At 46.4% G+C, this 72,089-nt stretch overlaps 4 long non-coding RNA genes across 4 annotated transcripts; all 4 read left to right on the top strand.

Moving 5' to 3' along the window:
* Positions 1-27,651: 27,651 nt before the first annotated feature.
* On the top strand, positions 27,652-28,716 carry LOC116360138 (uncharacterized). Its single transcript, XR_004206925.1, has 3 exons — positions 27,652-27,701; positions 27,933-28,241; positions 28,668-28,716. It is a non-coding gene; the product is annotated as an uncharacterized LOC116360138 (long non-coding RNA).
* Positions 28,717-28,947: 231 nt separating this feature from the next.
* On the top strand, positions 28,948-29,880 carry LOC116360137 (uncharacterized). Its single transcript, XR_004206924.1, has 3 exons — positions 28,948-28,973; positions 29,099-29,374; positions 29,832-29,880. It is a non-coding gene; the product is annotated as an uncharacterized LOC116360137 (long non-coding RNA).
* Positions 29,881-35,235: 5,355 nt separating this feature from the next.
* On the top strand, positions 35,236-42,523 carry LOC116360139 (uncharacterized). The gene is made up of 3 exons (XR_004206926.1): positions 35,236-35,379; positions 35,563-36,788; positions 41,898-42,523. It is a non-coding gene; the product is annotated as an uncharacterized LOC116360139 (long non-coding RNA).
* A 14,712-nt stretch (positions 42,524-57,235) lies between these two features.
* On the top strand, positions 57,236-58,710 carry LOC116360136 (uncharacterized). The gene is made up of 3 exons (XR_004206923.1): positions 57,236-57,280; positions 57,406-57,681; positions 58,661-58,710. It is a non-coding gene; the product is annotated as an uncharacterized LOC116360136 (long non-coding RNA).
* The last annotated feature ends 13,379 nt before the right edge of the window (positions 58,711-72,089 follow it).

Below are 72,089 nucleotides of genomic sequence, written 5' to 3'. Positions count from 1 at the left end.
AGATAGTTCTTACTCACTGACAGACTGAGGAGGAGACAGGGGAGAAGGGAGAGAGAGAGATCTTACTCACTAACAGACTGAGGAGGAGACAGGGGAGGAGGGAGAGAGAGATAGGAGAGAGAGATAGTTCTTACTCACTGACAGACTGAGGAGGAGACAGGGGAGAAGGGAGAGAGAGAGAGAGATAGGAGAGAGAGATAGTTCTTACTCACTGACAGACTGAGGAGGAGACAGGGGAGAAAGGAGAGAGAGATAATTCTTACTCACTGACAGACTGAGGAGGAGACAGGGGAGGAGGGAGAGAGAGATAGGAGAGAGAGATAATTCTTACTAACAGACTGGGTTGGTAGAAGGAGACAGGGGAGGAGAGAGAGAGACAAACATTTAAATCAACTGAATATATTTGTATCACTGACTTCTCACCAGTGATGTCATCATAACCAGTAACCTGTTCCTCTCTTGGCCCAGCCCAGTCTGACCCTGACATATAGCATCAGGCCTGTTGAGTTGACCTGGGTAACAGACCTCTAGCTTCTACACCACATCCCCCCTTCTCCTGCTCTAACATGAGACCTCATCAGTACTCATTTTGGGTGCTGGTACTGTTTCTATTTAGGTGCTGGAACATTAAGCCAATATTCTATAAGAGGTGAACTCAAACAGTAGAAAGTTAGAGGTGATATTATAGGACACTATGTGTAACTTTGCTGCTCTGTCAGCAGTTTCCTGTGGAGTTTTTTTACATATCAGTTTGCTGTCGTGTGTTCAACCACTGATCCAAGATAAGTTGATAAGAAGTTAATCTCACATCATTGAAGTTAGGACATAATGAGAGAGAAGTCATATAGCCTAGCAGTATTTTCCACACATCAGTCCTCTCTTCATGACAGCAGACTGTGGAGCCCCAGTTAGAGACAGATATGATACCTGCAGTGGTACTGATGACCCTGTTGTGGAGCACAGGTAGGATTTTGTTATACTGATATACACTTGTGACACTTGCTCCACTAGGGCCCTCTCAGCCACCTGGCTCCACTAGGGCCCTCTCAGCCACCTGGCTCCACTTGGGCCCTCTCAGCCACCTGGCTCCACTTGGGCCCTCTCAGTCAGCCGGCTCCACTAGGGCCCTCTCAGTCAGCCGGCTCCACTAGGGCCCTCTCAGCCACCTGGCTCCACTTGGGCCCTCTCAGTCAGCCGGCTCCACTAGGGCCCTCTCAGTCAGCCGGCTCCACTAGGGCCCTCTCAGCTACCTGGCTCCACTTGGGCCCTCTCAGCCAGCCGGCTCCACTTGGGCCCTCTCAGCCAGCCGGCTCCACTTGGGCCCTCTCAGCCATCCGGCTCCACTAGGGTCCTCATAGCCAGCCGGCTCCACTAGGGCCCTCTCAGCCAGCCGGCTCCACTAGGGCCCTCTCAGCCAGCCGGCTCCCACTAGGGCCCTCTCAGCCAGCCGGCTCCACTAGGGCCCTCTCAGCCAGCCGGCTCCACTAGAGCCCTCTCAGCCAGCCGGCTCCACTAGGGCCCTCTCAGCCAGCCGGCTCCACTAAGGCCCTCTCAGCCAGACGGCTCCACTAGGGCCCTCTCAACCAGCCTGTTCCACAACGGCCCTCAGTCAGCCGGCTCCATTTGGGGCCTCTCAGCCAACCGGCTCCACTAGGGCCCTCTCAGTCAGCCGGCTCCACTAGGTTCCTCTCAGTCAGCCGGCTCCACTAGGGCCCTCTCAGCCACCTGCCTCCACTATGGCCCTCTCAGCCACCTGCCTCCACTATGGCCCTCTCAGCCAACCGGCTCCACTATGGCCCTCTCAGCCACCTGCCTCCACTATGGCCCTCTCAGCCACCTGCCTCCACTGGCCCTCTCAGCCACCTGCCTCCACTATGGCCCTCTCAGCCACCTGCCTCCACTATGGCCCTCTCAGCCACCTGCCTCCACTAGGGCCCTCTCAGCCACCAGGCTCCACTAGGGCCCTCTCAGCCACCTGGCTCCACTAGGGCCCTCTCAGCCAACCGGCTCCACTAGGACCCTCTCAGTCAGCCGGCTCCACTAGGTTCCTCTCAGTCAGCCGGCTCCACTAGGGCCCTCTCAGCCACCTGGCTCCACTAGGGCCCTCTCAGCCACCTGGCTCCACTAGGGCTCTCTCAGCCACCAGGCTCCACTAGGGCCCTCTCAGCCACCTGGCTCCACTAAGCTCCTCTCAGCCACCTGGCTCCACTAGGGCCCTCTCAGCCACCAGGCTCCACTAGGGCCCTCTCAGCCACCTGGCTCCACTAAGCTCCTCTCAGCCACCTGGCTCCACTAGGGCCCTCTCAGCCACCTGGCTCCACTAGGGCCCTCTCAGCCACCTGGCTCCACTAGGTTCCTCTCAGCCACCTGGCTCCACTAGGGCCCTCTCAGCCACCTGGCTCCACTAAGCTCCTCTCAGCCAGCTGGTGTGTAGGAGAGTGTGAGCTGTGTGTACAACTAGTAGAAGTACAAATGTCAAGGGAAATGAACTAAAGTGATAAATCTCGTCCTAGGTTTTATTTACTGTGGTGTTTGTTCTCCACTGGTTCCCCTGTTCTCATCACAACAGGTCACACATTCTGCTGACATGATTACACACTGTGGTATTTCACCTGACAGATACAGGAGCTTGTCAATATTATATTTGTTTTCAAATTATTTTGGGTGCCTTGTAATCTGAGAGAATATGTCTCCTATATCGTTGTACATTTGGCAGTAGGTTAGGAAGTGCAGCTCAGTTTCCACCTCATTTTGTGAGTAGTGGGCACATAGCCTGTCTTCTCTCTGCCTATGGTGACCTCTCTCAATAGCAAGGCCTTGCTCACATTGTCCATTGTTTCTCTGTTTTCTATCAGTCACAGTGGTCAGATAGTCTGCCACCGTGTCCTGTCTGTTTAGGGCCAAACAGCATTTAAGTTCACTTTGACATTTTATAGTTGTGTAGTTGTCACGGCGGACCAAGATGCGGCGTGGTACGTGTTCATGACGATTTTAATAAGACAAGCACTGAACACTAATGAAATACAAAAACAATAAACGAGGACGTACAAATCCCAAACCGAAACAGTACCGTGTGGTGAAACAGACACAGAAACAATCACCCACAAAGTACCCACAGAATATGGCTGCCTAAATATGGTTCCCAATCAGAGACAACGATAGACAGCTGCCTCTAATTGAGAACCAATCTAGGCAACCATAGACATACAATATACCTAGAAAGGAAACAGCCCCATTAACATTCAAAACCCCTAGACAAGCCCAAAAACACATACATCACCCATGTCACACCCCGACCTAACGAACATAACAAGGAAAGCATAGAATACTATGGTCAGACAGTAGTTCTAGATACTGTGTGGTTTATTATATTTCTAGTCAGTAAATATTTAATAATTGTGTAGTTCTAGATACTGTGTGGGTTTATTATATTTCTAGTCAGTAAATATTTAATAATTGTGAAGTTCTAGATACTGTGTCGGTTTATTATATTTCCTAGTCAGTAAATATTTAATAATTGTGTAGTTCTAGATACTGTGTGGGTTTATTATATTTCTAGTCAGTAAATATTTAATAATTGTGTAGTTCTAGATACTGTGTGGGTTTATTATATTTCTAGTCAGTAAATATTTAATAATTGTGAAGTTCTAGATACTGTGTCGGTTTATTATATTTCCTAGTCAGTAAATATTTAATAATTGTGTAGTTCTAGATACTGTGTGGGTTTATTATATTTCTAGTCAGTAAATATTTAATAATTGTGTAGTTCTAGATACTGTGTGGGTTTATTATATTGTCACCCATAGCATTGGTGTCCTGTATGACAGAGTCATAGACATGTAAGATACATGAAAGAGGAGGATGGCGTTGATGTTTCTCTACAGGGGGAGTCAACATGTGTTTTCTACCTGTCTACCTGTCTAGTACCCCCACCTGTCTAGTACAGAACTCAACCCTCTACCTGACCCCACCTGTCTAGTACCCCCACCTGTCTAGTACCCCACCTGTCTAGTACAGAACTCAACCCTCTACCTGACCCCCACCTGTCTAGTACATAACTCAACCCTCGCTCTGACCCCCACCAGTCTAGTTCATAACTCAACTCTCTCTCTGACCCCTACCAGTCTAGTACCCCCACCTGTCTAGTACAGAACTCAACCTTCGCTCTGACCCCCACCAGTCTAGTTCATAACTCAACTCTCTCTCTGACCCCTACCAGTCTAGTACCCCCACCTGTCTAGTACAGAACTCAACCTTCGCTCTGACCCCCATCAGTCTAGTACAGAACTCAACCCTCTACCTGACCCCCAACTGTCTAGTACAGAACTCAACTCTCTCCCTGACCCCCACCTGTCTAGTACAGAACTCAACTCTCTCCCTGACCCCCACTAGTCTAGTGTATTACTCATCTCTCTCCCTGACCCCCACTAGTCTAGTATATAACTAAACTCTCTACCTGACCCCCACCTGTCTAGTACATAACTCATCTCTCTCCCTGACCCCCACCAGTCTAGTACATAACTCAACTCTCTCCCCGACCCCCACCAGTTTAGTACAGAACTCATCTCTCTCCCTGACCCCCACCAGTCTAGTACATAACTCAACTCTCTCCCTGACCCCGACCAGTCTAGTACATAACTCAACTCTCTCCCTGACCCCCACCAGTCTAGTACATAACTCAACTCTCTCCCTGACCCCCACCAGTCTAGTACATAACTCAACTCTCTCCCTGACCCCCACCAGTCTAGTACATAACTCAATTCTCTCCAGTCCCCACCTGTCTAGTACATAACTCAACTCTCTCCCTGACCCCCACCAGTCTAGTACATAACTCAACTCTCTCCCTGACACCCACCAGTCTAGTACATAACTCAACTCTCTCCCTGACCCCCACCGGTCTAGTACATAACTCAACTCTCTCCCTGACTCCCACCAGTCTAGTACATAACTCAACTCTCTCCCTGACCCCCACCAGTCTAGTACATAACTCAACTCTCTCCAGTCCCCACCAGTCTAGTACATAACTAAACTCACTCCCTGACCCCCACCAGTCTGGTACATAACTCAACTCTCTCCCTGACCCCCACCAGTCTAGTACATAACTCAACTCTCTCCCTGACCCCCACCAGTCTAGTACATAACTCAACTCTCTCCCTGACCCCCACCAGTCTAGTACATAACTCAACTCTCTCCCTGACCCCCACCAGTCTAGTACATAACTCAACTCTCTCCCTGACCCCCACCAGTCTAGTACATAACCCAACTCTCTCCCTGACCCCCACCAGTCTAGTACATAACTCAACTCTCTCCCTGACCCCCACCAGTCTAGTACATAACCCAACTCTCTCCCTGACCCCCACCAGTCTAGTACATAACTCAACTCTCTCCCTGACCCCCACCAGTCTAGTACATAACTCAACTCTCTCCCTGACCCCCACCAGTCTAGTACATAACTCATCTCTCTCCCTGACCCCCACCAGTCTAGTACATAACTAGATGTAACATTATTCCTACCTTTTGTTTGTTTTCATCCCAAGGGAAAGGTTTGGAAACACCTGCACATACATTAACACAGAAACAGCACAATTCATCTCATATGTCCTAGTCGTCCTGTAGAGCTCTTTAACATCCACACAATATACACTACATTACATCCTCCATATAATTCATCTCATATGTCCTAGTCGTCCTGTAGAGCTCTTTAACATCCACACAATATACACTACATTACATCCTCCATATAATTAATCTCATATGACCTAGTAGTCCTGTAGAGCTCTTTAACATCCACATAATATAGCTGGGTCTCCCTGTTCTGTCCCTATGCGTCCACTGCCCTGCAGAGCCCCAACCCAACACATCCCACTCAGCTTTAGGGTCTTAGTGAAACATTCATTGTTGGTTTCAGGTGTATTAGGTCAAGGCCAGAGTGACAACCCACAGCAACACATTCAGAACTATAGCCGTCTTCATTCTGAAAGGACTCTGGTCTTCTTCAGTAGTGCAGTCGTCTACAGGGTCCAGAACTCACCTTTTTAAACACTTCTTATCACTCATATCATGAGGTTTCACATGTGTTTGGTTACATAGTGTCCAATGTGTCCAATGTGTCATACCTGCCTTCCCCCCTCCCCCTCCCTGGAGCCCGAAGGCCCCAGGCTCACCATCATTACACACACCTGCTCACCCCCCTTCCCCCTCCCTGGAGCCCGAAGGCCCCAGGCTCACCATCATTACACACACCTGCTCACCCCCCTTTCCCCTCCCTGGAGCCCGAAGGCCCCAGGCTCACCATCATTACACACACCTGCTCACCCCCCTTCCCCCTCCCTGGAGCCCGAAGGCCCCAGGCTCACCATCATTACACACACCTGCTCACCCCCCTTCCCCCTCCCTGGAGCCCGAAGGCCAAAGGCTCACCAGCATTACACACACCTGCTCACCCCCCCTCCCCCTCCCTGGAGCCCAAAGGCCCCAGGCTCACCAGCATTACTCTCCATCCTGCACCATCATTACACACACCTGCTCCCCCCACACCCCCCTGCCCCCCCCTGGAGCCCGAAGGTGCCAGGCTCACCATCATTACACACACCTGCTTCCCCCACTCCCCCCCTCCCTGGAGCCCAAAGGCCCCAAGCTCACCAGCATTACTCTCCATCCTGCACCATCATTACACACACCTGCGCCAGGCTCACCATCATTACACACACCTGCTCCCCCCCACTCCCCCCCTCCCTGGAGCCCGAAGGCCCCAGGCTCCCCAACATTACTCTCCATCCTGCACCATCATTACACACACCTGCTCCCCCCCCCCCTCCCTGGAGCCTGAAGGCGCCATCCTGCACCATCATTACACACACCTGCTCACCCCCCCTCCCCCTCCCTGGAGCCCAAAGGCCCCAGGCTCACCAGCATTACTCTCCATCCTGCACCATCATTACACACACCTGCTCCCCCCCCCCCTGGAGCCCGAAGGCGCCAGGCTCACCATCATTACACACACCTGCTCCCCCCACTCCCCCCCTCCCTGGAGCCCAAAGGCCCCAAGCTCACCAGCATTACTCTCCATCCTGCACCATCATTACACACACCTGCGCCAGGCTCACCATCATTACACACACCTGCTCCCCCCGTCACGCGCATCAACGATTATTGGGCCTTGACTCAGTCACCTCTGTCATTACCTTCCCTACATCTGTCTGGTTCCCTGATCTGTTCCCTGCTTCAGCATTAATTGTGGTTTGTGGTTTTGTACCCGTGTGCTGACGCTGTTCTTGTCTTTGTATGTTCCTGATTAAACTTCTACACCACATCCCCCCTTCTCCTGCTCTAACATGAGACCTCATCAGTACTCATTTTGGGTGCTGGTACTGTTCATATTTAGGTGCTGGAACATTAAGCCAATATTCTATAAGAGGTGAACTCAAGCAGTAGAAAGTTAGAGGTGATATTATAGGACACACTATGTGAAATGTTGCTGCTCTGTCAGCAGTTTCCTGTGGAGTTTTTTTAACATATCAGTTTGCTGTAGTGTGTTCAACCACTGATCCAAGATAAGTTGCTAAGAAGTTAATCTCACATCATTGACGTAAGGACGTAATGAGAGAGAAGTCATATAGCCTAGCAGTATTTTCCACTCTTCAGTCCACTCTTTATGACAGCAGACTGTGGAGCCCCAGTTAGAGACAGATATGATACCTGCAGTGGTACTGATGACCCTGTTGTGGAGCACAGGTAGGATTTTGTTATACTGATATACACTGGTGACAGTTACTGAGATATGATTTGATATTGTAAGATATATTATAATTTGCAGGGTTAGTAAAATAACATGCAACTGGAAGCAGACAGTAAACATGTGTCTCAAAGCAGGACAATGATGTGATCACCTGTAAATGTACTTTACTGTAGTCTAACTGTCCATCTGGGGACAGGCACTAATGTCAGTTAAGTTGTGATGGTGTCCTGCATCTGACTGTTGTATATTCAGTGTGTCAATGATTGACTGTATCTGTCTCTATGTAAATGAATGAGAGTATATATGATGTATTATATATTATATTGGTGTTATGTTAGAGTAGGAGAGGGGGGGGTGTAGATGACAGAGGTCTATGAGCTGAGTCAAGATCAACAGGTTCAACACTATAAGTCACGAAGAGAGAGAGAATGAGAGAGAGAGAGATGAGAAGAGAGGAGGGGTGGGGAGAGAGATTTGAGGAGGAGGAGAGAGAGGGTAGGGAGAGAGGAGGGTTGGGGAGAGAGAAAGGGAGGGGAGAGAGAAAGGGAGGGGAGAGAGAAAGGGAGGGGCGATGGGAAAGGAGGGCATAGAGCAAGATAGGTGAGAGAGGAGGGTAGGGGAGAGATATTTGAGAAGGAGAAAAGAGGGAAGGGTAGATATGAGAGAAGGGTAGATGAGAGAGGAGGGTAGATATGAGAGAAGGGTAGAGGAGAGAGGAGGGTAGATATGAGAGAAGGGTAGGGGAGAGAGGAGGGTAGATATGAGAGGAGGGTTGAGGAGAGAAGAGGGTAGATATGAGAGAAGGGTAGAGGAGAGAGGAGGGTAGATGAGAGAAGGGTAGAGGAGAGAGGAGGGTAGGGAAGAGAGGAGGGTAGATATGAGAGGAGGGTAGAGGAGAGAGGAGGGTAGAGGAGAGAGAAGGGTAGAGGAGAGAGGAGGGTAGAGGAGAGGGAAGGGTAGGGGAGAGAGGAGGGTAGATATGAGAGGAGGGTAGAGGAGAGAGGAGGGTAGAGGAGAGAGAAGGGTAGAGGAGAGAGGAGGGTAGATATGAGAGATGGGTAGAGGAGAGAGGAGGGTAGGGGATAGAGGGTAGGGTAGAGAGAAGGGGAGAAAGGAGAGAAGGGGAGAGTGGAGGATAGGAGAGAGAAGGGTAGAGTAGAGATGATGGGAGGGAGGGGATAGAGAGATTTGCGGAGGAAGGAAGAGGGTAGGTGAGAGAGGAGGGTAGGGGAGAGAGAAGGGTGGAGGAGAGATGGCGTATGTGTTTACACATGGGTGTTGTTGCACCATACCACTGTCATCCCCCATCATATCATGAAAGGTCATGTTATGTTGATTTAACCTCTTCCTCTCTCTTCCTCTGACTCCTCCCTTTCTCTCTATTTCTCTGTCTCTTTCTCTCTCTTTCTCCTCTGTCTCTCTCTTTCTCCTCAGATCTCCAGGCTCAAAGCGTCAGTCCACCAGGTAGGTAGAGTATAAATCTACAGTGATTATAGCAGTTCAATATTAGTAAACTTTATTATCCCACATGGAGAAATTCATGTGTCCATACAAACCATTCTAAACCCCAATAACAAGTAGTGTTTTATGGAACTACTTATACTTGACATATTATATATTATATTGGTCTGATGTTAGAGTAGGAGAAGGGGGGTGTAGATGATAGAGGTCTGTTACCAAGGCAACAGGTCTGATGCTATCTGTCAGGAAGAGAGAGAGAGGAACAGAGAGAGAGAGAGAAGGCGTGGAGAGAAAGTGAGATGTCAACAGAGATAGGGCTGACAGACTAACATGCTGCCAACTGAATGTCTTGTCTTTACTGACTTCTCACCAGTGATGTCATCATAACCAGTAACCTTTTCCACTCTTGGTCCAGCTCAGCTTGACCCTGACCTCTGAAATTAATGATTTTAAAAATGATTTAATAAAAAAAAATGTGATTTAATCTCATCTGCAAAGAGAGTTACACATTTGCATGGAAGGGGAATGTACACTACATGACCAAAAGTATGTGGACACCTGCTCATCTAACATCTCATTCCAAAATCATGGGCATTAATATGGAGTTGGTCCCTCCCTTTGCTGCTATAACAGCCTCCACTGTTCTGCGAAGACTTTCCACTAGAAGATGGGACATTGCTGCGGGGACTTGCTTCCATTCAGCCACAACAGCATTAGTGAGGTGGGGCGATTAGGCCTGGCTCGCAGTCGGCATTTCAATTCATCCCTAAAGGTATTCAATGGGGTTTAGGTCAGGGCTCTGTGAGGGCCAGTAAAGTTCTTCCACATCGATCTCAACAAACTATTATTCCTCCTCCACCAAACTTTACAGTTGGCACTATGCTTTGGGGCAGGTAGCGTTCTCCTGGCATCTGCCAAACCCAGGTTTGTGGTACGGACTGCCAGATGGGGAAACGTGATTCAACACTCCATAGAAAGTGTTTCCACTCCAGCAGACGCTTGGCATTGCACATGGTGATCTTAGGCTTGTGTGCTGCTGCTCTGCTGTAGAAACCCATTTCATGAAGCTCCAGACGAACAGTTCTTGTGCTGAAGTAGAAATTAGACCAACAGACATGTTGGAAAGGTAGCTTACTATGATGGTGACGTGTTGATTGTCACTGAGTTCTTCAGTAAGGCCTTTGTACTGCCATTGTTTGTCTATGGAGATTGCATGGCAGTGTGCAAAAAAAAAAATCACAGGTCAGGAAGGGGTGTGGCTGAAATAGCCAAATCCACTAATTTGAAGGGGTGTCCACATACTTTTGTACATACTGTAAGGTGTATCTGGGTCGGCCCGTCCTCCACCACCCCAACCCAACACATCCCACTCAGCTTTAGGATCTTAGTGAAACATTCATTATTGGTTTCAGGTGTGTTAGGTCAAGGACAGAGTGACAACCCACAGGACAGCAGACCACCAGGACTGAACAACCCAACAGCTGTTGAAAACAGGAAGTGGTCATGTTTTTTATACAGAATCCTTTTGTCCTACAGTTTTCCATATAAGGCATCCTGACCTCATGAACGTTGACCAGTAAATCAAATCTAGTGATTCATAACGAGACAATACCTGCCGTCCATTGTGACATTGTTGGAGGATAACCAACCCTCCAATTCATTATAATGCATTTCTCAGCCTCTATAAATGCTTACCAGAATTCAGACAGAATTCACAAGACCACAACATACGCAGATATGTCCCCTTTTGTGGATGGGGGGGGGGGTCTTTAATCACCCACAAGGATGGGAGAGAGATAGTTCTTACTCACTGACAAACTGAGGAGGAGACAGGGGAAGAGGGAGAGAGATAGGAGAGATAGTTCTTACTCACTGACAGACTGAGGAGGAGACAGGGGAGGAGGGAGAGAGAGATAGGAGAGAGAGATCTTACTCACTAACAGACTGAGGAGGAGACAGGGGAGGAGGGAGAGAGAGATAGTTCTTACACACTGACAGACTGAGGAGGAGACAGGGGAGGGAGAGAGAGATAGGAGAGAGAGATAGTTCTTACTCACTGACAGACTGAGGAGGAGACAGGGGAGAAGGGAGAGAGAGAGATCTTACTCACTAACAGACTGAGGAGGAGACAGGGGAGGAGGGAGAGAGAGATAGGAGAGAGAGATAGTTCTTACTCACTGACAGACTGAGGAGGAGACAGGGGAGAAGGGAGGAGAGAGAGAGAGATAGGAGAGAGAGATAGTTCTTACTCACTGACAGACTGAGGAGGAGACAGGGGAGAAAGGAGAGAGAGATAATTCTTACTCACTGACAGACTGAGGAGGAGACAGGGGAGGAGGGAGAGAGAGAAACATTTAAATCAACTGAATATATTTGTATCACTGACTTCTCACCAGTGATGTCATCATAACCAGTAACCTGTTCCTCTCTTGGCCCAGCCCAGTCTGACCCTGACATATAGCATCAGGCCTGTTGAGTTGACTTGGGTAACAGACCTCTAGCTTCTACACCACATCCCCCCTTCTCCTGCTCTAACATGAGACCTCATCAGTACTCATTTTGGGTGCTGGTACTGTTTCTATTTAGGTGCTGGAACATTAAGCCAATATTCTATAAGAGGTGAACTCAAGCAGTAGAAAGTTAGAGGTGATATTATAGGACACTATGTGTAACTTTGCTGCTCTGTCAGCAGTTTCCTGTGGAGTTTTTTTTACATATCAGTTTGCTGTCGTGTGTTCAACCACTGATCCAAGATAAGTTGATAAGAAGTTAATCTCACATCATTGAAGTTAGGACATAATGAGAGAGAAGTCATATAGCCTAGCAGTATTTTCCACACATCAGTCCTCTCTTCATGACAGCAGACTGTGGAGCCCCAGTTAGAGACAGATATGATACCTGCAGTGGTACTGATGACCCTGTTGTGGAGCACAGGTAGGATTTTGTTATACTGATATACACTTGTGACACTTGCTCCACTAGGGCCCTCTCAGCCACCTGGCTCCACTAGGGCCCTCTCAGCCACCTGGCTCCACTAGGGCCCTCTCAGCCACCTGGCTCCACTTGGGCCCTCTCAGCCACCTGGCTCCACTTGGGCCCTCTCAGTCAGCCGGCTCCACTAGGGCCCTCTCAGTCAGCCGGCTCCACTAGGGCCCTCTCAGCCACCTGGCTCCACTTGGGCCCTCTCAGTCAGCCGGCTCCACTAGGGCCCTCTCAGTCAGCCGGCTCCACTAGGGCCCTCTCAGCTACCTGGCTCCACTTGGGCCCTCTCAGCCAGCCGGCTCCACTTGGGCCCTCTCAGCCAGCCGGCTCCACTTGGGCCCTCTCAGCCATCCGGCTCCACTAGGGTCCTCATAGCCAGCCGGCTCCACTAGGGCCCTCTCAGCCAGCCGGCTCCACTAGGGCCCTCTCAGCCAGCCGGCTCCACTAGGGCCCTCTCAGCCAGCCGGCTCCACTAGAGCCCTCTCAGCCAGCCGGCTCCACTAGGGCCCTCTCAGCCAGCCGGCTCCACTAAGGCCCTCTCAGCCAGACTGCTCCACTGGGGCCCTCTCAACCAGCCTGCTCCACAACGGCCCTCTCAGTCAGCCGAATCCACTAGGGCCCTCTCAGCCAGACGGCTCCACTAGGGCCCTCTCAGCCAGACGGCTCCACTAGGGCCCTCTCAACCAGCCTGTTCCACAACGGCCCTCAGTCAGCCGGCTCCATTTGGGGCCTCTCAGCCAACCAGCTCCACTAGGGCCCTCTCAGTCAGCCGGCTCCACTAGGTTCCTCTCAGTCAGCCGGCTCCACTAGGGCCCTCTCAGCCACCTGCCTCCACTATGGCCCTCTCAGCCACCTGCCTCCACTATGGCCCTCTCAGCCAACCGGCTCCACTAGGGCCCTCTCAGCCACCTGCCTCCACTATGGCCCTCTCAGCCACCTGCCTCCACTATGGCCCTCTCAGCCACCTGCCTCCACTATGGCCCTCTCAGCCACCTGCCTCCACTAGGGCCCTCTCAGCCACCAGGCTCCACTAGGGCCCTCTCAGCCACCTGGCTCCACTAGGGCCCTCTCAGCCAACCGGCTCCACTAGGACCCTCTCAGTCAGCCGGCTCCACTAGGTTCCTCTCAGTCAGCCGGCTCCACTAGGGCCCTCTCAGCCACCTGGCTCCACTAGGGCCCTCTCAGCCACCTGGCTCCACTAGGGCTCTCTCAGCCACCAGGCTCCACTAGGGCCCTCTCAGCCACCTGGCTCCACTAGGTTCCTCTCAGCCACCTGGCTCCACTAGGGCCCTCTCAGCCACCTGGCTCCACTAAGCTCCTCTCAGCCAGCTGGTGTGTAGGAGAGTGTGAGCTGTGTGTACAACTAGTAGAAGTACAAATGTCAAGGGAAATTAACTAAAGTGATAAATCTCGTCCTAGGTTTTATTTACTGTGGTGTTTGTTCTCCACTGGTTCCCCTGTTCTCATCACAACAGGTCACACATTCTGCTGACATGATTACACACTGTGGTATTTCACCTGACAGATACAGGAGCTTGTCAATATTATATTTGTTTTCAAATTATTTTGGGTGCCTTGTAATCTGAGAGAATATGTCTCCTATATCAACGTACATTTGGCAGGAGGTTAGGAAGTGCAGCTCAGTTTCCACCTCATTTTGTGAGTAGTGGGCACATAGCCTGTCTTCTCTCTGCCTATGATGACCTCTCTCAATAGCAAGGCCTTGCTCACATTGTCCATTTGTTTCTCTGTTTTCTATCAGTAACAGTGGTCAGATCGTCTGCCACCGTGTCCTGTCTGTTTAGGGCCAAACAGCATTTAAGTTCACTTTGACATTTTATAGTTGTGTAGTTGTCACGTCTGATTTCCTCCTCTTCGTCTGAAGAGGAGGAAGGATCGGACCAAGATGCGGCGTGGTACGTGTTCATGATGATTTTAATAAGACAAACACTGAACACTAATGAAATACAAAACAATAAACGAGGACGTACAAATCCCAAACCGAAACAGTACCGTGTGGTGAAACAGACACAGAAACAATCACCCACAAAGTACCCACAGAATATGGCTGCCTAAATATGGTTCCCAATCAGAGACAACGATAGACAGCTGCCTCTAATTGAGAACCAATCTAGGCAACCATAGACATACAATATACCTAGAAAGGAAACAGCCCCATTAACATTCAAAACCCCTAGACAAGCCCAAAAACACATACATCACCCATGTCACACCCTGACCTAACGAACATAACAAGGAAAGCATAGAATACTATGGTCAGACAGTAGTTCTAGATACTGTGTGGTTTATTATATTTCTAGTCAGTAAATATTTAATAATTGTGTAGTTCTAGATACTGTGTGGGTTTATTATATTTCTAGTCAGTAAATATTTTATAATTGTGTAGTTCTAGATACTGTGTGGGTTTATTATATTTCTAGTCAGTAAATATTTAATAATTGTGTAGTTCTAGATACTGTGTGGTTTATTATATTTCTAGTCAGTAAATATTTAATAATTGTGTAGTTCTAGATACTGTGTGGGTTTATTATATTTCTAGTCAGTAAATATTTAATAATTGTGTAGTTCTAGATACTGTGTGGGTTTATTATATTTCTAGTCAGTAAATATTTAATAATTGTGTAGTTCTAGATACTGTGTGGGTTTATTATATTGTCACCCATAGCATTGGTGTCCTGTATGACAGAGTCATAGACATGTAAGATACATGAAAGAGGAGGATGGCGTTGATGTTTCTCTACAGGGGGAGTCAACATGTGTTTTCTACCTGTCTACCTGTCTAGTACCCCCACCTGTTTAGTACAGAACTCAACCCTCTACCTGACCCCACCTGTCTAGTACCCCCACCTGTCTAGTACAGAACTCAACCCTCTACCTGACCCCACCTGTCTAGTACCCCACCTGTCTAGTACAGAACTCAACCCTCTACCTGACCCCACCTGTCTAGTACCCCATCAGTCTAGTACAGAACTCAACCTTCGCTCTGACCCCCATCAGTCTAGTACAGAACTCAACCCTCTACCTGACCCCCACCTGTCTAGTACAGAACTCAACTCTCTCCCTGACCCCCACCTGTCTAGTACAGAACTCAACTCTCTCCCTGACCCCCACTAGTCTAGTGTATTACTCATCTCTCTCCCTGACCCCCACTAGTCTAGTATATAACTAAACTCTCTACCTGACCCCCACCTGTCTAGTACAGAACTCATCTCTCCCTGACCCCCACCAGTCTAGTACATAACTCAACTCTCTCCCCGACTCCCACCAGTCTAGTACATAACTCAACTCTCTCCCTGACCCCCACCAGTCTAGTACATAACTCAACTCTCTCCCTGACCCCCACCAGTTTAGTACAGAACTCATCTCTCTCCCTGACCCCCACCAGTCTAGTACATAACTCAACTCTCTCCCTGACCCCGACCAGTCTAGTACATAACTCAACTCTCTCCCTGACCCCCACCAGTCTAGTACATAACTCAACTCTCTCCCTGACCCCCACCAGTCTAGTACATAACTCAATTCTCTCCAGTCCCCACCTGTCTAGTACATAACTCAACTCTCTCCTGACCCCCACCAGTCTAGTACATAACTCAACTCTCTCCCTGACACCCACCAGTCTAGTACATAACTCAACTCTCTCCCTGACCCCCACCAGTCTAGTACATAACTCAACTCTCTCCCTGACTCCCACCAGTCTAGTACATAACTCAACTCTCTCCCTGACCCCCACCAGTCTAGTACATAACTCAACTCTCTCCAGTCCCCACCAGTCTAGTACATAACTCAACTCTCTCCCTGACCCCCACCAGTCTGGTACATAACTCAACTCTCTCCCTGACCCCCACCAGTCTAGTACATAACTCAACTCTCTCCAGTCCCCACCAGTCTAGTACACAACTCAACTCTCTCCAGTCCCCACCAGTCTAGTACATAACTCAACTCTCTCCCTGACCCCCACCAGTCTAGTACATAACTCAACTCTCTCCAGTCCCCACCAGTCTAGTACATAACTCAACTCTCTCCCTGACCCCCACCAGTCTAGTACATAACTCAACTCTCTCCCTGACTCCCACCAGTCTAGTACATAACTCAACTCTCTCCAACACAATTTCATTCCTACCTTTTGTTTGTTTTCATCCCAAGGGAAAGGTTTGGAAACACCTGCACATACATTAACACAGAAACAGCACAATTCATCTCATATTACCTAGTAGTCCTGTAGAGCTGTTTAACATCCACACAATATACACTACATTACATCCTCCATATAATTCATCTCATATGACCTAGTAGAACTGTAGAGCTCTTTAACATCCACACAATATACACTACATTACATCCTCCATATAATTTATCTCATATGACCTAGTCGTCCTGTAGAGCTCTTTAACATCCACACAATATAGCTGGGTCTCCCTGTTCTGTCCCTATGCGTCCACTGCCCTGCAGAGCCCCAACCCAACACATCCCACTCAGCTTTAGGGTCTTAGTGAAACATTCATTATTGGTTTCAGGTGTGTTAGGTCAAGGCCAGAGTGACAACACACAGGACAGCAGACCCCCAGGGCAGGACTGAACAACCCAGCAGCTATTGAAAACAGGAAGTGGACATCTTTTCAACACAGACTCCTTTAGTTGTACTGTTTTCAATATAAGACATCCAGACCTTATTCAAGTTGTCCAGTAAACCCTTATAAGAGGTGAACTGAAGCAGTAGAAAGTTAGAGGTGATATTATAGCACACTATATGTGTAACTTTGCTGCTCTGCCAGCAGTTTCCTGTGGAGTTTTTCTAACGTCAGTGTTTCCTGTTGTTATGTGGGTTTAACTGATCTTATCTGCTTAAAGGTTTGTCACGTCATAGATGTGACCTGAGTCAAACTCAACAGGCCTGATGCTATATGTCAGGAAGAGAGAGAGAACGAGAGAGAGAAAGGAGGGGGTAGTGGAGAGAGAGAGAGGAGGGGAGGGGACAGAGGAGAGAGTAGTGGAGAGAGAGAGGAGGGGAGGGCAGAGGAGAGAGTAGTGGAGAGAGAGACAAGGGGAGGGGACAGAGGAGAGAGTAGTGGGGAGAGAGAGGAGGGCAGGGGACAGAGGAGAGAGTAGTGGAGAGAGAGAGGAGGGGGGGGACATAGGAGAGAGTAGTGGAGAGAGAGAGGAGGGGAGGAGACAGAGGAGAGAGTAGTGGAGAGAGAGAGGAGGGGAGGGGACAGGGGAGAGAGTAGTGGAGAGAGAGAGGAGGGGACATAGGAGAGAGTAGTGGAGAGAGAGGAGGGGAGGGGACATAGGAGAGAGTAGTGGAGAGAGAGAGAGGAGGGGACATAGGAGAGAGTAGTGGAGAGAGAGAGAGGAGGGGACATAGGAGAGAGTAGTGGAGAGAGAGAGGAGGGGAGGGCAGAGGAGAGAGTAGTGGAGAGAGAGAGGAGGGGAGGGGACAGAGGAGAGAGTAGTGGAGAGAGAGAGGAGGGGAGGGGACAGGCCAAGGGAAGTAGGCGTGATGAGGGTGCTGCAGTGACCCCCAAAAAATACAAGAATTCAAACATTTAAATTGAATCTTTTACTCTTTGGAAAACCATTTCCCAGCTAGCAGTCCAGTACTCTATCAGCGGTTTGATAAACCCTTCTGTAGGGAGCCCAAAATAACATTATTTCTATGGGCCTGCATCCTAATCCCTACCTGTAGTCTACCTACCTCTGGTATAATGCATTTCCACCTCTCACTCCATCAGTGTTGCTCTGTCTGCATCCTAATCCCTACCTGTAGTCTACCTACCTCTGGTATAATGCATTTCCACCTCTCACTCCATCAGTGTTGCTCTGTCTGCATCCTAATCCCTACCTGTAGTCTACCTACCTCTGGTATAATGCATTTCCACCTCTCACTCCATCAGTGTTGCTTGTCCATCTTCCTGAATTAAAAGATGAACAGATCAATATTGCTGGCATAACATCATTAAATATTGCTAAGTTATTTATCTATAGTGTGGATGTAGGGCTGTTTTTAGTATGTAATGAGCACCCAGATGCTGCGTATTCAACACAATAATATCAGACAGACCAGCTGGCCCGTGCTGCCTCCGTGTTGACTACTATGTTGCAATGTGAATATTATCAGAGTTGTCTTGTTGATACTAAATGTTTCAGTTTCTCCGAGCCGCCTCGTTCATTTATACAATGTTTCAATATTATCAGAGCCACCTTGTTGATGCAATGCTTCAGTGTTCACAGAATGTTTCCTTTCCCTGGAGAATAATGCAGACAGGCAAATACAACATGATCTGGGTGCAGACATCATTAGGAACATCTCTGAATGCAGAGCAACAATGTAGGTGGGAAGAACATGAGACAATGACACTGTCATAGTCCACTATACGAACCGCTCCACAAGGGTGACTTCATATACATTATAGCAGGGGATCAACAACGTTTTTCATGAGTGACACTTTACAATTGATCCTACAATTTCTAAAGATCTGCGTGCCTGTATAACACCCCACCCAGCAGACTGTTGACCAATCACGTTCACGTTGTCATGCTGCGTCACGCGGTTGCTAAACCAATCACCACGTCCCTTCTCAAAGTCAGTGTACTTTATGTCGAGAAACTGCACACCCCATTTAGCCATACCCTAGGTTTATCTGTATTTCTACACACCCCATTTAGCCATACCCTAGGTTTAGCTGTATTTCTACACACCCCATTTAGCCATACCCTAGGTATAGCTGTATTTCTACACACCCCATTTAGCCATACCCTAGGTTTAGCTGTATTTCTACACACCCCATTTAGCCATACCCTAGGTTTATCTGTATTTCTACACACCCCATTTAGCCATACCCTAGGTTTAGCTGTATTTCTACACACCCCATTTAGCCATACCCTAGGTTTATCTGTATTTCTACACACCCCATTTAGCCATACCCTAGGTATAGCTGTATTTCTACACACCCCATTTAGCCATACCCTAGGTTTATCTGTATTTCTACACACCCCATTTAGCCATACCCTAGGTTTATCTGTATTTCTACACACCCCATTTAGCCATACCCTCTAGGTGTATCTGTATTTATACAGCTAGGCAACTATACTGATGCAGGTACCTTTTACACAGCTAGGCAACTATACTGATGCAGGTACCTTTTACACAGCTAGGCAACTATACTGATGCAGGTCCCTTTTACACAGCTAGGCAACTATACTGATGCAGGTACCTTTTACACAGCTAGGCAACTATACTGATGCAGGTACCTTTTACACAGCTAGGCAACTATACGGATGCAGGTACCTTTTGCAGGTGGTCATATGCGGTTGGACACATGGAGGAGATGCTAGATAAATAAGTTATGCTAGTTACTACTAGTTAAATGTGGCTAGTTAGCTAGCTAGCTAACCTAGCCAATGAGGTGTGTGTGAAAGATGCTAGTTACTACCCCTGATAACTTTCCCAAATAATAATGTTTAAAAGAGTGTGAGTGTGTATGCTAGATAAATAGTAATGGAAATGGTAGATACTCCGTTATACATTTTTCACTGAGACATGGCGTGTCCATCAATTTAAATCCCAACTTGTAATGAAAGTATAAATATGAAAAAAATCCACAATGTATTGGACAGAACTATGAGGTCTAAAGGTCTGGCTTTCCAAGACATTCTGTTCATCTGCAAGCAGACCTGATGATTGTAGATGGAGGGAGAGCCTGTTATTTAAAATGGAAGAATATAACTTACTGTAGCCTATATAATGTAACAATGACAATAATCCCTTCATATATACTGTAGTTGAAGGTTATTCTTGTGTCATAAAAAGTGTTCATTAAAACAAATCAGGATGTTTGGTGGATGGATTCAGTATAGATGTTCTGCTGTGTATCGAGGTGTTTATATGAAAGTGGTAGATTTGTAATTCTTTACCAGAGAACGTTGTGGATTACTTTTCTTTGGGTGACCTCAGTCTTTGACAATTCAGCTACTTTGTTAACAGTCCTACTGTAATGGTCTGGGTAGCTGGTGCAGAGGAGTCAGGACAGTAGAGATGAGTAACACATGTAACTTTACTCAAATATTCCAATAACGTGTTGTAAATACAGAGTCCACAGTAACAGACCGAACATACATAAAACAAGCACCCACAAAAACCATGGGGAAAACAGAGGGTTCAATAATGAACATGTCATTTGGAATTGGAACCAGGCGTGTAAAACAAAGACAAAACAAATGGAAAATGAAAAGTGGATCGGCGATGGCTAGAAGGCCGGTGGCGAAGGCTAGAAGGCCGGTGGCGAAGGCTAGAATGCTGGGGGCGATGGCTAGAAGGCCGGTGACGTCGCTGCCCGAACAAGGAGTGGGACCAGCTTCTGTGGAAGTTCTAACAGTACCCCCCCCCTTGACGCGCAGGGCGATCCGGATGGAGATGGTGGAACTCCCACAGCAACGAAGGGTCCAAAACGTCCTCCACCGACACCGACACCCAGCATCTCTCCTCCGGACCGTACCCCTCCCACTCCACGAGGTACTGAAGGCCTTTCGCCCAACGCCTTGAGTCCAGTATGGCTCGAAAAGCATACACCGGGGCCCCTTCGATGTCCAGAGGGGGTGGAGGAACCACCTGCACCTCAGACTCCTGGAGTGGACCAGCCACCACCAGCCTGAGGAGAGACACATGGAACGAGGGGTAAATACGGTAATCGGGGGGAGATGTAACCTGTAGCAAATCTCGTTCAGTCTCCTCAGGACTTTGAATGGCCCCACAATCCGCGGGCCCAGCTTCCGGCAGGGCAGGCGGAGGGGCAGGTTTCGGGTCGAGTGCCAGACCGGTGAAATCCCGATGGCGGAGGTGAAAACCTGAGGTAAGGCTGACCGAGACCCCCAGACGTTCCATGAACGCCCTACAGGCCCTTGACGTGAACTGGGGACCTCGATCAGACACTATAACCTCTGGCACCCCATAGTGCCGGAAGATGTGTGTTAACAGGGCCTCCTCAGTCTGTAGGGCCGTAGGGAGACTGGGAAAAGGAAGGAGACGGCAGGACTTAGAGAACTGATCCACAACGACCAGGACCGTGAGGGAGGAAGATCCTCGAGGAAGTCCACCGACAGGTGAGACCACGGTCATTGTGGAATGGCTAAGGACTGTGGGCTCTGTACGTAACGCCCCCTCGATGTCCGCGTCCAGCTCCCACACTACCGGTGCCACCAGGCAAGAGGCCGGAAGTTCGGGAGTGTGATCTATGGACCGCTCCTCTGATCTATGATCAGTGATCTATGGACCGCTCCGTCTCCTCGCTGCCCCGATGTACTCCAGATTGTGGTGGTCAGTTCCAGATGAGAAAAGGGTGTTTAGCCCCCTCAAGCCAATGTCTCCACACCTCCAGAGCCTTGACAACAGCCAACAGCTCCCGGTCCTCCACATCATAGTTTCGCTCCGTCGGGCTGAGCTTCTTCGAAAAGAAAGTACAGGGGCAGAGCTTTAGTGGCGTACCCGAGCGCTGAGGGAGCACGGCTCCTATCCCAGATCCGGATGAGCCAGCAGGGGAGCCGAGGTAAACAGAGCCCTCAGGTGACCAAAAGCCCTGTCCACCTCAGCCGTCCACTGTAGTCACACCGGTCCCCCCTTCAGCAGTGAGGTAATGGGAGTCGCTACCTGACCAAAGCCCTGGATAAACCTCCGGTAGTAGTTGGCTACCTGACCAAAGCCCTGGATAAACCTCCGGTAGTAGTTGGCAAACCATAGAAACCGCTGCACCTCCTTTACCGCGGTGGGAGTCGGCAAATTACGCACAGCTGAAATGCAGTCACTCTCCATCTCCACCCCTGAAGTGGAAATGCGGTACCCTAGGAAGGAGACGGACTGTTGGAAGAACAGACATTTCTCAGCCTTGACGTACAGGTCATGCTCCAACAGTCGACCAAGGGACACACACCAGGGACACACACTTGGCGCGTGTAGTGGAGTATATCAGAATGTGGTCGATATATACACCACTACACCCTGCCCGTGCAGGTCCCGGAAAATCTCCTCTACAAAGGCCTGGAAGACATCAACCCGTACGGCATGACAAGGTACTCATAGTGCCCTGAGGTGGTACTAAATGACGTCTTCCACTCGTCCTCCTCCCGGATACGCACCAGGTTGTAAGCGCTCCTGAGATCCAATTTTGTGAAGAAGCCCTGTGCATTGACTCTATCGCACTGGATATGAGAGGCAGGAGGTAGCAGCACGCAATATCAGTGTGAACACATCTGATTGGACTAGATCCATGTTGCGGTGAGACACGTCTGATTGGACTAGATCCATTTTGAGGTGAGACACGTCTGATTGGACTAGATCCATGTTGAGGTGAGACACGTCTGATTGGACTAGATCCATGTTGAGGTGAGACACATCTGATTGGACTAGATCCATGTTGAGGTGAGACACGTCTGATTGGACTAGATCCATGTTGATGTGAGACACGTCTGATTGGACTAGATCCATGTTGAGGTGAGACACGTCTGATTTGACTAGATTCATGTTGAGGTGAGACACGTCTGATTGGACTAGATCCATGTTGAGGTGAGACCATTCCATGTCTTTATTGGTTTGTATGAGAAGTGAGTTTGGGAGTAGGTAGTGGACCGTTTGAGGATTCTACAGTTCCCCTGGTGGAGGTTCTTGGAACACTGATATTTAAGTCTGAGGTTGATGAAAACCAAATGTGGTGCTGCAATGTTGTGTGTTATCTTGAATACCAGGCAGATGTTGGAGTACAGAATGAAATGCAGAGGAGAAGGGGAGGAGAGGAGAAGAGAGGGGGAGAAGAGGAGAAGAGAGGAGAGGAGAAGAGAAGGGGAAAAGAGGAGAAGAGAGGGGGAGAAGAGATTTGAGGGGGGAGAAAAGGATAGTGGTGAGAAGAGGAGAATAATGGGTCAGAAGAGAAGGGGAGAAGAGTAGACGAGAGGGGCAGAAGAGTAGAGAGGGGAGAAGAGGAGAGGGTGAGAAGAGAGACTGGGAGAAGAGGAAAGGGAGAGGAGATGAAGAGTAGAGGGGGGAGCATTGGGGAGAAGAGGAGAAGAAAGTGTGAGGAGAGGTGAGGGGGGAAGAGAGGAGAAGAGAGGGGGGAGAAGAGAAGAGGAGGGGGGAGGAGAAGTGAGTGGAGAGGGGAGGAGAGGGGATAAGAGGGGGAGAACAGAAGAGGAGAGGAGGAGAAGAGTAAAGGGGGAGGGGAGGGGAAGAAGAGGAGACGTGGAGAGGGGGAGAAGAGGAGAGGGGATAAGAGTAAATGGGGAGGGGAAGAAGAGAAGAGAGGGGATGAGAGGGGATAAGAGAGGAGAGGAGAGGAGAGTGGGAGAGAGAGGTGAGGAGAGGAGAGGGGAGAAGAGGAGAGGAGAGGAGACGAGACGAGAGGGGGAGAAGAGAAGAGGGGAGGGGGGAGAATTGGGGAGAAGAGGAGAAGAGAGGGGGAGGAGAGGAGAAGAGAGAGGCAGAAGAGGAGAAGAGAGACTGGGAGGAGAGGAGAAGAAAGGGAGAGAAGGGGAGTAGAGAGGTGGAGAAAAGGAGAAGAGAGGGGGGGATGGAAGAGGAGAGGGGAGAAGGGGGAGAAGGGGGAGACGGGGGAGAAGAGAGACTGGGAAAAAGAGAGGAGAGGGGGAGGAGAAGAGAGGGGAGAAGTGGAGAGGGGAGATGAGAGGGGAGAATAGGAGAGGGGGGACGAGAGGGGGAGAAGAGAAGAGGGGAGGGGGGAGAATTGGGGAGAAGAGGAGAATAGAGGGGGAGGAGAGGAGAGGTGGGAAGAGATGAGAATAGAGGAGAGGGGGAGGAGAGGGGAGTGGGGAGAACTGGAGAAGAGAGTGGGGGAAGAGGAGAAGAGAGACTGGGAGGAGAGGAGAAGAAAGGGAGAGAAGGGGAGTAGAGAGGTGGAGAAAAGGAGAAGAGAGGGGGGGATGGAAGAGGAGAGGGGGAAAAGGGGGAGAAGAGGAGAATAGAGGGGAGAAGAGAGACTGGGAAAAAGAGAGGAGAGGGGGAGGAGAAGAGAGGGGAGAGGAGAGGGGAGAGGGGAGAGGAGAGGGGAGAATAGGAGAGGGGAGAAGAGTAAAGGGGAGAGGAGAAGAGGAGAGGAGGGGAGAAGAGGAGAGGGGGAAGGGGAGGGGAAGAAGAGGAGAGGGGGAGACTAGTAGAGGGGGGAGAAGAGAAGAGGGGGGGGGGGGGGAGAAGAGGAGGAGAAGAGGAGAGGATAGGGGGAGAAGAGGAGAGGGGGAGAAGAGGAGAGGAGAGGAGAGGAGACGAGACGGGGAGAAGAGGAGAGGAGAGGAAAGGGGGAGAAGAGGAGAGGGGGAGAAGAGAAGAGGAGAGGAGAGGGGGGAGAGGAGGAGAAGAGGAGAGTGGGAGAAGAGAAGAGGAGAGGAGAGGAGAGGTGGAGAAGAGAAGAGGAGAGGAGATGAGAGGAGAGGGGGAGAAGAGGAGAGGGGGGAGAAGAGGAGGAGAAAAGGAGGGGGAGAAGAGGAGGAGAGAAAGGAAGAAGGGGAGGGGGAGAAGAGGAGGAGAAGAGGAGGGGGGGAGAAGAGGAGGAGAAGAGGAGGGGGAGGGGGAGAAGAGGAGGAGAAGAGGAGAGGGGAGGGGGAGAAGAGGAGGAGAAGAGGAGGGGGAGAAGAGGAGAGGGGAGGGGGAGAAGAGGAGAGGGGAGAAGAGGAGAGGAGAGGTGGAGAAGAGAAGAGGAGAGTAGAGGGGGAGAAAAGCAGAGGGGGAGAAGAGGAGGGGGAGGGGGAGAAGAGAGGAGGAGAAAAGGAGGGGGAGAAGAGGAGGGGGAGAAGAGGAGGAGAGAAAGGAAGAAGGGAGGGGAGAAGAGGAGGAGAAGAGAGGGGAGAAGAGGAGGAGAAGAGGAGGGGGGGGAGCAGAGGAGGAGAAGAGGAGAGGGGAGGGGGAGAAGAGGAGGAGGAGAGGGGAGGGGGAGAAGAGGAGGAGAAGAGGAGGGGGAGAAGAGGAGAGGGGAGGGGGAGAAGAGGGAGAGGGGGAGAAGAGGAGAGGAGAGGTGGAGAAGAGAAGAGGAGAGGAGAGCGGGGAGGAGAGGAGAGGAGAGGGGGAGAAGAGAAGAGGAAAGGGGGGAGGAGAGGAGAGGAGAGGGGGAGAAGAGAAGAGGAGGAGAGGAGAGGAGGAGAGAAGAGGAGAGGGCGAGAGGAGGAGAAGACGAGAGAGAGAGAGGAGAGGGAGAGGAGAGGAGAGGAGAGGAGAGGAGAGGAGAGGAGAGGAGGAGAGGAGAGGAGAGGAGAGGGGGAGAAGAGAAGAGGAGAGGAGAGGGGGGGAGGAGAGGAGAGGGGGAGAATAGGAGATGGGGAGAAGAGAAGAGGAGAGGAGAGGGGGGGAGGAGAGGGGGAGGAGAGGAGAGGATAGGGAGAGAAGAGGAGAGGGGGGAGGAGAGGAGAGGAGAGGAGAGGGAGAGAAGAGGAGAGGAGGAGAGGGGGAGAAGAGAAGAGGAAAGGGGGGAGGAGAGGAGAGGGGGAGAAGAGAAGAGAAGTGGAGAGGAGAGAAGAGGAGAGGGCGAGAGGAGAGGAGAGGAGAGGAGAGGAGAGGAGAGGGGGGAGAAGAGGAGAGGGGGAGAAGAGAAGAGTAGAGGAGAGGGGGGGAGGAGAGGGGGAGGAGAGAAGAGGAGAGGGGGGAGAAGAGAAGAGGGGGGGGGAGGAGGAGAGGGGGAGGAGAGGAGAGGAGAGGAGAGGAGAGGAGAGGAGAGGAGAGGAGAGGAGAGGAGAGGAGAGGGAGGAGAGGAGAGGAGAGGAGAGGAGAGGAGAGGAGAGGAGAGGAGAGGAGAGGAGAGGAGAGGAGAGGAGAGGAGAGGAGAGGAGAGGAGAGGAGAGGGGAGAAGAGGAGAGAAGAGGAGAGGAGGAGAGGGGGAGAAGAGAAGAGGAAAGGGGGGAGGAGAGGAGAGGGGGAGAAGAGAAGAGGAGAGGAGAGAAGAGGAGAGGAGAGGAGATGGGGAGAAGAGAAGAGGAGAGGAGAGGGGGGGGAGGAGAGGAGAGGGGGAGAATAGGAGATGGGGAGGAGAGGAGAGAAGAGGAGAGGGGGAGAAGAGAAGAGGAGAGGAGAGGGGGGATGAGAGGAGAGGGAGAGAAGAGAAGGAGAAGAGGAGAGGAGAGGGGGGGAGAAGAGGAGAGGAGAGGGGGAGAAGAGGAGAGGAGGAGAAGAGGAGAGGAGGAGAGGGGGAGAAGAGGAGAGGGAGAGAAGAGGAGAGGGGGGAGGAGAGGGAGAGGAGAGGAGAGGGGGAGAAGAGGAGAGAAGAGGAGAGGGGGAGAAGAGGAGAGGAGGGGAGAGGGGGAGAAGAGGAGAGGGGTGAGGAGAGGAGAGGGGGGAGGAGAGGAGAGGAGAGCGGGGAGGAGAGGAGAGGAGAGGAGAGGAGAGGAGAGGAGAGGAGAGGAGAGGAGAGGAGAGTGGTAGAAGAGGAGAGGAGAGGGGGGAGAAGAGGAGAGGAGAGGGGGAGATGAGGAGAGGAGAGGGGGAGAAGAGGAGAGGAGAGGAGAGGGGGAGAAGAGGAGAGGAGAGGGGGAGAAGAGGAGAGGAGAGGGGGAGAAGAAGAGAAGAGGAGAAGAGGAGAGGAGAAGAAGAGAAGAGGAGAGGAGAGGAGAGCGGGGAGGAGAGGAGAGGAGAGGAGAGGGGTAGAAGAGGAGAGGGGGGAGAAGAGGGGAGAAGAGGAGAGGAGGAGAAGAGGAGAGGAGAGCGGGGAGGAGAGGAGAGGAGAGGGGGAGAAGAGGAGAGGAGAGGGGAGAAGGGGAGAGGAGGAGAAGAGGAGAGGGGGAGAAGAGGATAGGAGGAGAAGAGGAGAGGGGGAGAAGAGGAGAGGAGAGGGGGGAGGAGAGGAGAGGGAGAGAAGAGAAGGAGAAGAGGAGAGGAGAGGGGGAGAAGAGAAGAGGAGAGGAGAGGGGGGAGGAGAGGAGAGGAGAGGAGAGGAGAGGAGAGGAGAGGAGAGGAGAGGAGAGGAGAGGAGAGGAGAGGAGAGGAGAGGAGAAGAGGAGAGGAGAGGAGAGAGGAGGGGAGAAGAGAAGAGAAGAGAAGAGAAGAGGAGAGGAGAGGGGGGAGGAGATGAGAGGAGAGGAGAGAAGAGAAGAGGAGATGAGAGGGGAAGAAGAGGAGAAGAGGGGGAGAAGGGATGGGAAAGTCACAGAGCTCATCATTAAGGCCATTCTACTGCCAATGTTTGTCTATGGAGATTGCATGGCTGAGTGTTTGATTTTATACATCTGTCAGGAAGGGGTGTGGCTGAAATAGAATCCACTCATTTGAAGGGGTGTCCACATACTGTTGTATATATAGTGTATGTACACATGGGTGTTGTTGCACCATACCAACGATAAGCCTGTCTTCCCCATCACATCATGAAAGGTCATGTTGATGTTCATTTAACCTCTGTCTCGCTTTTCCTCTGACTCCTCTCTTTCTCCTCTGTTTCTCTCTCTCTCTCTGTCTCTCTCTTTCTCTCTATCTCTCTGTCTCTCTCTTTCTCCTCAGATCTCCAGGCTCAAAGCGTCAGACCACCAGGTAGGTAGAGTATAAATCTCCAGTGATTATAGCAGTTCAATATTAGTCAACTTTATTATCCCACATGGAGAAATTCATGTGTCCATACAAACCATTCTAAACCCCAATAACAAGTAGTGTTTTATGGAACTACTAATACTTGTCAACCACAAAGCATCACTGCTGTTAGAATAACAGAATCACTGTCATCATCTGTCCTCACCACTGTGTTTTCCTCTCTGCTGTTTACAGCTGAATACTCAGTCAGACTGGTGGATGGGACCACTTCCTGTTCTGGGACAGTGGAAGCCTTCAATGAAGGAGAGTGGTCAGGTGTATGTTTTAGTTGGTGGAGAATGATGGGAGAGATTAAGTTTGTGTGTAGAAAGCTGGATTGTGGGAATCCTGTATCTGAATCTGGAGGACCTCTGACTGAAGATGGAAGAATAGGAGTAACACTATTTGGTTGTAGTGGAGATGAGTCTTCTATTAGACAGTGTGACAGAGGAGGAAGACGTGGTTTCTGTAATGGTGGATATTATCATCATGTGACCTGTTCAGGTAAGAGACTGGTCATATTGAGAGATTTATTTATACATTATACAATATTACCATGTATCATGTTTTATGTGTTTTTATTTCATTTAAATAGAGGGAGAGATGTCAGATGTATTTAAACATTATATTTGTGTTTGTCATATTGGTTTATGGGAGATGTTCATGGGCAGATCATTGTAGTTCAGATGGTACTGAAGTGAAGCTGCCTGATGGATGTCCAGCTGTTTATTTTCTATAAAGTGAAGTGAACTTATTCCTGTCTCCTGCCTGCATTATTCCCAACCTGATCCTGAGTCTGAGATCCCATTTCTACCTCTTACAGTATCAAACATAGCAAACTACTATCTTTTATCCAACATATTTGTGTTTAGTCCTTGACAGTGTCATCAACAAAACTGATTGAATATTCAACCAACTCTTTTTCTCCAGAGTCTGTGCGGCTTGTGGATGGAGCTGGTCTCTGCTCTGGGAGAGTGGAGGTGAAGTCCTATCAGTCCTGGGCCTCAGTGTGTGAAGCTGACTTTGACCGGCAGGATGCAGAGGTAGTCTGTGGGGAGCTTGGCTGTGGGGCTCCTGCAGCTCTACAGGGGGGGCTCTATGGAGAAGGTGAGGGTCAGACCTGGGATAAAGAGTTCCAGTGTAAAGGCAAAGAGTCCCTTCTCCTGGACTGTGACACCTCAGACAGAGAAAACAACACCTGCCTACCTGGTAATGCTGTTGGACTCACCTGCTCAGGTAAGAAACAGTTTGTCACTCAATCAACATTGTTTCTCACCTGGAGTGAAGAATATGAGAGACAATATAGGTGTGTTTTAGTGAGAAAATAGTAAGATTACTGTCTCTCTCTTTTCTTTTCTCAGAGCCTGATGATGTGAGGCTGGTGGGAGGAGGCAGTCGCTGTGCTGGTGGAGTGGAGCGGTACGACCAGGGAGAGTGGAGGATTGTGGGATCAACCTCTGGCTTGAAGGCTGTAGCTGCAGTAGTGTGTAGACAGCTGGGTTGTGGCTCCACTGTTTCAGAACTACTTGGAAACACCACTAGAGGGATTAGAGTTTCCTGTTCTGGGTTTGAGTCTTCACTGAGGGAGTGTTCCAGAAGTTATTATCTCCGCCCTGGACTCACAGTGATCTGCTCAGGTAATAACAACATATTATAATTATATTCAACTGATTTCCTTCATTCATACAACTTCCTCTGCACCTCTCATGATGACTGTTTAACTTGTCAGTCTGCTTTACTAAATAGATCACTCAGTCAAGTAGGAATCAAATACAACTTAAATATCCCAGAATGCTTTTGTATTTGAGTGTTATCTCAGTGAACGTCTCTACTCACTACCACTGTCACATGTCATGTTATTGTCACATCTAAATGAGGAAAGTAGTTGAGGAGCTACGTTTTCTTTTTCTCTCCTCTTGTTCCAGATGTCCTGCTTCAGCCTGATATCAACATATGTTGTCTCAGTGACTGTAGGCCCACTACTCATGTTGCCCTGTGAGGGAGGGTGGCTGGCACTGTTACATGCTGATGTTATTGTCATATCTATAGGAAACTAGTTGAAGAGGTTTTTCTTGTTCTCTTTTATTGTTACAGATCTCCTGGTCCAGCCTGATATCTTCCTGACTGACCCAATGGGAGGGGTCTTCAGGGGCCACCAGGGGCCCGAGATGTTCAGGGGCTACAACTTCACCATCACCTGCTCCACTCAGCCACAGTACCCAGGAGGCTCCTTCCTCCTCACGTTCACCAGCTCCAACAGAACCCAGACCCAGCCAGCTGTCAATCACTCTGCTGCCTTCCTCTTCCCTGCTGCAGATGACTCCCACCAAGGGAACTACAGATGTGTTTATGACAATTATGTTTTCTCTCATAACTTCTCCTCTGAGAGTGAGCTCCTCTCCCTCACCATCACAGGTAACTGAACAGGAACCAGACTTATAACTTTGTCATTGACAGATTTCCCACAGATCTATGTGATGATGATCAGTCCCCTCATCAAAGGTGTTTCTGTTTGCAGCCTCTCCTCTGCCAGCCTTCATCATCAGACACGTTGTAGTGCTGCTGATCCTACTGACAGCCATCACCACCTCCTACCTGTACTACAAGGTAAAGACATTTACTCAGACGTTACAAGTCATTTAAACTAGAGGGAGAGGGGGAGAGGGAGAGAGAGGGAGAGAGAATGGAGATACTAGAGAGTAAATGTCTGACTGTTGTTGGTGCTGTGTCTCCCTAGCCCACCAGGAGGCAGAAGAGAGTGAATAGGGTGAGCAACATGGATCTTTATGTCAATGCCATGGAGATGGTCTCTCTGAGCTCCAGAGCTGAAGCTGGACCGGGAGAGGAGAGAGCAGCCCAGGGGACGGAGTAGGAGTAGAATGAAGCTGAATTTTAATAACAAGTTCAGAATTAGTTTCTCTTTCTAGTACCTTGGAAGAAATCTAAAAGGAGTGACTGCAACCACCATTATTCATTTAGTTTGGTTTTTACGACCAGGGAAACATGGGGTTTGGGTAACATGGGGTTTGGGTAACATGGGGTTTTGGGTAACATGGGGTTTGGGTAACATGGGGTTTTGGGTAACATGGGGTTTTGGGTAACATGGGGTTTTGGGTAACATGGGGTTTGGGTAACATGGGGTTTTGGGGTAACATGGGGTTTGGGTAACATGGGGTTTGGGTAACATGGGGTTTGGGTAACATGGGGATTTTGGGTAACATGGGGTTTGGGTAACATGGGGTTTTTGGGTAACATGGGGTTTGGGGGTAACATGGTGGTAATGGGTTGGGTAACATGGGGTTTGGGGTAACATGGGGTTTGGGTAACATGGGTTTTGGTAACATGGGGTTTGGGTGGGTACATGGGGGTTGGGTAACATGGGGTTTGGGGTAACATGGGGTTTGGGTAACATGGGGGTTTGGGTAACATGGGGTTTTGGGTAACATGGGATTTTGGGTAACATGGGGTTTTGGTAACATGGGGTTTGGGTAACATGGGGTTTGGTAACATGGGGTTTTGGGTAACATGGGGTTTTGGTAACATGGGGTTTGGGTAACATGTGGTTTGGGGTAACATGGGGTTTTCGTAACATGGGGTTGGGTAGACATGGGGTTTTGGTAACATGGGTTTTGGTAACATGGGGTTTGGGTAACATGGGGTTCTGGTAATGGGGTAAAATGGGGTTTTGGGTAACATGGGGTTTTGGGTAACATGGGGTTTTGGGTAACATGGGGTTTTGGTAACATGGGGTTTTGGTAACATGTGGGGCGGCAGGGTAGCCTAGTGGTTAGAGCGTTGGACTAGTAACCGAAAGGTTAACCTACTGTTCCTAGGCCGTCATTGACAATAACAATTTGTTCTTAACTGACTTTAAATAAAGATTAAATAAAGGTTAAAAAAAGAATAATAATTTTTTTTAAATTGAGAGAAGCTCAATTACATCTGAGTGATTTTGTTCCAGAATGCATTGATTTTGTCTTTGTCTTATTTAGTGTCTCTTAGATTCTTTATCTTATTTAGTGTCTCTTAGATTCTTTATCTTATTTAGTGTCTCTTAGATTCTTCATCTTATTTAGTGTCTCTTAGATTCTTTATCTTATTTAGTGTCTCTTAGATTCTTTATCTTATTTAGTGTCTCTTAGATTCTTTATCTTATTTAGTGTCTCTTAGATTCTTCATCTTATTTAGTGTCTCTTAGATTCTTTATCTTATTTAGTGTCTCTTAGATTCTTTGTCTTATTTAGTGTCTCTTAGATTCTTCATCTTATTTAGTGTCTCTTAGATTCTTTATCTTATTTAGTGTCTCTTAGATTCTTTATCTCGAAGTGTTTCCATTATTAGTCCAGGTATTATTATAATCATCTGTTCATTCTTTGTATGTTGAAACATTTTTTAATAAAGGGGTTTGTTGTTGTTTACCTCTCATGATGTTATTGATTATAAATGTTATGATATTGATTATGAAGTAGATTATTGTTGTGATGTTGGTCTCTAAACTGCCATGTAATCAATTGAATGTTTTTAATAAAATTACAGGCAGTCAGTCTTGTGTGATTTAATTATTAGACAGACTACAACATACAGTATGAATTAACTGAGATCAGTCTGTGTGATTCCCCTCTTGGACAGACTACAACATACAGTATGAATTAACTGAGATCAGTCTGTGTGATTCCCCTCTTGGACAGACTACAACATACAGTATGAATTAACTGAGATCAGTCTGTGTGATTCCCCTCTTGGACAGACTACAACATACAGTATGAATTAACTGAGATCAGTCTTGTGTTATTTAATTTTTGGACAGACTACAAAATACAATATGAATTAACTGGTCATACATTTGGCAGGAGGTTAGGAAGTGCATCTCAGTTTCCACCTCATTTTGTGGGCTGTGTGCACATAGCCTGTCTTCTCTGGAGAGCCAGGTACTGACCTGTATATAGTCCTGCTATTGTTATTTTACTGCTGCTCTTTAATTACTTTTTACTCTTTAATTACTTGTTACAGGCCAACCCAAGCAGTACTGTTCAGTAGGATAATAGTAGACCAACCCAAGCTGTACTGTTCAGTAGGATAATAGTAGACCAACCCAAGCTGTACTGTTCAGTAGGATAATAGTAGACCAACCCAAGCTGTACTGTTCAGTAGGATAATAGTAGACCAACCCAAGTTGTACTGTTCAGTAGGATAATAGTAGACCAACCCAAACTGTACTGTTCAGTAGGATAATAGTAGACCAACCCAAGCTGTACTGTTCCGTAGGATAATAGTAGACCAAGTACAGGCACCTAGCACTATTGTTGGATTAGCAGTGTTTATATAGTACAGACACCGAGCACTATTGTTGGATTAGCAGTGTTTATATAGTACAGACATCTAACACTATTGTTGGATTAGCAGTGTTTATATAGTACAGGAACAACAGTAGTGATACATGGTTAGGTAGGACACAATATATCTGTTAGATAGGAACAACAGTAGTGATACATGGTTAGGTAGGACACAAGATATCTGTTAATAGGAACAACAGTAGTGACACATGGTTAGTTAGGACACAAGATATCTGTTAATAGGAACAATAACGTAGCTAAATACTGACATTATCCTCAATCGAGATATCTGTTCATATCTAAATACATTGCCCAGTTTCCTAAGGACTTGAAGCGAAGCTGCCATCTCTACAGGCACCATCTAGGAACGGTGTGTCGTGTAGAATAGGAAAACCTTTACTGAAACTTCAGCTTGTATTAAACTGAACCCCCCCCCCCCCCCATCAACAGCTCCCCTTTGAACTGAGAGGCTCCTTTTTTGGGGAAGCCCCTCCCATCAGAACATACCCAAATCGTTAATTAAGCCATTACAAAGATCAAAGCCTACATTTTCTTCCTCAGCTAAAGATATCACCAATTATCTCACTTGAACCTTTGCATATATAATACTTTTGCATAAACCCTTCGCTACTGACATGGTGTCTTCCAATACACCCATTCACATGAACGTGTCATTTGGAACAGGCACTACAAAGCCAGCCTGAATGCCGTAGCTCTGGTCCTTGGTGTGGAAAAGGGAGAGGGAGAGGAGGAGGAGGACCGTGAGATGGCAGAAGCAGAAATGTATTTTGAAGTTGAAAGTCCAAGAATGGAACAAAAAGGGCTCCCATATTGAAGAAAACGAGCCTGATGAATCGTTGCTTGTTGGAGAAGGTTTTTCGATGGAAATGGATGTTCAGTTGGAACCTTTAGAAGTCAGGAGGATGTTGAAGAAGGTGTGGAATTGTGGATGTAGTCATAGTAACCAGGAGTGGTATGGTGTTGATATGGTGTAGTCATAGTAACCAGGAGTGGTATGGTGTTGATATGGTGTAGTCATAGTAACCAGGAGTGGTATGGTGTTGATATCATGTAGTCATAGTAACCAGGAGTGGTATGGTGTTGATATCATGTAGTCATAGTAACCAGGAGTGGTATGGTGTTGATATCATGTAGTCATAGTAACCAGGAGTGGTATGGTGTTGATATGGTGTAGTCATAGTAACCAGGAGTGGTATGGTGTTGATATCATATAGTCACAGTAACCAGGAGTGGTATGGTGTTGATATCATGTAGTCATAGTAACCAGGAGTGGTATGGTGTTGATATCATGTAGTCATAGTAACCAGGAGTGGTATGGTGTTGATATGGTGTAGTCATAGTAACCAGGAGTGGTATGGTGTTGATATGGTGTAGTCATAGTAACCAGGAGTGGTATGGTGTTGATATGGTGTAGTCATAGTAACCAGGAGTGGTATTGTGTTGATATCATGTAGTCATAGTAACCAGGAGTGGTATGGTGTTGATGTCATGTAGTCATAGTAACCAGGAGTGGTATGGTGTTGATATCATGTAGTCATAGTAACCAGGAGTGGTATGGTGTTGATATCATGTAGTCATAGTAACCAGGAGTGGTATGGTGTTGATATCATGTAGTCATAGTAACCAGGAGTGGTATGGTGTTGATATCATATAGTCACAGTAGCCAGGAGTGTTATGGTGTTGATATGGTGTAGTCATAGTAACCAGGAGTGGTATGGTGTTGATATCATGTAGTCATAGTAACCAGGAGTGGTATGGTGTTGATATCATGTAGTCATAGTAACCAGGAGTGGTATGGTGTTGATATCATATAGTCACAGTAACCAGGAGTGTTATGGTGTTGATATGGTGTAGTCATAGTAACCAGGAGTGGTATGGTGTTGATATCATGTAGTCATAGTAACCAGGAGTGGTATGGTGTCTATATGGTCTAGTCATAGTAACCAGGAGTGGAATGGTGTTGATATCTCGGACTGTTTATCTGTATCATTGACCCCTATGGAGAATGCAGCTGTTTGACCCCTATGGAGAATGTAGCTGTTTGACCCCTATGGAGAATGTAGCTGTTAATCTGTATCATTGACCCCTATGGAGAATGTAGCTGTTAATCTGTATCATTGACCCCTATGGAAAATGTAGCTGTTAATCAGTATTATTGGTGTTTGATGAGTATTTACCACTATATGTAAAGTTGGGATATATAAGATACGCCATACGAGCGTTCGTGTAAAAAGTGACAGAAGTTTCATATTCCTGATTTCCCAGAATGCCCTGTTAGGGTGAAAGAGGTCAGGCAGGTGGGCTCAGAGTCAGGACAGGCAGAGTGGTCAGGCAGATGGGCTCAGAGTCAGGACAGGCAGAGTGGTCAGGCAGGTGGGCTCAGAGTCAGGACAGGCAGAGCGGTCAGGCAGGTGGGCTCAGAGTCAGGACAGGCAGAGCGGTCAGGGATGTACCCTGTTAGGGTGAAAGAGGTTGAGGAGTCAAGGATCAGGGCTGTACAGTAAGTCTCCTATGTGGAGGTGATGAAGAGAGTTGAAGGGAAAAGAGGCCACAGTTCTGAAGAAGAGATGGAGGTGGATGAACCACAACCAGTTGTAAATGTTGTACGTCAATCAAGTGATCTGGAAACACTTATTGTGGAGAAGGTGGTTTTTGTAACATTTACAGCCACAGTTATTAATTGTACTGCAGAAGTGTCCAAGAAGTTGGAAATCATTATAACTGCAGCCGAGAAGTTTTTGGGCCTCCAAGACTTAATGGCAGAAGGACTTGAAGGACGACTGTCACCAGGAAATGTCCCTCATCACAGGATCCTTCTGAGCCTGGGACCTGATTCAAATATAAAAGCAGGCTGATTTACTTTAATTAACATGATAGTTTGTATGGAATTTGTCATTTTATTTTTGTTGATTAAATGTTTATCCTGTTTGGAGACGTATTATCCACCTGAAACGTAGGTGGCGGAATGAACATATTGTTGCGAACGCAATTATACCATAGAAGAAGAATCTCGCGTCCTTATTCCAGCAAACCCGGAAGTTACAGAGACCGAGAGAGGAATAGAAACAATCACACAGAGCGCTACTCCAAAACATTGATAAGTACAATAAACGTCACATGAATAAAACATGAATGACTTTCTGCCTCATCCTTTTACCATATTGTTACTGAAGGGAGTTAAAAATAATGTGTGCATTGTATGAACTGAGATCGCTAAATTAACTGTGTGTCGACACATTGCTGACGGAGCTGAAAACGGAGCAGGGAGGAGGTGTGTTAGTTTACCAAATGCTGTCCGCGGCCAGTGACTGACTTCTCCGTCAAACGGTGATAATGTATTGGGCCTGTAGCTTACTGCACAAAACTCATTGCTACAGTAATGTTTTTAATTGGTTAATGTTGTATAGGCGTACGTTTTTTAAGTCGCGTTAAAAAGAAAAGCTGATTGGTAGATCTCGGCTTGCATTTTGACTCAAAGGTTGGTGACGACTGTTCTAGAGTTTTCCCTGTTAACACCAACGTGTCCCTTTATTGTGGTAAACGTGATACATGGGATATTATCCACTTTCACTGCAACAAACCGAAACTAAACCAACTATGTAAGAGATGTTGTAGACAGGACGCATCGGAGTAGGATTCTATTGCATTGGCACGACTCATCCTGTACTCGACACAGACCGGTGCGGCAGAAAATCCAGTCAGTAAAAAGCTATTTGTCTTAAAGGGGCAGTGTTGTATTTTGGGACATACAGCTGTTTACATGTTAAAATGTTATGGGATGTATTTTCTCCATAGTTTTTGATGGTAGGTCACTCTGGTAGATCTACATTATGACCAAATAGCCACAGTAGCCCACTTGTCCACTGTTAACTGTAAGTTAAAGGGGGTACAGCCTCTGTGTTCACAGTAAACACACACTGGAAGACCTGAAATCTGCTCAGTGACGGAGAAAGTTAGAGGGAACATTGGTGATGGTGTCCTGCATCTGACTGTTGTATATTCAGTGTGTCAATGATTGATTGTTTCTGTCTCTATGTAAATGAATGAGATCATATATTATGTATTATATATTATATTGGTGTTATGTTAGAGTAGGAGAAGGGAGGGGTGTAGATGATAGAGGTCTATGAGCTGAGTCAAGATCAACAGGCCTGATGCTACATGTCAGGAAGAGAGAGAACAAGAGAGGGGGGGGGGGGGGTGAGAGAAAGGGCGTGAGGTGTTAAAAGACAGAGGGCTGACATAGTAACATACAGTCAACTGAATATAGTCAAGTCAACCAGTAACCTCTTCCACTATTGGCTCAGCTCAGTTTGACCCTGACCTATGGAACTGAGGGATTGAGATAAACAAAAATTGATGTAAGCTAATAAATTAAATGATATATAATCTCCTCTGTAAAGAAATGTTCATCTTTCCATATTGTGACTTTTGTGGTGAGGTCTTGTTGAGAAATGTCACACCATTTCTCAGTGCTCAATGTCTCAACACTGTTTCTCAAGAGAACCACAACCATTTGTCCTGCTCGTCTCTCACAGCTTAGTTCAGTCTACTGCTAAATAACAGGATGTGGAACCATGAGTCAGTCATGTAGACAAAGGGGAAGTGTTCTAGCAGAGGGAGCAAGTCTCATCAGAACATCATGTGACTTTAGTTAAATACATAGATACACTAGATAAACATTATTAGACTAATTAAATACATAGATACACTAGATAAACATAACAGACTTTAGTTAAATACGTAGATACACTAGATAAACATTATTACAGACTAATTATATACATAGATACACTAGATAAACATAACAGACTTTAGTTAAATACATAGATACACTAGATAAACATGACAGCCATTTTTCCACCATAGACCGAAGTCAGTAAATACATATCTTTACTTATTAGGTGGAGGCACTGCATCAAATCACATTCTACTGGTCACATACACATGGTTATCAGATGTTAATGTGAGTGGAGCCAAATGCTTGTGCTTCTAGTTCCGACAGTGCAGTAATATCTGACAAGTAATCGAACAATTTCTCAGCAACTACCTGACACACAAATGTAGAGGGATGGAATAAGAATATATACATATAAATATATGGATGAGCGATGGCCATGTGGCTTAGGCAAGATGCACTAGATGGTATAGAGTACAGTATATACATATGAGATGAGTAATGTAGGGTATGTAAACAAGATGCACTAGATGGTATAGAGTACAGTATATACATATGAGATGAGTAATGTAGGGTATGTAAACAAGATGCACTAGATGGTATAGAGTACAGTATATACATATGAGATGAGTAATGTAGGGTATGTAAACAAGATGCACTAGATGGTATAGAGTACAGTATATACATATGAGATGAGTAATGTAGGGTATGTAAACAAGATGCACTAGATGGTATAGAGTACAGTATATACATATGAGATGAGTAATGTAGGGTATGTAAACAAGATGCAGTAGATGGTATAGAGTACAGTATAAACATATGAGATGAGTAATGTAGGGTATGTAAACAAGATGCAGTAGATGGTATAGAGTACAGTATATACATATGAGATGAGTAATGTAGGGTATGTAAACAAGATGCAGTAGATGGTATAGAGTACAGTATATACATATGAGATGAGTAATGTAGGGTATGTAAACAAGATGCACTAGATGGTATAGAGTACAGTATATACATATGAGATGAGTAATGTAGGGTATGTAAACAAGATGCAGTAGATGGTATAGAGTACAGTATATACATATGAGATGAGTAATGTAGGGTATGTAAACAAGATGCAGTAGATGGTATAGAGTACAGTATATACATATGAGATGAGTAATGTAGGGTATGTAAACAAGATGCACTAGATGGTATAGAGTACAGTATATACATATGAGATGAGTAATGTAGGGTATGTAAACAAGATGCAGTAGATGGTATAGAGTACAGTATATACATATGAGATGAGTAATGTAGGGTATGTAAACAAGATGCACTAGATGGTATAGAGTACAGTATATACATATGAGATGAGTAATGTAGGGTATGTAAACAAGATGCAGTAGATGGTATAGAGTACAGTATATACATATGAGATGAGTAATGTAGGGTATGTAAACAAGATGCACTAGATGGTATAGAGTACAGTATATACATATGAGATGAGTAATGTAGGGTATGTAAACAAGATGCAGTAGATGGTATAGAGTACAGTATATACATATGAGATGAGTAATGTAGGGTATGTAAACAAGATGCAGTAGATGGTATAGAGTACAGTATATACATATGAGATGAGTAATGTAGGGTATGTAAACAAGATGCAGTAGATGGTATAGAGTACAGTATATACATATGAGATGAGTAATGTAGGGTATGTAAACAAGATGCAGTAGATGGTATAGAGTACAGTATATACATATGAGATGAGTAATGTAGGGTATGTAAACAAGATGCAGTAGATGGTATAGAGTACAGTATATACATATGAGATGAGTAATGTAGGGTATGTAAACAAGATGCAGTAGATGGTATAGAGTACAGTATATACATATGAGATGAGTAATGTAGGGTATGTAAACAAGATGCAGTAGATGGTATAGAGTACAGTATATACATATGAGATGAGTAATGTAGGGTATGTAAACAAGATGCAGTAGATGGTATAGAGTACAGTATATACATATGAGATGAGTAATGTAGGGTATGTAAACAAGATGCACTAGATGGTATAGAGTACAGTATATACATATGAGATGAGTAATGTAGGGTATGTAAACAAGATGCAGTAGATGGTATAGAGTACAGTATATACATATGAGATGAGTAATGTAGGGTATGTAAACAAGATGCAGTAGATGGTATAGAGTACAGTATCTACATATGAGATGAGTAATGTAGGGTATGTAAACAAGATGCACTAGATGGTATAGAGTACAGTATATACATATGAGATGAGTAATGTAGGGTATGTAAACAAGATGCAGTAGATGGTATAGAGTACAGTATCTACATATGAGATGAGTAATGTAGGGTATGTAAACAAGATGCAGTAGATGGTATAGAGTACAGTATATACATATGAGATGAGTAATGTAGGGTATGTAAACATTATTAAAGTGACTAGTGATACCTTTATTAAATCCATTTATTAAAGTGGCCAGAGATTTGAGTCTGTAAGTTGACAGCAGCCTCTCTATGTTAGTGATGGCTGTTTAACAGTCTAATGGCCTTGAGATATAAGTTGTTTTTCATTCTCTCGGTCCCTGCTTTGATGCACCTGTACTGACCTCGCCTTCTGGATGATAGCGGGGTGAACAGGCAGTGGCTCGGGTGGTTGTTGTCCTTGATGATCTTTATGGCCTTCCTGTGACATCGGGTGGTGTAGGTGTCCTGGAGGGCAGGTAGTTTGCCCCCGATGACACATTGTGCAGACCGCACTACGCTCTGGAGAGCCTTGTGGTTGAGGGTGGTGCAGTTACTGTCCCAGGCAGTGATACAGCCCGACAGGATGCTCTCGATTGTGCATCTGTAAAGATTTTAAGGGTTTTAGGTGACAAGTTAAATGTCTTCAGTCTCCTGAGTTTGAAGAGGCGCTGTTGCGCCTTCGTCACCATGCTGTCTGTGAGGGTGGACCATTTCAGTTCACCCTTGTGGGGCCACAGTGTTGAGGATCAGTGAAGTAGAGATGTTGTTTCCTACCTTCACCGCCTGGGGGCGACCTGTCAGAATGTCCAGGACCCAATTGCACAGGGCGGGGTTGAGACCCAGGGCCTTAAGCTTAGTGATGAGCTTGGAGGGTACTATAGTGTTGAATGCTGAGCTGTAGTCAATGAACAGCAGTCTTACATGGGTATTCCTCTTGTCCAGATGGGACAGGGCATGTGCAGTGTGATGGCGATTGCATAGTCTGTGGACCTGTTGGGGCGGTATGGAAACTGAAGTGGGTCTAGGGTGGAAGGTAAGGTGGAGGTGATATGATCCTTAACTAGTCTCTCAAAGCACTTCATGATGACAGAAGTGAGTGCTACGGGGCGATAGTCATTTAGTTCAGTTACCTTAGCTTTCTTGGGAACAGGAACAGTGGTGGCTATCTTGAAGCACGTGGGGACAGCAGACTGGGATAGGGATTGATTGAATGTATCCGTAAACCCCCAGCCAGCTGGTCTGTCCATGCTCTGAGGACGCGGCTGGGGATGCCGTCTGGGCCAGCAGCCTAGCGAGGGTTAACCCGTTTAAATGTCTTACTCATGTTGGCCAAGGAGAAGGAGAGGGGGGGCCCGCAGTCCTTGGTAACGAGCCGCATAAGTGGCATTGTATTATCCTCAAAGCGGGCGAAGAAGGTGTTTAGCTTGTCTGGAAGCAAGACGTCGGTGTCTCAAGATGTCGGTGTCTGTGATGTGGCTGGTTTTCTTTTTGTAATCCGTGATGGCCTGAAGACCCTGCCACAGACGTCTCGTGTCTGGGCCGTTCAATTGCAACATTTTTTCCCGACATTTCGCTTCTTTGATTCATTGTTCCTTTCGTTTTTGACCTCGACATTGTTGCTGGATAGATACTTTCATAGCTAACATGCTGTCTCTGCTAGCTAGCTAATGCTAACGGCGCTAGCCTCATATCTGGGTGCCTCACTCTAGTTCCCGAGAGAGCAGCATACTGATAAGTCAACTTTGCTTTCAAACTTTGTAATCATCTGTAAAATTGTAATTCAGAATTCTGTTTTATATGCTCAGTCACACCAACAGATGTACACAGACATGTTGTTGACCTGTATACTTACTGTCACTTTGTGTGTCTCTCTTTCAGATCTGCCTGACAGCCTCACCCAGAAGACACTGGGCCTTTCTAGACTGACAAAGCAGAGATGGGTGGCTGACAAGGAAACATAAAACATAACACACATTATCCACAATGTAAATACGTTGGAATGACTTAGAGCTGGAGGCCTCTCTGTGTGTAGCTCTCTGCCAAAACCCGCAGCCCCACGTCTGTGAGAAGAGGTGAGAAAAGGGCCTGTGGATGACAGCGAGACACAGAGAGACAGTGTCTGTTTTTCTCTGAAACCAGGGCAGATTTACATCCCGCTGAGACAGGTTCTCAGAAACCTTGTGTTTAGAATAACCGGGTCTTTAAACTGCACGTGCAGGGTTTGACACCATGAGGTTTGATCTATAGAAGATCCTGTCTTTCTTTTGTTCACATCTTAGGACAGACATCAGTTGTATGTTGATCGTTGACTTCTATCTACGGCTGTATTCTAATTAAAATATCTTAATTTTATATATTCACATTTGGATTATTCCTTATTTGTTAAGTAAGCAACAAAGCAACACTACCACTCACCAAGCGGTACCGGAGCGCCAAGTCGAGGTCCAAAAGGCTTCTCAACAGCTTCTACCCCCAAGTCATAAGACTCCTGAACAGCTAATCAAAGGGCTTCCCAGACCTCTTTTACCCTGCTGCTACTCTCTGTTTATAATCTATACATAGTCACTTTAACTCTACCTACATATTACCTCAATTAATTCAACTAACCGGTGACCCGCACATTGACTCTGTACCAGTACCCCTGTATAAAGACTCCACATTGACTCTGTACCAGTACCCCTGTATAAAGACTCCACATTGACTCTGTACCAGTACCCCTGTATATAGCCTCCACATTGACTCTGTACTGGTACCCCTGTATATAGCCTCCACATTGACTCTGTACCAGTACCCCTGTATATAGCCTCCACATTGACTCTGTACCGGTACCCCTTTATAAAGCCTCCACATTGACTCTGTACCAGTACCCCTGTATATAGCCTCCACATTGACTCTGTACTGGTACCCCCTGTATATAGCCTCCACATTGACTCTGTACCGGTACCCCTGTATATAGCCTCCACATTGACTCTGTACCGGTACCCCTGTATAAAGCCTCCACATTGACTCTGTACCAGTACCCCTGTATAAAGCCTCCACATTGACTCTGTACCAGTACCCCTGTATATAGCCTCCACATTGACTCTGTACCAGTACCCCTGTATAAAGACTCCACATTGAATCTGTACCAGGACCCCTGTATATAGCCTCCACATTGACTTTGTACCTGTACCCCCTGTATATAGCCTCCACATTGATTCTGTACCGGTACCCCTGTATATAGCCTCCACATTGACTCTGTACCTGTACCCCCTGTATATAGCCTCCACATTTACTCTGTACCAGTACCCCTGTATAAAGACTCCACATTGACTCTGTACCTGTACCCCCTGTATATAGCCTCCACATTGACTCTGTACTGGTACCCCTGTATATAGCCTCCACATTGACTCTGTACCGGTACCCCTGTTAAAAGCCTCCACATTGACTCTCTACCAGTACCCCCTGTATATAGCCTCCACATTGACTCTGTACCAGTACCCCCTGTATATAGCCTCCACATTGACTCTGTACCGGTACCCCTGTATATAGTCTCCACATTGACTTTGTACCTGTACCCCCTGTATATAGCCTCCACATTGATTCTGTACCGGTACCCCTGTATATAGCCTCCACATTGACTCTGTACCTGTACCCCCTGTATATAGCCTCCACATTTACTCTGTACCAGTACCCCTGTATAAAGACTCCACATTGACTCTGTACCTGTACCCCCTGTATATAGCCTCCACATTGACTCTGTACTGGTACCCCTGTATATAGCCTCCACATTGACTCTGTACCGGTACCCCTGTTTAAAGCCTCCACATTGACTCTCTACCAGTACCCCCTGTATATAGCCTCCACATTGACTCTGTACCAGTACCCCCTGTATATAGCCTCCACATTGACTCTGTACCGGTACCCCTGTATATAGTCTCCACATTGACTCTGTACCAGTACCCCCTGTATATAGCCTCCACATTGACTCTGTACCAGTACCCCTGTATATAGCCTCCACATTGACTCTGTACCGGTACCCCCTGTATATAGCCTCCACATTGACTCTGTACCAGTACCCCTGTATATAGCCTCCACATTGACTCTGTACCAGTTCCCCCTGTATATAGCCTCCACATTGACTCTATACCAGTACCCCTGTATATACCCTCCACATTGACTCTGTACCAGTACCCCCTGTATATAGCCTCCACATTGACTCTATACCGGTACCCCTGTATAAAGCCTCCACATTGACTCTGTACCAGTACCCCTGTATAAAGACTCCACATTGACTCTGTACCAGTACCCCTGTATATATCCTCCACATTGACTCTGTACCGGTACCCCTGTATATAGCCTCCACATTGACTCTGTACCGGTACCCCTGTATATAGCCTCCACATTGACTCTGTACCGGTACCCCTGTATAAAGCCTCCACATTGACTCTGTACCAGTACCCCCTGTATATAGCCTCCACATTGACTCTGTACCAGTACCCCCTGTATATAGCCTCCACATTGACTCTGTACTGGTACCCCTGTATATAGTCTCCACATTGACTCTGTACCAGTACCCCCTGTATATAGCCTCCACATTGACTCTGCACCAGTACCCCTGTATATAGCCTCCACATTGACTCTGTACCGGTACCCCCTGTATATAGCCTCCACATTGACTCTGTACCAGTACCCCTGTATATAGCCTCCACATTGACTCTGTACCAGTACCCCTGTATATAGCCTCCACATTGACTCTGTACCGGTACCCCCCGTATATAGCCTCCACATTGACTCTGTACCAGTACCCCTGTATATAGCCTCCACATTGACTCTGTACCGGTACCCCCTGTATATAGCCTCCACATTGACTCTGTACCAGTACCCCTGTATATAGCCTCCACATTGACTCTGTACCGGTACCCCCTGTATATAGCCTCCACATTGACTCTGTACCGGTACCCCTGTATATAGCCTCCACATTGACTCTGTACCAGTACCCCTGTATATAGCCTCCACATTGACTCTGTACCGGTACCCCTGTATATAGCCTCCACATTGACTCTGTACCAGTACCCCTGTATATAGCCTCCACATTGACTCTGTACCGGTACCCCCTGTATATAGCCTCCACATTGACTCTGTACCAGTACCCCTGTATATAGCCTCCACATTGACTCTGTACCGGTACCCCCTGTATATAGCCTCCACATTGACTCTGTACCAGTACCCCTGTATATAGCCTCCACATTGACTCTGTACCTTTACCCCCTGTATATAGCCTCCACATTGACTCTGTACCGGTACCCCTGTATATAGCCTCCACATTGACTCTGTACCAGTACCCCTGTATATAGCCTCCACATTGACTCTGTACCGGTACCCCTGTATATAGCCTCCACATTGCCTCTGTACCGGTACCCCTGTATATAGCCTCCACACTGACTCTGTACCGGTACCCCCTGTATAAAGCCTCACTAATGATATTTTCCTGCTGCTCTTTAATTAGTTGTTACTTTTATTTTCAAATTTTAATGGCATGACATCATTTTCTGGAAATTTCCAAGCTGTTTAAAGGCACAGTCAACTTAGTGTATGTAATCTTCTGACCCACTGGAATTGTGATACAGTGAATTATAAGTGAAATAATCTCCGTAAACAATTTTTGGAAGAATTATCTGTGTCATGCACAAAGTAGATGTCCTTACCGACTTGCCAAAACTGTAGTTTGTTAACAAGAGATTTGCGGAGTGGTTGAAAAATGTGTTTTATTGACTTCAGCCTAAGTGTATGTAAACTTCCAACTACAACTGTATGTGAAACTTTGCTGCTCTGCCAGCAGTTTCCTGTGGGGTTCTTCAGAACAGATCAGTTTGCTGTATTTAGCTGAGTTCAACCACTGATCTGAGACAAGTTTTTCACACCATTGAAATAAGGAAGTAATGAAAGACGAGTCAAAAAGCCGAGCAGCACGTTCCACTCTTCAGTCCTCTCTTTATGACAGCAGACAGTGGAGCCCCAGTTAGAGACAGACATGATACCTGCAGTGGTACTGATGACCCTGTTGTGGAGCACAGGTAGGATGCTCTTATACTGCTATACACTTGGGACAGTTACTGAGATATGATTTGATATTGTAAGATATATTATAATTTGCAGGGTTAGTAAAATAACATGCAACTGGAAGCAGACAGTAAAAATGTGTCTCAAAGCAGGACAATGATGTGATCACCTGTAAATGTACTTTACTGTAGTCTAACTGTCCATCTGGGGACAGGCACTAATGTCAGTTAAGTTGTGATGGTGTCCTGCATCTGACTGTTGTATATTCAGTGTGTCAATGATTGACTGTATCTGTCTCTATGTAAATGAATGAGAGTATATATGATGTATTATATATTATATTGGTGTTATGTTAGAGTAGGAGAAGGGAGGGTGTAGATGGCAGAGGTCTGTGACCTGAGTCAAGCTCAACAGGCCTGATGCTACATGTCAGGAAGAGAGAGAGAACGAGAGAGAGAAAGGAGGGGGTGGGGAGGGCAGAGGAGAGAGAGAGGAGGGAGGGGGTGGGGAGGGCAGAGGAGAGGAGAGGAGAGAGAGAGGGGAGGAGAGAGAGCATAGCTGAGGGAAGGAGGGGGTGGGGAGGGCAGAGGAGAGAGAGAGGAGGGGAGGAGGTGGGGAGGGCAGAGGAGAGAGAGAGAAGGGGAGGAGGTGGGGAGGGCAGAGGAGAGAGAGGAGGGGAAGAGAGAGAGAGGAGGGGAGGAGACAGAGCATAGCTGAGGGAAGGAGGGGGTGGGGAGGGCAGAGGAGAGAGAGAGGAGGGGAGGGCAGAAGAGAGGAGAGAGAGAGGGGAGGAGACAGAGTATAGCTGAGGGAAGGAGGGGGTGGGGAGGGCAGAGGAGAGAGAGAGGAGGGGAGGAGACAGAGTATAGCTGAGGGAAGGAGGCATGATGAGGGTGCTGTAGCTCCCCCACAAAAATAAAACAAAATACAAATATGTAATTTATAATTTTTTGTAAACTTCCGGGAACATTTTTTCACCCTAGTGGTCCAGTACTGTATCAGCGGTTTGATACAGCCTTCTGCTGGGAGCCAAAAATACACTTTTTGCTTATAGGGGCGGCAGGTAGCCTAGTGGTTAAAGTGTTGGGCCAGTAACTGAAAGGTTGCTAGATAGAATCCCTGAGCTGACAAGGTAGAAATCTGTTGTTCTGCCCATGAATAAGGTAGTTAACCCACTGTTCCTAGTTTGTCAATGTAAATATGAATTTGTTCTTAACTGACTTGCCTAGTTAAATAAAACAATAGGACGACATCATCATCCTCTGTCTGCATCCTAATCCCTACCTGTAGTCTACCTACCTCTGGTATAATGCATTTCTACCTCTCACTCCATCAGTGTTGCTTGTCCATCTTTCTGAATTAAAAGATGAACAGATCAATATTGTTGGCATAACATCATTAAATATTGCTAAGTTATTTATCTATAGTGTGGATGTAGGGCTGTTTTTAGTATGTAATGAGCACCCAGATGCTGCGTATTCAACACAATAATATCAGACAGACCAGCTGGCCCGTGCTGCCTCCGTGTTGACTACTATGTTGCAATGTGAATATTATCAGAGTTGTCTTGTTGACTAAATGTTTCAGTTTCTCCGAGCCGCCTCGTTCATTTATACAATGTTTCAATATTATCAGAGCCACCTTGTTGATGCAATGCTTCAGTGTTCACAGAATGTTTCCTTTCCCTGGAGAATAATGCAGACAGGCAAATACAACATGATCTGGGTGCAGACATCATTAGGAACATCTCTGAATGCAGAGCAACAATGTAGGTGGGAAGAACATGAGACAATGACACTGTCATAGTCCACTATACGAACCGCTCCACAAGGGTGACTTCATATACATTATAGCAGGGGGTCAACAACGTTTTTCATGAGTGACAATTTACAATTGATCCTACAATTTCTAAAGACCTGCGTGACTGTAATTATTTCCATATTATTTTATGATACTCAACCGAGCCCAAAATTTTTTTAACTGCCCACAAACTGAATATTTCTAGCTGGCTACTACTTTCAGCTTTAACTTACAGTTAAATAATTAATGTCTGGGGACATTTCTGTTAGTTTTTGCTCTTCTCCAAATACTACTTTCGAGTTTATAGTAAATTAGCTTCAACTGGTGGAGAGATTCGACACACCCCATTTAGCCATACCCTAGGTTTAGCTGTATTTCTACACACCCCATTTAGCCATACCCTAGGTTTATCTGTATTTCTACACACCCCATTTAGCCATACCCTAGGTTTATCTGTATTTCTACACACCCCATTTAGCCATACCCTAGGTTTATCTGTATTTCTACACACCCCATTTAGCCATACCCTAGGTTTAGCTGTATTTCTACACACCCCATTTAGCCATACCCTAGGTGTATCTGTATTTATACAGCTAGGCAACTATACTGATGCAGGTACCCTTTACACAGCTAGGCAACTATACTGATATGCTTCAGTGTTCACAGAATGTTTCTGTAGTATCTGGGATCTACATCTGTTTATATTAGTTACTGTGCTGTTACTAAGCAGTAATGCATTACGGCAGTGTTACGTTACTACACCTAATAGGAAATGCACATGCGCACTGGAATGCCGCGAACTGTAGAGCACGAGGGGTTTTGACTAAACGAAAACTAACTGTACTCCCGTCTCCTGCAGGTACCTTTTGCAGGTAGTCGCATGCGGTTGGACACATGAAGGAGATGCTAGATAAATAGTAAATGGTGGAAATGGTAGATACTACGTTATACATTTTTCACTGAGACATCATGGCGTGTCCATCAATTTAAATCCCAACTTGTAAGGAAAGAATAAATATGAAAAAAATCAACAATGTATTGGACAGAACTATGAGGTCTAAAGGTCTGGCTTTCCAAGACATTCTGTTCATCTGCAAGCAGACCTGATGATTGTAGATGGAGGGAGAGCGTGTTATTTACAATGGAAGAATATAACTTCCTGTAGCCTATATAATGTAACAATGACAATAATACCTTCATATATTCTGTAGTTGAAGGTTATTTTAGTGTCATAAAAAGTGTTCATTAAAACAAATCAGGATGTTTGGTGGATGGATTCAGTGTAGATGTTCTGCTGTGTATCGAGGGGTTTGTATGAAAGTGGTAGATTTGTAATTCTTTACCAGAGAAAGTTCTGGATTACTTGTCTTTGGGTGACCTCAATCTTTGACAATTCAGCTACTTTGTTCACAGTCCTACTGTAATGGTCTGGGTAGCTGGTGCAGAGGAGTCAGGACAGTAGAGATGAGTAACACATGTAACTTACTCAAATAGTCCTAAATACCGAGCCCACAGTAACAGACCGAACATACATAAAACAATCCCGCACAAAAACCATGGGGAAAACAGAGGGTTCAATAATGAACATGTCATTTGGAATTGGAACCGGGCGTGTAAAACAAAGACAAAACAAATGGAAAATGAAAAGTGGATCGGCGATGGCTAGAAGGCCGGTAGCGAAGGCTAGAAGAGACACATGGAACGAGGGGTTAATACGGTAATCGGAGGGAAGCTGTAACCTGTAGCAAACCTCGTTCAGTCTCCTCAGGACTTTGAACCGCGGGCCCAGCTTCCGGCAGGGCAGGCGGAGGGGCAGGTTTCTGGTCGAGAGCCAGACCGGGGCCTCACTGCGGTGGCGGAGGGGAAAACCCAGTGGCGGAGGTGAAAACCAGAGGTAAGTCCGCGTCCAGCTCCCACACTACCGGTGCCACCAGACAAGAGGCCAGAAGTTCGGGAGTGTGATCTATGGACCGCTCCTCTGATCTATGATCAGTGATCGATGGACCGCTCCGTCTCCTCGCTGCCCGGATGTACTCCAGATTGCGGTGGTCAGTCCAGATGAGAAAAGGGTGTTTAGCCCTCTCAAGCCAATGTCTCCACACCTTCAGAGCCTTGACAACAGCCAACAGCTCCCGGTCCTCCACATCATAGTTTCGCTCCGTCGGGCTGAGCTTCTTCGAAAAGAAAGTACAGGGGCGGAGCTTTAGTGGCGTACCCGAGTGCTGAGGGAGCACGGCTCCTATCCCAGATCCGGATGAGCCAGCAGGGGAGCCGAGGTAAACAGAGCCCTCAGGTGACCAAAAGCCCTGTCCGCCTCAGCCGTCCACTGCAGTCGCACCGGTCCCCCCTTCAGCAGTGAGGTAATGGGAGTCGCTACCTGATCAAAGCCCCGGATAAACCTCCGGTAGTAGTTGGCTACCTGACCAAAGCCCCGGATAAACCTCCAGTAGTAGTTGGCTACCTGACCAAAGCCCTGGATAAACCTCCGGTAGTAGTTGGCAAACCATAGAAACCGCTGCACCTCCTTTACCGTGGTGGGAGTCGGCCAATTACACACAGCTGAAATTCAGTCACTCTCCATCTCCACCCCTGAAGTGGAAATGCAGTCACTCTCCATCTCCACCCCTGAAGTGGAAATGCAGTCACTCTCCATCTCCACCCCTGAAGTGGAAATGCAGTCACTCTCCATCTCCACCCCTGAAGTGGAAATGCAGTCACTCTCCATCTCCACCCCTGAAGTGGAAATGCGGTCACTCTCCATCTCCACCCCTGAAGTGGAAATGCAGTCACTCTCCATCTCCACCCCTGAAGTGGAAATGCGGTCACTCTCCATCTCCACCCCTGAAGTGGAAATGCAGTCACTCTCCATCTCCACCCCTGAAGTGGAAATGCAGTCCCTCTCCAGCTCCACCCCTGAAGTGGAAATGCAGTCACTCTCCATCTCCACCCCTGAAGTGGAAATGCGGTCACTCTCCATCTCCACCCCTGAAGTGGAAATGCAGTCACTCTCCATCTCCACCCCTGAAGTGGAAATGCGGTCACTCTCCATCTCCACCCCTGAAGTGGAAATGCAGTCACTCTCCATCTCCACCCCTGAAGTGGAAATGCAGTCCCTCTCCATCTCCACCCCTGAAGTGGAAATGCAGTCACTCTCCATCTCCACCCCTGAAGTGGAAATGCGGTCACTCTCCATCTCCACCCCTGAAGTGGAAATGCAGTCACTCTCCATCTCCACCCCTGAAGTGGAAATGCGGTCACTCTCCATCTCCACCCATGAAGTGGAAATGCAGTCACTCTCCATCTCCACCCCTGAAGTTGAAATGCAGTCACTCTCCATCTCCACCCCTGAAGTGGAAATGCGGTACCCTAGGAAGGAGACGGACTGTTGGAGGAACAGGCATTTCTCAGCCTTGACGTACAGGTCAGGCTCCAACAGTCGACCAAGTACCTTGCGCACCAGGGACACACACTTGGCGCGTGTAGCGGAGTATATCAGAATGTGGTCGATATATACACTACTACACCCTGCCCGTGCAGGTCCCGGAAAATCTCCTCTACAAAGGCCTGGAAGACATCAACCCGTACGGCATGACAAGGTACTCATAGTGCCCTGAGGTGGTACTAAATGACGTCTTCCACTCGTCTCCCTCCCGGATACGCACCAGGTTGTAAACGCTTCTGAGATCCAATTTTGTGAAGAAGCCCTGTGCATTGCCTCTATCGCACTGGATATGAGAGGCAGCAGGTAGCTGTACCTCACAGTGATTTGGTTGATACCTCGATAGTCAATGCACGGGCGCAGACCGCCATCCTTCTTCACCGCCAGAACAAGGACAGGGACCGACTTCGGCGGAAGTCGTGACACCTACAACTGTCACCTTATGTAACAACTGATTTACTTAACTAAAGGCACATCTCAATATGTGGTCCAGGTGTCTTAGTGTTCCTATAGAAACCTGTGTCCAAACTCAGCATTAAATAGCATCTAATCAGAATAGTGTACAGAGCTAAGTTATTACAGCTATTTAAATGTAATGCGTTTTTTAGTGTTTATTCTGTCATTAATAAAATCACTGTTGCCTATTAGATCAATATCAGTGTGAACACATCTGATTGGACTAGATCCATGTTGAGGTGAGACACGTCTGATTGGACTAGATCCATGTTGCGGTGAGACACGTCTGATTGGACTAGATCCATGTTGAGGTGAGACACGTCTGATTGGACTAGATCCATGTTGAGGTGAGACACGTCTGATTGGACTAGATCCATGTTGAGGTGAGACACGTCTGATTGGACTAGATCCATGTTGAGGTGAGACACATCTGATTGGACTAGATCCATGTTGAGGTGAGACATGTCTGATTGGACTAGATCCATGTTGAGGTGAGACACATCTGATTGGACTAGATCCATGTTGAGGTGAGACACGTCTGATTGGACTAGATCCATGTTGAGGTGAGACACGTCTGATTGGACTAGATCCATGTTGAGGTGAGACACGTCTGATTGGACTAGATCCATGTTGAGGTGAGACACGTCTGATTGGACTAGATCCATGTTGAGGTGAGACACGTCTGATTGGACTAGATCCATGTTAAGGTGAGACACGTCTGATTGGACTAGATCCATGTTGAGGTGAGACCATACCATGTCTTTATTGGTTTGTGTGAGAAGGCAGTTTGGGAGAAGGTGGTGGACCTGTTGAGGAGTCTACAGTTCCCCTGGTGGAGGTTCTTGGAAAACTGATATTTAAGTCTGAGGTTGAAGAAAACAAATTTGGTGCTGCAATGTTGTGTGTTATCTTGAATACCAGGCAGATGTTGGAGTACAGAATGAAATGGAGAGGAGAAGGGGAGGAGAGGAGAAGATAGGGGGAGAAGAGGAGAGGAGAAGCGAGGGGGAGTAGAGGAGAAGAGAGGAGAGGGGGAGAAGAGGAGAAGAGAGGGGGAGAAGGGCAGAGGGGGATACGAGGGGGGAGAAGAGGAGAGGGGGAGAAGAGGAGAGGGGGAGATGAGGGGGAAGATAGGGGCAGAAGAGTAGATGATAGGCAGAATAGGAGAAGAGAGGGGGAGAAGAGGACAAGAGAGGGGAGAAGAGGAGAAGAGGAGAGAGAGGAGGGGAGGGATGGGAGGGGAGGGGAAGAAGAAGAGAAAGGGAGAAGGGGGAGAAGAGGAGAAGAGAGAAGGGGAGAGAAGAGGAAAGGGGGAGAAGAGTAGAGGGGGGAAGTGTAGAGGGGGGAGAAGTGAGGGGGAGAATAGGACAGGGGGAGGGCAGGGGAAGAAGAGGAGAACAGAGAGGGAGAAGAGGAGAGGAGAAGGGGAGAAGAGGAAAGTGGGAGAAAAAGGAGAGGAGAGGGGAAGAAGAGTAGAGAGGGGAAGAGTAGAGGGGGGAGAAGAGGACAGGGGAAGAAGAGGAGAAGAGGGAGGGGAAGAAGAAGAGAGGGGGGAGAAGAGGAGAAGAGAGACTGGGAGAAAAGGAGAGGAGAGGGGGAGAATAGGGGAGGGGTAGGAGAAGAGAGACTGGTAAATGAGTAGAGGAGAATAGAGGGTCAGAAGAGGAGAGGGGGAGAAGAGGAGAGGAGAGGGGGAGAAGAAGGGGGTGAAGAGGAGAATAGAGACTGGGAGACGAAGAGAGGAGAAGAGGAAAGGGAGAGGGGAGGGGAGGAGAAGAGAGGGTCAGAAGAGGAGAAGAGAGGGAGGGAGAAGAGGCTGGAGAAGAGGGGAGGGGAGAAGATGAGAGAGGGAGAAGAGGAGAAGAGAGGGGAGGGAAGGGAGAATACGAGAAGAGAGGGGAGGGGAGAAGAGGATAGTGGAGGAGAAGAGAGGGGAGGAGAGGAGGAGAGAGGAGAAGGTGAGAAGAGGAGAGGGGGAGGAGAAGAGAGGTGGGAGAAGAGGAGAGGAGAGGGGGAGGAGAAGAGAGGGGGAGATAAGGCGATTGGGGAGGAGAAAAGGAGAGGGGAGGGGGAGAAGAGAAGAGAGGTGGAGAAGAGTTGAGGAGAGGGGGAGAAGAGAAGAGGAGAGGGGAGAAAAGGAGAAGAGAGGGGAGAAAAGGAGAAGAGAGGGGGGAAGAGGAGAAGAGAGGGGAGAAAAGGAGAAGAGAGGGGGGAAGAGGGGAAGAGAGGGGAGAGGAGGAGAAAAGAGGGGAGAGGAGAGGTTGAGAGGAGAGGGGGAGAAGATCAGAGGTGGGAGGGAGGGGAAGAAGAGGAGAGGGGGAAAGAGGAGAAGAGAGGTGGAGAAGAGAAGAGGAGAGGGGGAGAAGAGAAGAGGAGTGGGGGAGAAGAGGAGAAGAGAGTGAGAAGAGGAGAGAAGAGGGGTAGAATTGGGGAGACGAGGAGAAGAGAGGAAGAGAGAAGAGGGGGGAAGAGAGGAGAAGAGAGGGAGAGAAGATTGAGAGAGAGGGGGAGAAGAGGGGAAGAGAGGCGAGAAGAGTAGAGGGAGGAGAAGAGAGTGGGAGCAGGGAGGAGAAATGGAGAGGGGGAGAAGAGCAGAGGGGTGAGAAGAGGAGAGGGGAGGGGTAGAAATTGGGGAGAAGAGGAGAAGAGAGGAGGAGAGAAGAGGGGGGAAGAGAGGGAGAGAAGAGTAGAGGGGGAGAGAAGAGGAGAGGGGGAGAAGGGTAGGGGGGAGAAGAGGACAGGGAGAGGGGAGGTGAAGAAGAGGAGAGTTGGGGGAGAAGAGGAGAGGAGAGGGGGGATAAGGAGAGAGGAGAAGAGGAGGAGAAAAGGAGAGGGGAGGGGAGAAGAGGAAAGGGGAGGAAGAGGAGAAGAGAGGGGAGAGGAGGAGAAGAGAGGGGAGAGGAGAGGGGAGAAAAGTAGAGGTGGGAGGGGAGGGGAAGAAGAGGGCAGGGGAAGAAGTGGAGAAGGGAGGGAGGAGAAGAACGGGGGAGAAGGGAGGGAGGAGAAGATGAGAGGGGAAGAAGATCAGAGGTGGGGGGAAGAGGAGAAGAGAGGTGGAGAAGAGGAGAGGGGGAGAAGAGGAGAGGGGGGAGGGGTAGAATTGGGAAGAAGAGTAGAAGAGAAGGGGGGGAGAGAGTAGAGGGGGGAGTTGAGGAGAAGAGAGGGAGAGAAGAGTGGGGGGAGAAGAGGAGAGGGGAGAAGAGGAGAGGGGAGGGGAGGAGAGGGGAGAGGAGGAGAAAAGAAGAGAGGAGAGGAGAAGGGGAAAGGGGGAGAAGAGGAGAGGGGGGAGGGGGGGAAGAGGAGAAGAGAGGTGGAGAAGAGGAGAGAGTGGGAAAAGAGGAGAGGGAGGAGTTGAGGAGAAGAGAGAGGGGGAGAAGGGGGAGAAGAGGAGAGGGGGGAGAAGATGAAGAGAGAGGGGGGAGAAGGGGAGAGAGGAGTAGAGGAGAGGGGTGAGGAGAGGGGAGGAGAGGGGGGCGAGAAGAGAGGAGAAGAGAGAGATTGAAGAGGAGACGAGAAGGGAGAAGAGTAGAGGAGAGGAGAGGAGAGGAGGGGGAAGAAGGGGAGAAGAGAGGGGGAGAAGGGGGAGAAGAGGAGAAGAGAGGGGTTTGAAGAGTAGTAGAGAAGGGAGGAGACGGGAGAAGAGGAGGAGAGAGGGGTTTGAAGCGGAGGAGAGAGGAGGAGAGGAGAGGAGCGAGGAGTGGAGAGGGGAGGAGAGGAGAGGAGAAGAGAGGGGGAGAAGAGTAGAGGTGGGAGGAGAGGGGAGGAGTGGAGAGGGGAGAAGAGTAGAGGAGAAGAGAGGGGAGAAGAGGAGAAGAGTAGAGGAGAGGGGAGGAGAGGGGGAGTATATTAACTCAATTCTACTGACAATGTTTGTCTATGGAGATTGCATGGCTGAGTGCTTGATTTTATACATCTGTCAGGAAGGGGTGTGGCTGAAATAGAGTCCACTAATTTGAAGGGGTGTCCACATACTTTTGTATATATAGTGTATGTACACATGGGTGTTGTTGCACCATACCAACGATAAGCCTGTCTTCCCCATCACATCATGAAAGGTCATGTTGATGTTCATTTAACCTCTGTCTCTCTCTTCCTCTGACTCCTCTCTTTCCCCTTTGTTTCTCTCTGTCTCTGTCTCTCTCTTTCTCCTCTGTCTCTCTCTTTCTCCTCTGTCTCTTTCTCTCTCTTTCTCCTCTGTCTCTCTCTTTCTCCTCAGATCTCCAGGCTCAAAGCATCAGTCCACCAGGTAGGTAGAGTATAAATCTACAGTGATTATAGCAGTTCAATATTAGTCAACTTTATTATCCCACATGGAGAAATTCATGTGTCCATACAAACCATTCTAAACCCCAATAACAAGTAGTGTTTTATGGAACTACTAATACTTGTCAACCACAAAGCATCACTGCTGTTAGAATGACAGAATCACTGTCATCATCTGTCCTCACCACTGTGTTTTCCTCTCTGCTGTTTACAGCTGAACTCTCAGTCAGACTGGTGGATGGGACCACTTCCTGTTCTGGGACAGTGGAAGTCTTCTACAGAGGAGAGTGGACAGGTCTATGTTCTAGTTGGTGGAGCATAATGAAAGAGGCCAAGGTTGTGTGTAGAGAGATGGACTGTGGGAATCCTGTATCTGAATCTAGAGGACCTCTGATTGAAGATGGAAGAAGAGGAGTCACACTATTTAGTATTTGTCGTGGAAATGAGTCTTCTATTAGACAGTGTGACATCTTAGGAGAACCTGGTTTCTGTGATGGTGGATATTATCATCATGTGACCTGTTCAGGTAAGAGACTGGTCATATTGAGAGATTTATTTATACATTATACAATATTACCATGTATCATGTTTTATGTGTTTTTATTTCATTTAAATAGAGGGAGAGATGTCAGATGTATTTAAACATTATATTTGTGTTTGTCATATTGGTTTATGGGAGATGTTCATGGGCAGATCATTGTAGTTCAGATGGTACTGAAGTGAAGCTGCCTGATGGATGTCCAGCTGTTTATTTTCTATAAAGTGAAGTGAACTTATTCCTGTCTCCTGCCTGCATTATTCCCAACCTGATCCTGAGTGACTAAGAACCCATTTCTACCTCTTACAGTATCAAACATAGCAAACTACTATCTTTTATCCAACATATTTGTGTTTAGTCCTTGACAGTGTCATCAACAAAACTGATTGAATATTCAACCAACTCTTTTTCTCCAGAGTCTGTGCGGCTTGTGGATGGAGCTGGTCTCTGCTCTGGGAGAGTGGAGGTGAAGTCCTATCAGTCCTGGGCCTCAGTGTGTGAAGCTGACTTTGACCGGCAGGATGCAGAGGTAGTCTGTGGGGAGCTTGGCTGTGGGGCTCCTGCAGCTCTACAGGGGGGGGCTCTATGGAGAAGGTGAGGGTCAGACCTGGGATAAAGAGTTCCAGTGTAAAGGCAAAGAGTCCCTTCTCCTGGACTGTGACACCTCAGACAGAGAAAACAACACCTGCCTACCTGGTAATGCTGTTGGACTCACCTGCTCAGGTAAGAAACAGTTTGTCACTCAATCAACATTGTTTCTCACCTGGAGTGAAGAATATGAGAGACAATATAGGTGTGTTTTAGTGAGAAAATAGTAAGATTACTGTCTCTCTCTTTTCTTTTCTCAGAGCCTGATGATGTGAGTCTGGTGGGAGGAGGCAGTCGCTGTGCTGGTGGAGTGGAGTGGTACGACCAGGGAGCGTGGAGGACTGTGGGAACTCTCTCTGACGTGATGTTTACAGCTGCAGTAGTGTGTAGACAGCTGGGTTGTGGCTCCACTGTTTCAGCACTACCTGGAAACACCACTAGAGGGTTTAGAGTTTCCTGTTCTGGGTCTGAGTCTTCACTGAGGGAGTGTAGAAGAATGTATGATCTCCTTCCTGGACTCACAGTGATCTGCTCAGGTAATAACAAGATACACTATATGGCCAATAGTATGTGGACTTTAGTGGATTCGGCTATTTTAGCCACATCTGTTGCTGACAGGTGTAATAAATTAAGCACACAGCCATGAAATCTCCATAGACAAACATCGTCAGAAAACTGTTCTTACTGAAGATGTCAGTGAATTTCAACGTGGAAAATCTTGGAGCAACAACGGCTCAGCCGTGAAGTGGTAGACCACAAAAACTCACAGAACGGACCGCCGAGTGTTGAACCACGTAGAGCGTAAAAATAATCCTCTGTTGTAAAACTCACTGCTGAGTTCCACATACTTTAGTCCATGTATTATATCTCCTTCCTGGACTCACAGTGATCTGCTCAGGAAATAACAACATATTATAATTATATTCAACTGATTTCCTTCATTCATACAACTTCCTCTGCACCTCTCATGATGACTGTTTAACTTGTCAGTCTGCTTTACTAAATAGATCAATCAGTCAAGTAGGAATCAAATACAACTTAAATATCCCAGAATGCTTTGTATTTGAGTGTTACCTCAGTGAACGTCTCTACTCAATACCACTGTCACAAAGAGAGGAGGAGGGAGGAGGAGAGGAAGAGGGAGATATGGGAGATATCAAATACATTTTTATCACTGAGTTCTCACCAGTGATGTCATCATAACCAGTAACCTTTTCTACTCTTGGCCCATCCTGACCCTGACATACAGTATCAGACCTTGTAGATCAGATGGTACTGAAGTGAAGCTGCCTGATGAATGTCCAGCTGTTTATTTTCTATAAAGTGAAGTGAACTTATTCCTGTCTCCTGCCTGCATTATTCCCAACCCTATTCTGAGTGACTAAGAACCCATTTCTACCTCTTACAGTATCAAACATAGCAAACTACTATCTTTTATCCAACATATTTGTGTTTAGTCCTCGACAGTGTCATCAACAAAACTGATTGAATGTTCAACCAACTCTTTTTCTCCAGAGTCTGTGCGGCTTGTGAATGGAGCTGGTCTCTGCTCTGGGAGAGTGGAGGTGAAGTCCAATCAGTCCTGGGCCTCAGTGTGTGAAGCTGACTTTGACCGGCAGGATGCAGAGGTAGTCTGTAGGGATGTTGGCTGTGGGGCTCCTGCAGCTCTACAGGGGGGGCTCTATGGAGAAGGTGAGGGTCAGACCTGGGATAAAGAGTTCCAGTGTAAAGGCAAAGAGTCCCTTCTCCTGGACTGTGACACCTCAGACAGAGAGAACAACACCTGCCTACCTGGTAATGCTGTTGGACTCACCTGCTCAGGTAAGAAACAGTTTGTCACTCAATCAACATTGTTTCTCACCTGGAGTGAAGAATATGAGAGAAAATATAGGTGTGTTTTAGTGAGAAAATAGTAAGATTACTGTCTCTCTCTCTCCTTTTCTCAGAGCCTGATGATGTGAGGCTGGTCGGAGGAGGCAGTCGCTGTGCTGGTGGAGTGGAGTGGTACGACCAGGGAGAGTGGAGGACTGTGGGAGCTGCTGACAGGACCAGGATGTTTTTGTCTGTAGTAGTGTGTAGACAGCTTGGTTGTGGCTCCACTGTTTCAGCACTACCTGGAAACACCACTAGAGGGTTTGGAGTTTACTGTGATGGGGATGAATCTGCACTGAGGGAATGTTCCAGAAGTTATTATCTCCTTCCTGGACTCACAGTGATCTGCTCAGGTAATAACAACATATTATAATTATATTCAACTGATTTCCTTCATTCATACAACTTCCTCTGCACCTCTCATGATGACTGTTTAACTTGTCAGTCTGCTTTACTAAATAGATCAATCAGTCAAGTAGGAATCAAATACAACTTAAATATCCCAGAATGCTTTGTATTTGAGTGTTACCTCAGTGAACGTCTCTACTCACTACCACTGTCACATGTCATGTTATTGTCACATCTAAATGAGGAAAGTAGTTGAGGAGCTACGTTTTCTTTTTCTCTCCTCTTGTTCCAGATGTCCTGCTTCAGCCTGATATCAACATATGTTGTCTCAGTGACTGTAGGCCCACTACTCATGTTGCCCTGTGAGGGAGGGTGGCTGGCACTGTTACATGCTGATGTTATTGTCATATCTATAGGAAACTAGTTGAAGAGGTTTTTCTTGTTCTCTTTTATTGTTACAGATCTCCTGGTCCAGCCTGATATCTTCCTGACTGACCCAATGGGAGGGGTCTTCAGGGGCCACCAGGGGCCTGAGATGTTCAGGGGCTACAACTTCACCATCACCTGCTCCACTCAGCCACAGTACCCAGGAGGCTCCTTCCTCCTCACGTTCACCGGCTCCAACAGAACCCAGACCCAGCCAGCTGTCAATCACTCTGCTGCCTTCCTCTTCCCTGCTGCAGATGACTCCCACCAAGGAAACTACAGCTGTGTTTATGACAATTATGTTTTCTCTCATAACTTCTCCTCTGAGAGTGAGCTCCTCTCCCTCACCATCACAGGTAACTGAACACGAACCAGACTTATAACTTTGTCATTGACAAATTTCCCACAGATCTATGTGATGATGATCAGTCCCCTCATCAAAGGTGTTTCTGTTTGCAGCCTCTCCTCTGCCAGCCTTCATCATCAGACACGTTGTAGTGCTGCTGATCCTACTGACATCCATCACCACCATCTACCTGTACTACAAGGTAAAGACATTTACTCAGACGTTACAAGTCATTTAAACTAGAGGGTGAGGGTGAGGGGTAGAGGGAAGGAGAGAGAATGGAGATACTAGAGAGTAAATGTCTGACTGTTGGTGCTGTGTCTCCCTAGCCCACCAGGAGGCAGAAGAGAGTGAACAGGGTGAGCAGCATGGATCTTTATGTCAATGCCATGGAGATGGTCTCTCTGAGCTCCAGAGCTGAAGCTGGACCAGGAGAGGAGAGAGCAGCCCAGGGGACGGAGTAGGAGTAGAATGAAGCTGAATTTTAATAACAAGTTCAGAATTAGTTTCTCTTTCTAGAACCTTGGAAGAAATCTAAAAGAAGTGACTGCAACCACCATTATTCATTTAGTTTGGTTTTTACCACCAGAGTAACATGGGATTTAGGTAACATGGGATTTAGGTAACATGGGGGTTTGGGTAACATGGGGGTTTGGGTAACATGGGGGTTTGGGTAACATAGGGGTTTGGGTAACATGGGGGTTTGGGTAACATGGGGTTTGGGTAACATGGGATTTTGGGTAACATGGGGTTTTGGGTAACATGGGGTTTGGGTAACATGGGATTTTGGGTAACATGGGGTTTTGGTTACATGAGGTTTTGGTAACATGGGGTTTTTGGGTAACATGGGGTTTGGGTAACATGGGATTTTGGGTAACATGGGGTTTTGGATAACATGAGGTTTGGGTAACATGGGGTTTTGGGTAACATGGGGTTTTGGGTAACATGGGGTTTTGGGTAACATGGGGTTTGGGGTAACATGGGGTTAGGGGTAACATGGGGTTTGGGGTAACATGGGGTTTGGGGTAACATGGGGTTTGGGGTAACATGGGGTTTGAGGCAACATGTGGTTTTGGGAAAAATGGGATTTGGGGTAACATGGGGTTAGGGTAAGATGGGGTTTTGGGGAACATGTTGTTTGGGTAACATGGGGTTTTGTTAACATGGGATTTCGGTAACATGGGATTTTGGTAACAATCGGTTTTTAATTATTTTAAGAGAGTAGCTCAATTACGTCTGTTTCATGTTCCAGTATTGCTTCTTATCTTTATTTAGTGTCTCTTAGATTCTTTATCTTATTTAGTGTCTCTTAGATTCTTTATCTTATTTAGTGTCTCTTAGATTCTTCATCTTATTTAGTGTCTCTTAGATTCTTTGTCTTATTTAGTGTCTCTTAGATTCTTTATCTTATTTAGTGTCTCTTAGATTCTTTATCTTGAAGTGTCTCCATTATTAGTCCAGGTATTATTATAATCATCTGTTCATTCTTTGTATGTTGAAACATTTTTTAATAAAGGGGTTTGTTGTTGTTTACCTCATGATGTTATTGATTATAAATGTTATGATATTGATTATGAAGTAGATTATTGTTGTGATGTTGCTCTCTAAACTGCCATGTAATCAACTGAATGCTTTTAATCAAATTACAGGCTGTCAGTCTTGTGTGATTTAATTATTAGACAGACTACAACATACAGTATGAATTAACTGAGATCAGTCTGGTGTGATTGAATTATTAGACAGACTACAACATACAGTATGAATTAACTGAGATCAGTCTGGTGTGATTTAATTATTAGACAGACTACAACATACAGTATGAATTAACTGAGATCAGTCTGTGTGATTCCCCTCTTGGACAGACTACAACATACAGTATGAATTAACTGAGATCAGTCTGTATAATTACCCTCTTGGACAGACTACAACATACAGTATGAATGAACTGAGATCAGTCTGTGTGATTCCCCTCTTGGACAGACTACAACATACAGTATGAATTAACTGAGATCAGTCTGTGTGATTCCCCTCTTGGACAGACTACAACATACAGTATGAATTAACTGAGATCAGTCTGTGTGATTCCCCTCTTGAACAGACTACTGAGATCAGTCTGTGTGATTCCCCTCTTGGACAGACTACATCATACAGTATGAATTAACTGAGATCAGTCTTGTGTGACTCCCCTCGTGGACAGACTAAATAACATTGTAGTTTGCTCTGTTTTTTGATAATTATTTCCAATGTGTCAAGTAATCATCTTTTGGTTTTCTCATGATTGGTTGGGTCTAATATGTTTGCTGTCCTGGGGCTCTGTGGGGTCTGTTTGTGTTTGTGAACAGAGCCCCAGGTCCAGCTTGCTTAGGGGACTCTTCTGTCTGTCTCTGTGTCTCTCGCTCTTTCTGTCTGTCTTTCTGTCTCTCTCTCTCACACACAGATCAGAGGCTAATAATATCACCTGCTAATTCAAACAGTGAGAAACTACAAACAAACAGAAAGACAGAAGACATCAATGTAGTTATTTATCCTCCATAGACTATGATGTATTGTTGTCCTGGTGTGTAGTTATTTATCCTCCACATAGACTATGATGTATTGTTGTCCTGGTGTGTAGTTATTTATCCTCCATAGACTATGATGTATTGTTGTCCTGGTGTGTAGTTATTTATCCTCCACATAGACTATGATGTATTGTTGTCCTGGTGTGTAGTTATTTATCCTCCACATAGACTATGATGTATTGTTGTCCTGGTGTGTAGTTATTTATCCTCCACATAGACTATGATGTATTGTTGTCCTGGTGTGTAGTTATTTATCCTCCACATAGACTATGATGTATTGTTGTCCTGGTGTGTAGTTATTTATCCTCCACATAGACTATGATGTATTATACATACCTGGTCTCTGCCCCAATAATCTCTCCTTCCTCCCAAAGTGATGATATATTGATTGACTGGTATGTGTTGTAGTGGTACCTGGCTGGGGAAACATCTACATACCTGGTCTCTGCCCCAATAATCTCTCCTTCCTCCCAAAGTGTGCACTTGTTCACTTCTCTTCATGGACAGGATTTGAATTGATTGATTAGCAAGAATTGATTAGCATGCTTTTACACTTTATGGGGTGTAGTGAACGAGTGCACACTTCAGGAAGCAGTAAATACTTTTGGGACGCACCCCTGGCCCAGGCCGGAGGATCTCCAAACTGACCACTTGTCAAAGGTAGCCTACACATTCGGTGGTGCTCTATTCTGGAATATTAACTGCCGTTTGTCGCCCCCTGGTGGAAATAACCTCTTATTGATCTACGTCTCCATAGAGATCTCTGCAGTTTGTACCTCGCAGCACACCGTACAAATATTCGAGGTTAAATGCCTATATTACCGTTCTGCTAGCAGCAGGATAATATGTTGGCAGCACATCATCAGATTATTTTCTTCTAAATAAGAGTCCCCCTGCAAAGACAAACTCAAACTCAACTTTGAGAATATCGATTATTGTAGCAGTGCAGTGCAACTGTTTTTCACAGCATTGCAACCAATTTTGAAACAAATAAATTGAAAATGTGACATATTTTATTATTGTATTAATTATACCAGCATTTCTTCTGAATGTTTCCAAACTAAATACTGGTATGTTGAAAGCTGTAGGCAGTGGTGTAGTGGTGCCTGGAGAAGTGGGTATACAGTACTCTAATTTAGCAAAACATTTTCCAAACGGCCCAGAGAAGGAAAGGCACCCTGTGTGAAAAGCACAAGAAACAGTGATACACACTGAATGACCTAAATGATGAATCCCATATTGGTCTTTCATAGTCAGACCAACCCAAGTGGTACTGTTCAGTAGGATAATAGTAGACCAACCCAAGTGGTACTGTTCAGTAGGATAATAGTAGACCAACCCAAGCTGTACTGTTCAGTAGGATAATAGTAGACCAACCCAAGCTGTACTGTTCAGTAGGATAATAGTAGACCAACCCAAGCTGTACTGGTCAGTAGGATAATAGTAGACCAACCCAAGCTGTACTGTTCAGTAGGATAATAGTAGACCAACCCAAGCTGTACTGTTCAGTAGGATACTAGTAGACCAACCCAAGTTGTACTGTTCAGTAGGATAATAGTAGACCAACCCAAGCTGTACTGTTCAGTAGGATAATAGTAGACCAACCCAAGCTGTACTGTTCAGTAGGATAATAGTAGACCAACCCAAGTTGTACTGTTCAGTAGGATAATAGTAGGTATTGTATTGAATATATATATATATATACAGACACCTAACACTGTTGGTTGATTAGCAGGTGGACTGTAGTTTATATAGTACAGACACCTAACACTGTTGGGTGATTAGCAGGTGGACTGTAGTTTATATAGTACAGACACCTAACACTGTTGGTTGATTAGCAGGTGGACTGTAGGTTATATAGTACAGACACCTACACTATTGTTGTATTAGCAGTGTTTATATAGTACAGACACCTAGCACTATTGTTGGATTAGCAGTGTTTATATAGTACAGACACCTAGCACTATTGTTGGATTAGCAGTGTTTATATAGTACAGACACCTAGCACTATTGTTGGATTAGCAGTGTTTATATAGTACAGACACCTAGCACTATTGTTGGATTAGCAGTGTTTCTATAGTACAGACACCTAGCACTATTGTTGGATTAGCAGTGTTTATATAGTACAGACACCTAGCACTATTGTTGGATTAGCAGTGTTTATATAGTACAGACACCGAGCACTATTGTTGGATTAGCAGTGTTTATATAGTACAGACACCTAGCACTATTGTTGGATTAGCAGTGTTTATATAGTACAGACACCTAGCACTATTGTTGGATTAGCAGTGTTTATATAGTACAGACACCTAGCACTATTGTTGGATTAGCAGTGTTTATATAGTACAGACACCTAGCACTATTGTTGTATTAGCAGTGTTTATATAGTACAGACACCTAGCACTATTGTTGGATTAGCAGTGTTTATATAGTACAGACACCTACACTATTGTTGTATTAGCAGTGTTTCTAGCACTATTGTTGGATTAGCAGTGTTTATATAGTACAGACACCGAGCACTATTGTTGGATTAGCAGTGTTTATATAGTACAGACACCTACACTATTGTTGGATTAGCAGTGTTTATATAGTACAGACACCTAGCACTATTGTTGGATTAGCAGTGTTTATATAGTACAGACACCTAGCACTATTGTTGGATTAGCAGTGTTTATATAGTACAGACACCTAGCACTATTGTTGGATTAGCAGTGTTTATATAGTACAGACACCCAGCACTATTGTTGGATTAGCAGTGTTTATATAGTACAGACACCTACACTATTGTTGGATTAACAGTGTTTATATAGTACAGACACCTAGCACTATTGTTGTATTAGCAGTGTTTATATAGTAGACACCTAGCACTATTGTTGTATTAGCAGTGTTTATATACTACAGGCACCTAGCACTATTGTTGGATTAACAGTGTTTATGTAGTACAGACACCTAGCACCATTGTTGTATTAGCAGTGTTTATATAGTACAGACACCTAGCACTATTGTTGTATTAGCAGTGTTTATATAGTACAGACACCTAGCACTATTGTTGGATTAGCAGTGTTTATATATTTTTTGTCTTTTACAATCAAACGCACTTCAAAATACACCATTTGTTGCTCGGTCACACACAGCGTTAATCAAAAACATGCAAATGCCTTAATGCTCTTATAAAATGCCTGGTACAATGATAACACTTATCTCTACATTAAATACTTATAATAGTTATTTAATTACCTTTGAGAGATGAAGAGGAGACCCACGAGATCAGGAGCAGAGTTTCAATCGGTCAGAGTCCTTTTAAGAATTTAGATAGGTAGCGACTCCCCTCTACTGGCTGAGAGGTTGAATTGGTGGTTTACTAAATTGAGAGATTCAAGTTTGGAACGGATGAGAGAACCCGCTGGTGATTCCCTGCCCCAAATGGAATATCGAAGAGTCTGTGCCACACAACTAGGGCGAGGTACTGAGCTCAATCGAGAGTTGCAGTTTCAAAGACTGGCTCTGGATATAATTTGCATCAGTATACAAGCACCAAGGCCACAGGCGAGAGAACAGCTGTTCAATAGTTAAAGGGTATATCGGAGAGACCCTTCTCAGATCCAACAAGTTAGAATCTTGAAGTAATTTGAGTCAGGTGGCAATTTACCCGAAGTCAAATGGTTGTCTAAATGAATTCAGAATTCAAGAAGTCAGCGCCAAAGTAATGGCAAATGTCTCTTCTGTAAGATTTCTCTCCTGTGTGTGTTCTCTGGTGTATAGTCAAATGGCTAGATGTAACAAAACTCTTCCCACATTGATCACAGTTATAAGGTTTCTCTCCCTTGTGTGCTCTCAGATGTACTGTCAGGCAGCTTGAGTGAGTAAAACTCTTCCCACATTGATCACAGCTATAAGGTTTCTCTCCCTTGTGTGCTCTCAGATGTACTGTCAGGCAGCTTGAGTGAGTAAAACTCTTCCCACATTGATCACAGCTATAAGGTTTCTCTCCCTTGTGTGCTCTCAGATGTACTGTCAGGCAGCTTGAGTGAGTAAAACTCTTCCCACATTGATCACAGTTATAAGGTTTCTCTCCAGTGTGTATTCTCTGGTGTATTGTATGTTCTGATGAAGATTTGCAACCTTTCCCACAGTCTGAGAAGCAATGAGATGTATTCCCTGTGGGTCTCTGCCGGTGTTTCTTGAGGTGATATAAACTGGAGAGACTTCTCTGCCTCGTCAGCTTCATGATGTTGAGGCTCCCCAGAGGATCCGCGATAGTCACGTCTCTCTCCTGTGTAAACAACAAGTCAGACAGATGGTTAAAGGCCCACAACAGCAGAAATCCATTGTAAAAGGTGATGCCAACAGCGTAGCCATGATGTACAACAATTGACGTCTGTAATGAATGTTGAAATTACTTGACAATTGTCTTAAGACAGTCAAGTGAGCAACAATAGTCATATTTAGTCTTGTTTTCACATTAGTAGTAACATCAATGATTTTAGGCAAAAAAAAGTAAAAGTTTTTGACATCCTAAGCAGTGTGCCAGATGACTTTTGGTCTTCTATAAAGGCCCCTTTCTGTGTTTGCTAAAATTGCAACAAGGGCGATGCACATGCAATTTGGATGCAGAAACCCCTCCCTTCTAATGCAGAAATCCCTCCCTTCTAATGCAGAAACCCCTCCCTTCTAATGCAGAAACCCCTCCCTATAATGCAGAAACCCCTCCCTTCTAATGCAGAAACCCCTCCATTCTAATGCAGAAACCTCTCCCTTCTAATGCAGAAACCCCTCCCTTCTAATGCAGAAACCCCTCCCTTCTAATGCAGAAACCCATCCCTTCTAATGCAGAAACCCCTCCCTTCCAATGCAGAAACCCCTCCCTTCTAATGCAGAAAACCCTCCCTTCTAATGCAGTAACACCTCCTTTCTAATGCAGAAACCCCTCCCTTCCAATGCAGAAACCCCTCCCTTCTAATGCAGAAACCCCTCCCTTCTAATGCAGTAACACCTCCTTTCTAATGCAGAAACCCCTCCCTTCTAATGCAGAAACACCTCCCTTCTAATGCAGAAACCACTAGTTATGGATGTTGTATATCTGCCTGGAGCAAAAAGGTGAGCAGACATTATAGTTTTTCCACAATGTATTCTGAATATGACAACACACTATCAGTGTAAGATCAGGATGCTACTCAAGGAACCTCACATTAATCTCTGTGTCTATTCACTAGTTCACCACCATGGGGGAAAACTCAGGGGACTTCTCATAGGCTGACAGCAGATATAGCCTCCATTTCCAGGTTGCTTATGAGTGCATTTCACACTACTTTGGATTATAATTGTAAGGTTCATTTGAATGTCCTGATTAATATAACGTTTATGTTTTTGTCGAAAATGTACCACTTTATATTTAAAAACAACTTCAACCAGTAAAATGTTCTTTGGCTACTATTCTAAAATGGATGACATTTTTTAAATGTTCTATCTTCAGACAATACCCCATAATGACATCACAATACCCCATAATTACATCACAATACCCCATAATGACATCACAGTACCCCATAATGACATCACAATACCCCATAAAAGTGAATAAAAGTTTAGAAATGCTTGCATACCAGGGAACTTTTGGCTAAACCAACTATATCATACTACGACCAATAAGCAAACTACAAACTCAATGTACGTCACAAATAGTACAGTTAGTATGAGTATTCCAACACAGCTCAGGTCTCTGGGCTGCCATTTTGTTTCTGTTTAAAACCCAGGTTGCCCCTTTAAAAAAACCAACACAACAAACAACCAATCTGCAGTTGAAACAATAACAAAGCTGTCATAATTTTTTTTCTCCAATGTTTAGAAACAAATGTCAGATTTCCCCTTTAACACCACACACATCAGTCCTACAACTGCCCCTGTTTTTAACACAGTAACAGTACCTACAGTTGAAGTCCAAAGTTTACATACACCTTAGCCAAATACATTTAATCTCATCACAATTCCTGGCATTTAATCCTAGTAAAAATTCCCTGTCTTAGGTCAGTTAGGATCACCACTTTATTTTAAGAATGTGAAATGTCAAAATAATGGTAGAGAGAATTATTTATTTCAGCTTTAATTTCATCAAATTCCCAGTGGATCAGAAGTTTACATACACTCAATTAGTATTTGGTAGCATTGCCTTTAAATGGTTTAACTTGGGTCAAATGTTCCTCCTGACAGAGCTGGTGTAACTGAGTCAGGTTTGTAGGCCTCCTTGCTCGCACATGCTTTTTCAGTTCTATAGGATTGAGGTCAGGGCTTTGTGATGGCCGCTCCAATACCTTATACTTTGTTGCCATTTTGCCACAACTTTGGAAGCATGCTTGGGGTCATTGTCCATTTGGAAGACCCATTTGCGACCAAGCTTTAACTCATGTCTTTACATGCTCCTCCTTCACATATGACTCCTGATGATCAACCTCCTCATTCACATCTGACTCCTGATGATCAACCTCCTCCTTCACATCTGACTCTTGATGATCAACCTCCTCCTTCACATCTGACTCCTGATGATCAACCTCCTCCGTCACATCGGACTCTTGATGATCAACCTCCTCCTTCACATCGGACTCCTGTTGATCAACCTCCTCCGTCACATCTGACTCCTGATGATCAACCTCCTTCACATCTGACTCCTGATGATCAACCTCCTCCTTCACATATGACTCCTGATGATCAACCTCCTTCACATATGACTCCTGATGATCAACCTCCTCCTTCACATCTGACTCCTGATGATCAACCTCCTCCTTCACATCTGACTCCTGATGACCAACCTCCTCCTTCACATCTGACTCCTGATGATCAACCTCCTCCTTCACATCTGACTCTTGATGATCAACCTCCTCCTTCACATCGGACTCCTGATGATCAACCTCCTCCGTCACATCGGACTCTTGATGATCAACCTCCTCCTTCACATCTGACTCCTGATGATCAACCTCCTCCTTCACATCTGACTCCTGATGATCAACCTCCTTCACACCTGACTCCTGATGATCAACCTCCTCCTTCACATCTGACTCCTGATGATCAACCTCCTTCACATCTGACTCCTGATGATCAACCTCCTCCTTCACATATGACTCCTGATGATCAACTTCCTTCACATCTGACTCCTGATGATCAACCTCCTCCTTCACACCTGACTCCTGATGATCAACCTCCTCCTTCACATCTGACTCCTGATGATCAACCTCCGCCTTCACATCTGACTCCTGATGATCAACCTCCTCCTTCACATCTGACTCCTGATAATCAACCTCCTCCTTCACATCTGACTCCTGATTATCAACCTCCTCCTTCACATCTGACTCTTGATGATCAACCTCCTCCTTCACATCTGACTCCTGATGATCAACCTCCTCCGTCACATCGGACTCTTGATGATCAACCTCCTCCTTCACATCTGACTCCTGATGATCAACCTCCTCCTTCACATCTGACTCCTGATGATCAACCTCCTCCTTCACATCTGACTCCTGATGATCAACCTCCTCCTTCACATCTGACTCCTGATGATCAACCTCCTCCGTCACATCGGACTCTTGATGATCAACCTCCTTCACATCTGACTCCTGATGATCAACCTCCTCCTTCACATATGACTCCTGATGATCAACCTCCTTCACATCTGATTCCTGATGATCAACCTCCTCCTTCACATCTGACTCCTGATGATCAACCTCCTCCTTCACATATGACTCCTGATGATCAACCTCCTCCTTCACATATGACTCCTGATTATCAACCTCCTCCTTCACATCTGACTCCTGATGATCAACCTCCTTCACATCTGACTCCTGATGATCAACCTCCTCCTTCACATATGACTCCTGATGATCAACCTCCTCCTTCACATATGACTCCTGATGATCAACCTCCTCCTTCACATCTGACTCCAGTGATCAATCCAGAGCGTCTTCTTTTTCTGAAATTCACCCTCACCTTTGATGCGCATGAATCAAGTTATCTGGACATTTTGATTACGAAGGAGAGGGGTGGCTTTATCACAGAACTATACAGGAAGCTGACGGACAGGAAATCCCTGATAGCTTCCAACCTACAACCCTAGAAAATAGCCTCCATCAGCCAATACTGTCGCATACGCAGGTTTTGTGGTACACAGAGTGACTATCACAAACAAGCTGACTGTCTGGCTGAGTTATATAGACAGTGGGGTTACCCAGAGGACTGTCTGGATGAGTGTTTCAGACAGTGGGGTTACTCAGAGGACTGTCTGGATGAGTGTTTCAGACAGTGGGGTTACTCAGAGGACTGTCTGGATGAGTGTTTCAGACAGCGGGGTTACCCAGAGGACTGTCTGGATGAGTGTTTCAGACAGGGGGGTTACTCAGAGGACTGTCTGGATGAGTGTTTCAGACAGCGGGGTTACTCAGAGGACTGTCTGGATGAGTGTTTCAGACAGTGGGGTTACCCAGAGGACTGTCTGGATGAGTGTTTCAGACAGTGGGGTTACTCAGAGGACTGTCTGGATGAGTGTTTCAGACAGCGGGCTTACTCAGAGGACTGTCTGGATGAGTGTTTCAGACAGTGGGGTTACTCAGAGGACTGTCTGGATGAGTGTTTCAGACAGTGGGGTTACTCAGAGGACTGTCTGTCCATATAAAAATATGACCCAGGATGACAACCTTACACCCAAACCTCCCCTTCCTCCAGACCAACATGTTCAATGCTACCTTCAGTCCTCCCCAAACCTCCCCTTCCTCCAGACCAACATGTTCAATGCTTCCTTCAGTCCTCCCCAAACCTCCCCTTCCTCCAGACCAACATGTTCAATGCTTCCTTCAGTCCTCCCCAAACCTCCCCCTCCTCCAGACCAACATGTTCAATGCGTCCTTCAGTCCTCCCCAAACCTCCCCTTCCTCCAGACCAACATGTTCAATGCTTCCTTCAGTACTCCCCACTTGGTAAACAGTTTGACCACATCATTAAAACACTGGCACATCTTGATCACTGATCCACAACCGGAGAAGACGTTTAAAGAACCCCACGGGGAGTCTTCAGACACGCCCCCAACATCAGTCAAATGGTGGTGAGGTCTGATCTTCCACCAGAGCCACGTAGTACTTTCCTACAAGGTTCGTTACACTGCTAGCTGGTAGGACTCCTTTGCTGGATTAGACTATAGCTGAGATCCCAATACCCATGTAAACATAGCTAAACATAGCTTACTGATAGATCAATGAGGTCAGATCCCAATACCCATGTAAACATAGCTTACTGATAGATCAATGAGGTCAGATCCAATACCCATGTAAACATAGCTTACTGATAGATCAATGAGGTTAGATCCCAATACCCATGTAAACATAGCTTACTGATAGATCAATGAGGTTAGATC

The sequence above is a fragment of the Oncorhynchus kisutch genome, unplaced genomic scaffold (genome assembly GCF_002021735.2).
Source record: "Oncorhynchus kisutch isolate 150728-3 unplaced genomic scaffold, Okis_V2 Okis07a-Okis12b_hom, whole genome shotgun sequence".
In the NCBI taxonomy this organism is placed as follows: domain Eukaryota; kingdom Metazoa; phylum Chordata; class Actinopteri; order Salmoniformes; family Salmonidae; genus Oncorhynchus; species Oncorhynchus kisutch.
The sequence above is the reverse complement of the archived record's forward strand: the minus strand, read 5'-3'. Positions and strand labels throughout refer to the sequence as shown.